The sequence below is a fragment of the Rhea americana genome, unplaced genomic scaffold (assembly GCF_003343005.1).
Source record: "Rhea americana isolate MKP2758 unplaced genomic scaffold, rheAme1 scaffold_284, whole genome shotgun sequence".
Taxonomy (NCBI): Eukaryota; Metazoa; Chordata; class Aves; order Rheiformes; family Rheidae; genus Rhea; species Rhea americana.
In genome coordinates this window covers 830,200-901,809 of record NW_028186406.1, presented here as the reverse complement: position 1 = coordinate 901,809, position 71,610 = coordinate 830,200, and the positions used below count along the sequence as shown (strand labels likewise).

General features: G+C 39.6%; 3 protein-coding genes across 4 annotated transcripts; 2 read left to right on the top strand and 1 right to left on the bottom strand.

The window, feature by feature from the left end:
* Positions 1-1,861: 1,861 nt before the first annotated feature.
* Positions 1,862-8,367, bottom strand: LOC146593696 (protein FAM47E-like). Its single transcript, XM_085308866.1, has 7 exons — positions 8,050-8,367; positions 7,120-7,268; positions 6,117-6,267; positions 5,276-5,482; positions 4,068-4,211; positions 2,601-2,678; positions 1,862-1,978 (listed from the first exon to the last, which is right to left on the bottom strand). The coding sequence occupies exons 1-7, from the start codon at positions 8,365-8,367 to the stop codon at positions 1,862-1,864; spliced, it is 1,164 nt and encodes a 387-aa protein (XP_085164992.1).
* A 19,382-nt stretch (positions 8,368-27,749) lies between these two features.
* Positions 27,750-47,753, top strand: SDAD1 (SDA1 domain containing 1). The gene is made up of 22 exons (XM_085308843.1): positions 27,750-27,952; positions 28,304-28,408; positions 29,106-29,204; positions 29,394-29,504; positions 30,895-30,966; positions 31,059-31,159; positions 32,730-32,787; positions 33,705-33,779; positions 34,634-34,735; positions 35,286-35,355; positions 36,174-36,277; positions 36,573-36,630; positions 37,316-37,374; positions 38,053-38,129; positions 39,614-39,711; positions 40,159-40,235; positions 40,627-40,759; positions 42,427-42,524; positions 42,977-43,167; positions 43,665-43,749; positions 44,145-44,306; positions 47,516-47,753. Exons 1-22 carry the CDS (start codon positions 27,863-27,865, stop codon positions 47,564-47,566), a joined length of 2,076 nt encoding a protein of 691 aa, XP_085164969.1. The 5' UTR covers positions 27,750-27,862; the 3' UTR covers positions 47,567-47,753.
* Positions 47,754-49,804: 2,051 nt separating this feature from the next.
* Positions 49,805-64,268, top strand: NAAA (N-acylethanolamine acid amidase). Of its 2 annotated transcripts, XM_085308844.1 has the most exons (11): positions 49,806-50,121; positions 50,833-50,997; positions 52,882-53,008; positions 53,749-53,839; positions 57,154-57,230; positions 58,269-58,441; positions 59,291-59,353; positions 59,955-60,021; positions 62,117-62,145; positions 63,069-63,150; positions 63,963-64,268. In XM_085308844.1, exons 1-10 carry the CDS (start codon positions 49,913-49,915, stop codon positions 63,142-63,144), a joined length of 1,077 nt encoding a protein of 358 aa, XP_085164970.1. In that variant the 5' UTR covers positions 49,806-49,912; the 3' UTR covers positions 63,145-63,150; positions 63,963-64,268. The 2 variants fall into 2 exon arrangements, with proteins under 2 accessions (XP_085164971.1, XP_085164970.1); XM_085308845.1 differs by lacking the exons at positions 62,117-62,145; positions 63,963-64,268 and having other exon boundaries at positions 49,805-50,121.
* The last annotated feature ends 7,342 nt before the right edge of the window (positions 64,269-71,610 follow it).

Here is a 71,610-nt window from a genome sequence, read left to right as displayed (position 1 = left end):
GTGCTTGCTTAGAGGATCTTGGGAAGAACAGGCAACAACCAGGAAATGGGGGCAGGAGAGGGAAGAGACAAACAAACCACTTTCAAAGTCCCTATATGAGCTGCCTGTTTTTTTTTTTTAGAAAAGCAGGATTCATTCCTCCATCTTTTCTGAGAGGGAAAACCCAAAATAGCTATCCCAATCCTGTAACTATGGATGGGCTGGGCTGCCAAGGTTTTAAGTGAAAACTCAAACTAAATGAAACATGTAAAAAAGACTCTTTTTATCTGAAAGATCAGGACTATAAAACAGGAGGAACAGATCTACTTGTCCCTAAGAGCACACATGGACAGGTCTAGGGCTTTCTAACCAAGGGAAGAGGTGCYGCTGGACAGGAGTAATGCCTCTTGTTGGGGACTGTATTCTTTGAGATGCCGATGAAAAGGTGCTTTGCCTTGAAAGACCTTCTTTCTGAGAGTGTGTGGTCAGACTACTTGAAGATGGTATTGCTTGTTAGTCCTGATGCTGGGCTAAGAGCCTCCCTTTAAAGAGAACAGCTCCATCTTGCGCTTCAGGTGACTGCAGGGGGCAGCACTTTCTACTGTATGCAATACCTTTCTACCAACCCAGTTCACTCCGTCCCTTTCTTTCCAACTCAGATGAGCTTTTCAGCTCTATTCAATATTTTTTGAATATTTTGCCTCAACCTTTAAGCTAAATTGATTTTTTGTATAGGACTCTGTAGAAACACATTTCTATTGCATCTGCTTACAGACTGGTTCTGCACTCACCTCCTCCCAAACCTGTTCTTGTCAATCTTCTGGCAATTTTGCATGCAAGARGGATTTCTTGCTTTTTTAAGGTCCTTCTGAAGGCATAGAAATTTATTCTTATAATCCTGTTTCCAGCCTAGGGAAAAAGTTCAGGAAACTGCAAAAACTGAAGTGCAYAAAGTTGAGCAAAAATAGTCTTTGAACATATTGTTTTACAGTAGAGAATTCAGCATAYAAGCAACTCCTTATCAAAAGTAACTGCTGGCCAGCAGGCCAAACTGCAGTTGAACTCAGATAGGCCAAGGACTCTAGGACAGCCCAGTTCCTAGAGTGTACCTGAAGTGTACAGGTTTCAGATCTGAGAGACTCTGCTCTGAGAAAATCCATTTCTGCAGTTAGACTGTTTCTAAGAAAATTGTTCCTTCTATCATTATCCTGTTTCTGCTTTTCTGATATACTGGTGAAGCAAAAGTATTGGAGGCCATCTGGAATCCCAGCTACAATGAAAGTCTTGCAGCAAACCAGTGCTTTATCTCCTACATGTAGTAGTATAGGGCTATGCATGATTGCATTTGAGTTATCTTTTAGATTTTTTGGTATATTAATAGATAATAATCTATGATTTTGATGGCATCTATATTACAAAAGGCTGCTTATGTCAGTTTTAGCTGTGGGCATGTTGGGATCATCCTGCAGTGTATAAAGCAGTATAGTTCTCTCAGATGGAAGGTTTCCATTTTTCTCTAGATATATAAACTGCAATCAGCTAGTTCCTACAGAAATCATATATAAGGACTTATTCTATAAAGCAGCAAACCCATTCTGGATACTTTCAAAGTAGTAAGTTAATTGTGGACAAGGCTCTTTGATTAGAACAGTGTATTACAGTGCAGCTGAAGTCTTAGTGTCTTCAAGCCAGACTGAAGCACTACTAAGCTGTGTAAGTGTTCGGTGTCTAGAATTTCTTAGTCCATGTCTGACCTCCAAACTTGATCTGGCCACTTCTGCAAGCTATCTTCAAGTTCACTCCAATGTGAGATTATTCTCCTACAAGCAGCTCAGCTACCACCTCCTATTCATTTTAAGAAAACATTTTTTTTATTCAACAACTATGAAATAATCTTCTCCARTTTTGTCATGCCTCTTTGGGCAATGTTACTTGCAAGCTTTGGATGTTTCTCATAAGCTCCACCGTCATCTCCCCCAGCCAGCATTTTCAGAAGGAACTAAAACAAAAGATTCAAAATGTAAACATGATACTTATTACTGAACAAGTGAAGAAAGTCGCTTAGATATGAARAGGAGTCAAAATCCCGTACACACACTGCTCACATTGCAGATTGTTCTTATAKGATACAAGCCCCCAAACCCAGCCAGACTCCTTCCTGAGCCTTCAAAGAGCAAGATCCATTTTATGCCCAGTTATCCACAGCTAAGGTAGTGCTGGCTTCTACACACCTTTCAAAGGGTCTCAGCCTCTCAGCCACATTAGCTGCAGAGCCATGCTACTTAAGTGTACGTCAAAATAGCTGTTCACTTAAGGACAACATTAAAATATGGCACTGTATCCTGTGTTGCTCCTTCAGGCTAAGCCTAAGCAAGGGGATCCAGTACTGCTTTCAAGCTCCCCTGCTGAATGAGCCCCTTGTTGCAGTTGGACACCCTGACTGGGAGAAACTCATCCCTCCCCTGCTCTCAACACAAGCTCTAACACTCAGAGGAGCAGGGAGCCAGAAGTCCCTAATCCAGCTAATTGCATGGCCAGGACCCTGGAACAACACCATAAAAGCCACAGGCTCACTGAATTGGAGGCACAGACAATACCTTTGACAGGTTCTCCCAACTCACCTGAGGCTTTCGGTAGCCCTTTCTTTCCAGGAACTCCTTAAAGGCAAGTGTACTGTGCAACTGTGGAATTTCCATCTCCTAAATTAATTTCAAAAATAGATAAATCACACAAATTTATAGACAGCTTCATCAGGCCAAACAAAACCAGAAAACATCTGTCTGGCTCTCAAAACTAATCACTAAACTTTAACTGGTAACAATAAGTTGATGTTTGATTTGCTCTTTTGAAAAACATGAATTTGCTTCATGGACTTGATCTTTTTTCTAGTCAGTTTTAACTTGACTCTATAATTCAATGTTCTGTGCAATATGAAATAATTGTCCTCCCCCCCCTCAAGCTCCTCTCATTCTCAGCATCTTTGGGAGGGGAGGTTTATTTTCTATGCAAGTAAAACACTACCACCTTCAATCTGTGGTATATTCCCAGGATGAGTTGGGAGTGGCAGAAAGCTTTGCCTWTGTTCTTAGGCAGTAGTCACAAAACAATGATCTTTGCCTTTGTGTTCTTCTGAGCTTAGCTGCTCCCAGGCATCTTTTTTCCAAGATTCTCTTTTGACAGATGCAATTAAGCTATCCTGTATTCTGGCTTCAGAACCAACCCCATACTGCTTGTCAAATACTAGCATGTATCACTATATCCCCTGGTTTGGAATCTGGCTCTATTCCAGCTTTTAATAAGAAAACAGCAGTGGCGCTCATCTAGCATACCGACCTTCACACATGGACAACTGGTTTAGTAATGTACAACTCCTTGGTTTTACCTTTGGAAGGATTTCCCTCTAGACCATGAAGAAAATCTTCTGCTTCCCTTATGTTCATGTAGCAAGCATGGAGTACATCCCCCTCCCTTTTTTTTTTTTTTTTTTAAGGAATTAAACCCACATCCAGATAAAACCAGCAATTGAAAAAATAATAATAATAATAAAAAAAATCTGCTGGCTCTTCAAGCACCTTTTAATAACCTGAAAAGGCCAAAGTACAGTGCTAGCAGCCTTTATTTCTCATCATTCCTTGGGATATTTTGGGCAGGCATCTGCTTGTACCACAGTTAACCAACTCGTTTGTAAAGTCAGATGTAATAATAAAACAAAATCAAGTGAAAAACACCTTACAGTAGTCTGAAAAGTCACGTGCTGGCTTTTAGCAAAGGAATACATTTTGGCCACATTTAATACCAAGAGCATTAAAGGAATTCCATTTAAAACAGTTCAACTAAGTCTGGATTTGCGCTTAGTTGCCTCCTCAAGCCATCATCCACATGTAGGTGCTGTAAAACCCCAGTCTAATTGAGTGAACTGGCCTCTTCTAACAGCAGTTGTCTCGGCTTAGATAACACTGGTTGTTCTACATTTGTCTGTAGTTGTTGGGCATATTACAGCACCCAGAAGTGTTCCCATAATAACATAAGCTCTCCCATTTCTATGTCACATAAAAACAATGTTGCAGATTGCCTTACACTCATGGTACCTTTTCAAACTGACGCTTTCCATTCCCAAGGCTATTGCCCGCTGCTTCCAGAGCTTTTAAGGGTTCATTCCTTTTCTGTTTTCTCCRTGTTTTGGGGTCAAGGTACCATGATCCATATCTGATCTCTTTTGGCGGTGAAAATTCCTGTGAAAAACACCATTACAATGTTCTCATCATGTTGGCATTTGTCCTTCGTGCCATATGGGTCTACAGACTGGTAGTATCACAGAAAACTAATACCGTCTATAGAGGGTCTAGCAGCAATGATCTTTTATCCCAAAGTTACATAGCAAGTCTGATGGTTGGTGCAAGTCTATGACTGTTAGAAGCTGCTTCTGTAAACCTCTAGCCTCAAGCACTTTAACCACCGTTTGGCTAACTGTCTCATTTTGCAAAGACTCTGTGAAGGAGGTCTGAGAGATTTATACTTTGGGAGTTAAGGGCTGAATAAATGCTTCATTTCAGAATATCTGAGCATTAAAACAAACCTAGCTAGAGGGCTAGGGAAAAAAAGCAGTGCCAAAACTAGACCAGCTCAGGCATCTTCTATAAAATTTTCCCACAGAGGTTTTCCTAAAAATCTTCCTCCAACTACAACCTCAGTGTATTACCTTTTATCTACCTATTCAATGATTTAAGAGAGTAAATGCAGCAAGAAAAGCAGATAACAGTAGAGACTGGAAATCAAATGTTCTGTTTCAGCTTCTTCTGGTTACTTATGCCACCACCATTCCCTCTGCTTTCACATGCCAGGGGCACAGATCTACTCAGGACTGAGGTGTTTCAGAAGCACCAACTACAATATCTAACAAACCACCCTTTGAAATGAATCAGAGACCACATCCTTCACATGATCCAAAGCTCACACAATATTCCAAAGTGCTTTCCCAATCGGTCAATTGCCATTGAGTGCAAAGCTGCTGAGAATCCTCTGCAGTTTGACCAGCAAAAAATGCTGTATCATTAAAGCTTAAGTAATACTCTCAGGTCTCATTCTTTGTTTTACTGCTCTGCCACATTTTAAAATAGTAACTGTTCTTCAATAGTTCCTTGTACTACTACACTGAATTCTTAAAACGCATCTGCAGACAAAAATAACAAGTGCTTCTGGGAAACCAGGTCCCTTCCTTGTTTCCAGTGGACATCCTTCCCCAGAAACACATCCAAAATATATAGGCTTTTGAAAATGTCAACATGGGCTTATATACCTTAACATGGCAGGGCCGATACTTTGTGTGATGAGAACTCCTGCCAGCAGCCCCGGGAGCTGAAACCTCCTGGCCCTTTGGCTGCTCTGCTTGGATATTGCCAAGTTGTACAATATGAAAAGGTGTGGGGAGGAGGGCCTTGCTTTCACAGTTGGCACTGAACAGGTTCATGAGGGTATGTTCATCAATGTTGCAGTTCCCTCCTCCCTGGAATAAAAGCATCAAGGCAATCTCAGAATGGACAAAGACAGTTTCTCCCTACAACCTTTTTCATGCATGTATTTGCTTTGCTTTTACACACTCCCTCTTCCCAATCCTCCAAAAGTATATCTATAGTAACAGTAAGCCCAAGGTCACAGTTTGAGCTGATCTACAAGTATGTTTGTACTGGCATCATTGCAGTGAGCAGAAGGTATGCCCAAAGTCAGTTTGGGACTAAAATATGAATTGGTGTATTAATGTCAGGTGAACAGGGAATGCTCCAAGGTAGGGAGTTAAAGTGACTCATACACTGATGGCTCCTCCTGGGAATCCCTCATTAAGCAAACTTACCTGGCAGTGTTTCTGCTTATCCTTGCTTTACATTTCAACAGACTGAATCCTGTTTGCCACAACATGACAGAGCTGAGAGTCAGAAGCAAGGTTTTCTTTGGCTCTTGGATTAACACAACCAGAATCTTTTTTTTTTTTTTTTTTAATATACACACACTACCTAAATCTAAAGACATTTGACCTAAGTGAAGTCATTGGTTTCTAGAAGAAAAATAGCAGATGGTGGCAGGTTTTGGGGCAGAGAAGTCCTCCCTCCCTGCCCCCCTCACCTCTGTCTCTTGCAACTTACCAAAGTAGTAACCCAGCAACAAAAATGCTTGGTAACTCGCTTTATATTTTCATCAAGAAGAGCAAAGTCATTCAGTTTGGTCGCCTTTTCTCTTGCTGCTACCTTCTTGGAAAACCACAGATACATGTTTTTGCCTTGAGACTCCTTGCTGCTGAAGAGATTAATACAACAAGTTTGAAACACCTCTTGATCAGTTGCAGCTATAGTTGTCAGTTCTAGCAGACAACCTAAAGCTGGATCCTGTGTTTGCACCTCTGCACCACAGTTCGCATATTTTGCCACCAGACACAGCAGCATTTTTTGCATGGAGTAGCATAAGCAATTTGAACCAGTTCTAAATATCCACCTCATAAAAGGCAAGGCTCCACCTGCCACCTAGCAAGAAAGTGCCAAAATTTAGATGCAAGACTTCAGATTTCAGAAATAACCTACAATTTTCAAAATAGAAAACAAAAAAGCTTGCAGTCATGTACAACCATTACTATTCCTCTCATTATTAAAAAGCACCTAGAGAAAAACAAAATACTGCTTACATTCTGCCTCAGCTGATTCAGGCTGTAAAAAAAGTTTTTTTTTTTTTTTTTTTTTTTTTTTTTTTTTTTTTGCATCACTCAACACTAATCTTGACTAGACTCTGGACAAGTTGAAAGATATAAAATGGCTTATCAGTGGTATCATTTGAGGAAGGTAGAGAAATTCATCCTCTACTGGCAGTTGCTCCTTTGACAGATTTTTCGTGAAAGGGCTAGCTGAAGAAGTTTTTATAAAATGCTTACAGGAACACTAAGTCTCAGAAGGATAGACAACACTGAAGTAAATTAAATGTTAAGCTGATCAGCACTAGCTGAGAGGTTTCCCTGTAGTAGGTTTGGTTTTGTCTGGTTCTGACTGGGAATGTGCCTGCCTGCATGAACCTGAATTTCCTCTTTCCACACATCTCGTCTTAGAGCAAGGAGGATTCAGAAAGCCCTTAACATTGCTCTCCATTTCATCCTGTACTCACAGTGGCAGTGTCTGGGGTCCTGTTGATTTGGTTTGCTTGTCCTCCTGCATCTCCTCAGGAGGCTGGTTCTTCTGTTTATAATCATTGTATCCAACCTTGCTGCTCAAACACATTTCAGGATACAGGACACCAATGACTTCTTGAAAGAGCTGCAAGCCCATCAAAAAGAGAACATATGTTCAAAAATACTTTGTGGATGAAATCCTCTCGGGGGCTATGTGAAAAACTGCCCAACATGGAGGCCTCATCAGCTCTGTTAGTAGAGCATTCCATAAGCCAGAAGATTCACGTTATATATTTTTCTTAAAACTGCTATTGCATTAGTTGCAATTCAGGCTGCTTACCAGCTCTCCAGATCCTACTAAGTTGCTGCTCTCTGCCATCTTCCATGTCAATCCACTATTCTGCATGTGAGATTTTCCTTCCAGTCTTTTGAAGTTTTCTTTCCAGTACAACCCCTTGTTACATGACCTCATTGCCCTGACATTAGTAGTCTGGGGTGGAGAGCGCTCCACTGCTGCCTGGTCTTACAGAAGATGTCAGGGACTCAGCTACCTTCTCTGAATCCAGAGGTTTCGCCCAATACAAATTGGTATTCTTTTAACAGGTAAAGCATTTTCTGTAATCAGTTGACCATCATTATCAGGCACTAGATTTCCGAATTGCCCATTGGTAATACTGTTCATAAGTTATTTGCTGACAACTCAGACCTGATGTCTAAAACTCTGGTTAAATTAAGTATCGTTTACCCTGCTTAAAAATAAAGTTGTGTTTAAGTGACAAGAGAATTCATATGCTAAGTTAGTTTCCTGGTYTAGCTCTCTGAAGAATCCTTGTTTAACTGGAATTACAAAGTCATTACCTTTAGAAACATACTTTCTTACAAATGTAGGTAGACCACTAAAGAATGGTGACTCAGGAAATACTTACCTGTGCAACATAATCCCTCCTGGCTTGCTGCTGCAGGCTAAGCTTGGAAAGACAGACCTGTATTTTGCACCTCTTCCTTTCCTTCCATTTAGCCGTGCAGGGAGATTTAAGTGTATTGGTTTTAAGGATAATCGGGACAGCTCGTTTTGTACCATACACAATCATGTTATCGGATGAAGGAGGAAAGCCATCTCTGAAGTCATCTAAGCCTTTTTTCAGGAATATCCAGCGCTGGCCATTAAGGGACTCTGATAACATCARTTTGCTTTCTCGAAAGTAGTTAGGCATTTTCTTAGAACATCTGAAAACAAATTGCATTTTTTAGAACTTAAAGGCTGGATTCTCATGAAAAGCATTAGAATATGTCCTGAACATCAAGCATACARATGGATATTCAACTCCAAGTACGTTAGTCTACATTGGCTAGCAATTTCATTGCTCTGCTTTAGTTAAAAAGCTTATAAACACCAACTTCTGTATCAAAGACAACTGTCAAAAATTAGAATTCCTATCTCATAGAAATCCCTGACACTTCAAAATTGGTTTTCAAATAGAATTCTTAGGAACACTACAGAACATGTGTCTCAAAGTATATATTACATATACATGTATATTACTTGAACTACATAACATTTTAAAGCTTAGTTTTAGCCATTCCCATCATTAAAATGCAATATATCTATTTACAATAAATGCTGAGATGCTGCTATACAGCCTTGCATACATCTGTGCTGCTCTCTAGCAAGAAGAAAGCCAGACTGAGATTTGCAGCTACATAGTAGAGGTGAGTAGTTCTTCATAGATGCTTTAGGGCCAAGTGTTAAGCAAAGCAGTCAAATTCTGGGAGAAAAATGACATCATAGCCCCCATGCAGCACAGCTCCTGCCTCCACAGGAGCAGTAAAGGCATAGGAAGGACAGTGCACTCCCGCTCCACACTCACTGTCCCTCTCCACAGCTCTCAGTCAAGGCAGTGATTGGGCAGAGAAGGGACTCAAGGTTCTTTATCTTTTTTTGTCAGGATTTATGCACAAACAGCACTGCCTCAAACACTGCATATAGGTATCTGGTCAAGGCCTATGTGTAACCATCCTAACCTGGAGTTTGCACTCATCCTCAGTCCAAATGACCCCTACACTCTCGACACTACCTTGTAGTCCTCACTGTCTCCAGAGGCGCAAAGGTCCTGCACATTTATCAGGTTCTTAGGACCCTAGGTAAACTCTGTGGCTTCTTGTCTGCAGAATTCCATTAAATCCCCTCTYCTCACCCCTTGCGCAGTTTCACAGCCACAAATACCTTTTACTTACCAGACTTCCAGATACCTCCTCCAGAACCTGGAGTAGCTGCCTGACTTGAAGTTGGAGCCAAACTGGAACCAAAAACACAAATGAAACAGACTTGCTTCAATCCAGCCTGCCCAGCTTCAATTTGCTGTTACTCACTCTTTACTTGCTTTCAGGCTCACCTAATTCACCTTCTTTAACCTATGTTTCACTGTTCAAAGCTGCACAAGGGGCTACCATACCAGGCCACTTACCATCCATGTACAGTTTTAGACATTTGTTTACCTGTACCAGCATACTCAAGCAACTGATTAGAAATGGACATGCATTTTCAACTGCTACTTTCAGTGCCTTCATAATAGTCCTCATTTGCTAAAGTATAACAAAATTGAATACATACAAGATTTACATTAGAGAATGTGTTTTTCATTTGCAGTAGCAGATGCCACTGGATTATGCTATGTCTCATCACCATTTAGTACTAAATCAGTATTAAGAAACTTAAATAGAACAAGAACTGCAAACAGAATATTACATACCTGATATTTTACAGCTCTGACTSAAGATTTCATAGGTAAAACTAGCATTTTTATTCCATGATGATTGATATATAGAAATGTAATTCAAAGTGCAAGCAAATCTGAAGTTAACATTTTTCCAGTTTTGCTTCAGGCAAAGGCAGCTCTAGTTTTAAGTCCCAGCTGATAAAATACACAGGTCATGTTTGGATTTGGTTGTTGTGGAAACCAGACCTATTCATTATCTGCCTGCAAAGGCTCTCAGTCATACACATCCTGACACAAAAATACAGAGAATTCCCAAGAGCTATAGAGAACAACTTGGGAATTAAGTYGAGTTTCATTTCTTTAACACATATTTGCTTATGTTTAATATCAGTGTTTTGTTCATGACTCAAACCAGGTCCTTTCTGCTGATGAAAAACAATGCAATGCTTTGTGCAACATGCCTTTACTAACAGTTATTTAACACTGATCTCCACAGAATATATGAAAAATACGTATGTGGGTCAGGTCCGATCTTGTAAGTTAAAAGACCAAACTTAGCATGGTTTGAGTAAAGACAGATGCATGAAATCCAAAGCAATTACTTGTGAGAATTAGAATATACCTGTGTAGCTCTCTCCACCAGGTTGTGAAATACATTCCACTAATTCCTGATCCAATTCAAGGCAGCATTTTTGATTTACAGAGAGCTTGATCTATAGCTCCAACTACAGAACTGAACTGCTAGTACAATAGAATACACAGTAGGCTGGAACATTTCATTAGTCTCCAGCAGGAAGGCAGGCAGCAGTTTCCTGGGGCTATAACCCAGCAAAGGCAAAGCCTTCCTGTGCAACAGAAACTCCTTCTCCCCAGAATTGCCTATGAGGAGGAAACAGAACTCAAGTCTGAAAATCCCATCCTTGAGAAAGGTAGCATATTTGTTTGTGGCTTCTTTGTTTATGTAACAGAATGATCAGTCACCTCATTGGGGCAAAAGATAAAAAGACTGAAAAGATGAAAGGCTAAAAGATGAACTAGACAAAAAGATGAAAGACACATTTTTATAATATCTGTCAAACAAATTAGTAAGAAGACTGTACTAGAATAAACCACCAAGACATAACATCGAAAAGTATACATTTATTCACATTGTGCTTTCTCCCTGCAAGAAAAACAGGCATTTTCCCTTTTTGCCATTTCTCTGCCCAACTTCAGAAATTCTTCATGCTTCAGTGTTAAATGCAACAAAATGCCTTGAAAGCTCTGTTCTACCTTAAAGAAAAAGACTGGTGCAATTGCCTGAAAGAACACACCACATCTGGTGTGCAGGGTGGCAATAGCACTACAGATTCGCCCCAGAGTCACCTTTGGATGGACTTAATTCAAGGATGGACTGTAACTATACCATCACAACCACTACAACCACTGAAAAGCTTTTGCTTCCAATTGAGAGGTTCTCCACTTCTAATGCAGCTAGGTACTGGACACCAGAGGTCAGGCCAAGCCTGCCTGTCCAAAGCAGGTAGGTTACAATGTATGTGCTCTCAGGACTGATTATTCAAAATATGTTTCAGAGGAACTACAGAAATATCTGAATATTCAAGATATGTTCTTTTGGATTACTGGAGTGATATAAACTACAATACTTCATTCTGCTGCTGTGCCACAGCTCGCTCACATTCAGTTTTCACTGAATGTATTATCTCACTTTGGAGGCACAGTTCCCCTTAAGCCTCAAATTCCTTTCCTTTGGTTATACTATGTGCTAATAAACCTCTTTTTACCCTATAACAGAAGTCTATCACACTAAAGGACTAACACTAAATTGAATATGTGTTCCAATGTGACTGAGTTCCGTTAATGAGAGTATCAGGTACATTTTGCCTGTGATGTGTGATTTGTCTGGCATATATCTCCCTTTTAGGAATATAAATAAAGATTTTGCTATTAAACAGTAGGCAGGACCACTGCCCGTCCTACCACACCCTTCTTAGCTGAAAACTAACTCTAGCAGTGAGAGAGGCCGTGGGAATAGTAAAACAAAGAAAGATAAAATGGGACAGGAAACAAGGACAAGTATACAAGACCAGAATGTGAAGACAAGACAGGAAATTCAAAGTGAATAAGAAGAAATCATAACTCACAGTATGCAAACAGTAGCCCTTTTAGCAGAGGCCAGGAAAACCAAGTTTTTTTTTTTTTTTTTTTTTTTTTTTTTTTTTTTTTTTTTTTTTTTTTTTTTTTTTCCCCAAGGTTTTCCATCTCAGTGACTGAACCCCAGGCACTTACAGGGACCCTCTTCCCCATTTTGCAGTACAGTGCAGAGCCTTACACTTAGAGGAAAATACAGTTTTCCCAGGATAAAGATGAGAACCGTGTCTACTCTGRGCTGTCTATATAGAACATTACACTTTCCCTTCCAGTGCCAATCTCCCCTTCTTTGAGAAGGCAAACAAGCCACAAAGGTGTTAGTTCTGTGGTTAGCCCAAGTCACTGTGGTTAACTCAGTGCTGATTAAAGAGTCTCAGTCAGGAGAAAAGAGGAAACAAAATTCCTTTTTCTTTAGCAGCATGAAACACACCTACAATAACCGAGGGCATGGCATGAGTCAGCTGATATTCAACTATAGGATAAAATCATATTTTAAAATCACTGGTGAGGGACAAAGTCTGTATCTGAAAGTGATAAAGTTGAAGGAAACATATGCCTTGGATGGCGGATTTCCCTGTCTGACTGCCAATAAGAGGTAGTCAGTGGAGTTGCATATAGCCTATATACCAGCATGGACTAGTCTTTCCACCCACATTTATTCATCCTTTACCTGGTAGGCAGCAGAGAAGCACACTCAGAAGGCAAAGCCATGGTGAATATGAAGCTCCTGACATTTCTGTCATTCCTCCTCTTGACTATGGCTGCAGTGCAAGGTGCAGAGCTATTTCCCCTTGCAGTCAATAGTCTTYGTCATCTTCCATCCTTCCTTGCTCCTACAGTAACTTATTTTAAACCAGCAGCTTCTCCACCCTGTAAGGGAAGAACCATGTCATTTTTTGCTCTGAAAACACTGGAGTAGAAATAAAGCTTTCTTGTCCTGCAGAATCAAAAACTTTAGCAAATATATTTAACAAGTAGCTTTACTTTATCAGGTATTAGAAGAGAGTTCAGCAGCCAGTCATCAGCAGAGATCTGAACTCAGTTACATCCTTCACTTCTGCCTGAGATTCAGCACATAAATGAAAGGAGCATTGGAATTGTTTGGTCATCAGTGCACTGTACTTGTAACAACTGTCATTGCAGGAATAATGGTATCCTTTGCCAAGGGACACTATCCTCGCAAAGGACCTGGCCTGTCAGGTGTCAATCCCAAACATACCAGAAAACTTGAAATATACAGACCAGGAATCAATTGTGATCACACTGACACAATGCAAGTAAATAGTCAAAGTGTGCAGAGCACACTGCACAACCACAGGTAATATTATGCTCCAGCAGCGCTGAGATGCTTGTTGACTTTTCCTTCTGACAGTGCAACACTGAAAAACTCTGGAAAGAAAAGATGCCTGAGCAACAAATCTAAAAAAGGTTGATTATTATAGAGGTAGGTTACAAGAATTATTTTTATGCTTTTACAGCTCGAAATTGTTAGGAAAGGCAAATGTGTAGTACAACTTCAAAGGAATGTAAACTCTAGATCAAAGAGTATTTTTGTTCCTCAGCTCCTCTAGGTCCTGGTAATTGATAAAACATCTCTTCGAGCTATCAAACTGTCTTGTCACACTCCATACGCTGAGACTGACAGCTGAAATCTAGAAATGGTTAGAAAATTMTTTGTAAGAGTTCATTTTAATTAAATGCATAGAGCACCTGAATACACCAGATCAGATTCTTTTAACTGCTAAATCTCAAACCCATCTGAACCTGCAAACCAAGTCTAMTGGGTAATGAGCAGATTTCTTATCCTGAAGCTTCACTTTGGCATATGCTGTCACTTCCCCTCATTCTAAGAAGTCACGTTAACTCAGATAGATTGTGTTTCTGTGTTCAATATAATTTGGAATCAGGTTCTTCACTTACTGAAGAATTATCACTGTTATCAGTAGCAGTCAGACCAGAAGGTAAATTTGTCATCAGCTCTATGGATTTGATAAATGAGGACTATAATCCAACAAGATACACAAAGTGGTTTTCATTAAGCATAAGACACCGGAGGTTTCTCCTATACATGAAGCTAACAGTAATACTTAGCAATAATACACACTGCTGGTCACCATTAGCTTCTCCTCCCCCACCCCTTTTTAAATAGGAAAAAAAGATTAAATCACAACTATCTCTCATYTGAGTGCCCATTTGCCACTCAGTTCGGCATCTGTGCCTTTTACCATAAACTTTGCTTCTCTCTGCAGAAAGATTGGAAAGGGGGCAGTTCTAGGATATCCGTTGGCAAGGACGAGGTAGGGTCATTTCCTGTGGCCCCTCTGTACTCTCAYTAGCACTTCTAATGCTTTAGATGAGCTGCATTTTTAATATTTTCAACACAGCAAGTTCATATTCAATGGACTCAGAGGAGGCTGTTAGTGAGCCTGTGTAAAAGGTCTCTTAGAAGGGAAAAAAATCCAGCCCATTATATCTAATTACTAGAAAATGATTAATTTGGACACACACACTAAGTTCTAAAACAAGAGGATTAACTTATTGATGTAAAAGGCTAAGCCTTGTCATTACATATTACAGGAAAAAGGCAGAGGCCTTCAGCTCCTCTTGAAGCTATTCTTCTCAAACCCCATTAAGTTGATTCTTCCATAGTACTATGAAAAACCAGCCACACTAATYCATCAGTCTCTTACCTCAAAGACCTTCAACATATGCACAAAAATCTACARGCAGACCCTGCAGTACCTTCACTAAAGAACTACCAAAGCTAATAGAAACAATTCCCAAAACCTTGGTTGTTTGAAAGCCTGTTTATCCTCCAAATGCACTATACTTTATCCACAGTTTCCACCTCACCAACCTCACCATTTTCCCTGCACCCCATCAAAACTGTCAACTCGTACTGCTGGTTCTCCACAGCATCAGAGCATGCTTTGAGTGCCTGCAGTAATACTACAATTGCCCAAACATCATACTCCAGTTCACCTAGTCCAGTTTCACTCACGAGCATCTTCATTTTCAGCACCTGACATTTCCATATCATGCACAAGCCTCCTTAAGGAGGAAACTGTAGTCAACTGCAGTACAAAATCCTTACAAGAAATTAACCTAAAATTTAGAAATCACTAAACATGCAAGCCACTAAGTGGTATGTTCCAGGCCAATCTGTCTTAACCAGAAGGGATATGGGTCAGATATAGGTTGACCTGAATTAGTGTCAGCTGTTTGAGGTACACCTATTTTGTACTCAGGAATTGTATAATAAGGTAAAAAAACAAGCCCACAGAATCAATAAGCAGAAACTAAGGCAAACTTTCCAGGATATGCTCACCTAYTTGAGTACCTCATTTTCTGGGTTTTCCGTTTGACATACTTAAATATCCTGTTGTAAAGAAATGATAGAAGAACTACACCTGGCTGTGAGTCCTAGAGGCTGAGAGCTGCACACAACCCATTCTCTTCCCAGGCCCAGTAAGCCTGAAATCATACAAGACCCAATACTTAAACCCAGCAATAAGCATTCACCACCAGGTAAGATCTGGACTAAATCAGTGCTCTTATGTGAAGATAAAGTGTGCTGCAATTGGATTCCATGTTCTACTCAGTTTGTAGCAGAGGTAGGCCTTTGGAGTTATTTTATAGGAAAAAAAATATTTAGTACGTGTAAAGATTACTGCAAAGCTACACAAAGAATCTTCATCTTATTGTTGTTTTGTCATATGACATCCTTTTATTTAAGGGAAATTCTATAAACTTAAGAGAATACCTCTGCTGGCTTTAGGCACAYGATTCACATCCAAACTCTATATTCACTCTTTCTGTTGTTAATAGCTTTAAGGTCAAAGACCAGTGCATCTCTCTTCTCTAGTCATGCAGACTTCTCAAGTGGTTCAGCCCATGCTTTTTATCTTTAAAAGGACAAACTGCATCTACTATTTCATATTTGAAGTACATAGCACAACATACAGATACTACCTAAAGTAGTCAATCCATTGAATGCTGAGAGAAAGATATCTAATCATCCATCTGGACAACATGAAACAATAATATTCATTTCTAGAACAAAGTAGTGTTTCAGACATCTAACTACAAGAATGATCCATTTAGGAAAACATTGTGCTTTGAACCCAAGTCTTCAAAAGTCAGTGGAACTATTTTTGACCTGGACATCCTAAATCTCTTGATGTGCAGCTATAGAAGCCACATTTTATTACCTCGATCATGCATTAAAAGGAAATACGCAGTCAGCAAGTCTGTGTGCTATTTACCTCCATCAGAGGTTATAGACAAACATGACAGAAAAAGCAAGCAGGGAGAGCATTTCTTGTACAGTACAGAGCAGGCTGATGTTTAGCCATATTTTGTTACTATTTCAAATCCATAATGTGCTTCTGAGCACAGGTTTGGTGCACCATTACCGTCTGTACCCTAGCATGTGCAGCAAAAATATGGTCTACAATTACCTCTTCAAGTGTGCCAACCAAGCTGTGAGCAAATTCATGCATACTAAGAGGCATTATTCTTACCACAGAAAGTAGCTCCTGCAGGAAAGTCCAAGCCTTAAAAGAATCCCAAGAAAACACAAACAGTCCTCAAATTCCTGTCTAGCAGGAAGATGAGTACAGCAGGGACTTACCCAGACTGGCTAGGGGCTCTTCCAATACCTTATACTGTCCACAAGATCAAGTTTCTTTGCATTTGTCATGGCTTCCTCTTCCATATAGCCCTTGTTACAAACCATATCCCTGCACTCCTYCCCTCTGTAGAAGGCAGCCTTAGATTGTCTTATATCAAGTCTAGTACAGAGCAACCTTTCTTTGATTTTTGGGTTTGATGTTTCCACTTAGGTGGAAACTGTATTGCAAGCCTGTTTCAATACTTTTTTTTTTTTTATCACAGTAACTCATTAAGTAATTGATGCATAGATACGCCAGTTTCTTCACTTGTTGCTTGGCTTGTGAGCATCTACTCTGAATTCTTACCCATCATGGCCATATAGATCACAGCAGGAAATTCTTTTCAGATGCAGCAATACATTTGCAGGGAGAAGTACCCATTGCCTAGCCTTCAAACCTTTTGTTCAACTATCTGACTGAATAACTAACAAGTTTCTGCTCCCTGTGTCAACTGCAATTTTAACAGTCTCCTTGAGAAGCAGAAGAAATCAGTTCTTAAGTTCTCTATAGTGAGGTATGGTTTCTGCATTATTTMCAGTCTTTTCCCTATAAAGCATACCTCTGAGACCTTGCTCCCAGCCTTCTTTCTTAATTCTGAACCATCCTCCTCTGTTTATACATTCAAAGACTACATTAGCTCTCTAACTTAAAAGATTATCTGAACTTGATTAGTGAATAATCACTAAAATAGTCACCACTTCCCAGAACAGAATCCCAAGTATTTTGTTTGTTGGACCATACGTTATTTGCCACTTTTTATCAGCTTCTTATTTCTAAACAACTAGGCAAAGCTCACTTTCAGCAAGACCCACCCTCTATTACAAACTGCTTCTCCAATACATTTGTCATTTGACAGAAATGGAACCAAAAGCCATAAATATTTGACACCTTTGTTCAGGCCCCCAACTGAAAAGTTAAATACTTAGTTTCCAGAGAGACATAGATGAAATCAAAAATGGCATTAAAATGCCATGTGAAAATATGGCTTCTATGCCCAAAGCAAAGCAAGTAGATAACTGCAGTAGTAACAGCAGTATTTTCCATGTAAACTTAATTATCCTAACAACCTGAAACTGATCCAGACCTTCATATCAAGGATTTTACAGAGACAGTAACTCAAGCSTGAAATATGCATCTGTTTCATCATCTTATTATCCATTTGGACCAAAGATGTTTGTGGCAGTGGAAGGATGCTCTGCCTCCCTTCTCTTACTGTAGATGCATTTCAAGTTCACTGTATTCCATCAAGCAGTAAGATCCTATGGAAACAAAAACACTTCCTTAAGTTTAACTAAAAAGCAGTTTACTGTGTCTAACCACTGCAAGTTTCTTGCATCTTGCAATAGAACACACTTAAGCAGTCAGTGCCATYAAGTATATTTTTTAACTTTGAAGTATTGTGGAAGCAAACAAGCTATAAATATGGCTTCCAAAAGTAATACATATAACCCAGATCTATGGGCCAGCCAGGTCAGAATTATCTGGGACAGCAGGAGTAAAGAAAGCACAGAACAGTCCACTCTTCACACCTCAAGGTTTGTGCCAGTAAAAGGAAGGTTGGCTTCATTTTGTATAGAATATACACAGTGACTACCACTTCTGACTAGTGCCATCAGGTACTATGCCAGAGTTCAGTTATTTTTACTGCTTTCCATGCATTCACTAATTACTTTTAGCAGACAAGTTCTAATTATACATATCCTAAACACAGATGCTACAGTAGAACAAGAACTCCAAAACTGACCCTTCTGCTATTAAAAGGCTGTTGACATCATACTTAGCTTACTCTATTTACCTCAAGAGCCTTGCTTTTCTCCTGTCCACCCATCAGCAAAAGCACATGCGAAGAGTGATCCTGTTGAAAAAGAATGATTTGTAACTCAGAGACAGGTGCCTTGGAAATTATGCTCTGACAGGCCACCCATTTCATGCCTGTGAACAGCAGTTAGCACAAACTTGTTTGTGATTGTTGTATTCAACTACAAAAAAAAAGAGGCAAGAATCAACAGTGGTAGGTCAGCTTCTCTGCAACAATTTGAGGGCCAGAAACATAAATGAGGTAAGACCAAGTGTACTGTATGAGTTAACTGAGACCCCAGACACAGTCCAAAAACACTGAACTCTACAGCCAGATTTGAAGGAGCAGCCAGGACTGTCTTCCTCCCATCTGCTCTTCCCCCCATCTGCTCTTCCCAGAAAGTCACCACTGAAGCCAGAGGTAGGGGCTGACCAAGGGTGGCTCCAGACACCTGTGGCACACTGATAGTAACACTCAATATGGCCCAGCCCCCTCTGTGCCACCCCTTGCCCTAGGACCCTTATTGCAGGAAGGCTCTAAAGGAGCCTGACTGCAGCAAGAGGAGGAGCTGTATTGTTCTGCCCTTGCAGTGATGGTGGTCCAGTGCAGAAGTGCCTTGCCCAAAGTTTCTGAAGGCTGGCAGACTGTGCTGCATGCAAGAGCAACTGTGCAGCTTAAAAGCTTGCTTAGTGCAACAAACTAAACCAACAGRGCATTTCATGGATATCCATTGACCACATAATGTGATAATACAGAATTAGATATAGGTCCACACAGAACAAAAGAAGCAGTATCTGCCAGCCTTCAGATCCCACACCTCTTACAGGAAGCTTTACACTCATCCAGGTATACTATCACTGGAAACACTACTTAACTAATTAAATAAAGTAGTAATAGCTAGTCTGCAAAGGGATATCCTGGTAGTAACTTATAGATTTCTTTTTYTCTCTTCTTAATTGCTCACTGAATTTGAGCTACTGATTTAGTATTAGAGTACTAAATACCATTTCATTTGCAGTGATATTCTTCTATTTATCTGCTATATAGAAGAGTAAAAATTATTTAAACAAACTAACATGAGGAATTTTTACAATATAGCCTTAAAATATTTTAAATTCTTTCCAATTTGAAAGAAATTGGAAAAAGAAAAATCCAACTTTTAAGCAATAGCTTAAAAAAAATATATAGACCAAAAACATCAGATAAATATTTTTTCACTCCCCCCCAAACACACACATACTATACTTCATTTTGGGAAGTAAATGGCTATTAGAAGTCTCCATATATTTATCTACTAAACCAGCTCTTCTTACAACACGCATGTGGAAGACTTCCTAGCTTCTATCCAAACAAACAAAAAGCTGAAAATAAAACTTCCTTTCTCTATGAAAAGTAACACATTTCATTGAAAGAAAAAAAAAATACTAGGAACCTCCCACATGACTTAAATAATGCTCAATTTGATTAGCTCATGGAAATCAGACCAATCAGTGTGCAGGAGGGAAAGGACTCAGATTATAAATACTCACGTGGAGGGTCTTAGCTTTACAAGTATATTTGTGTYCTTTAAAATAGTTAAGAGGGCTGTAGATTCATTTTGTTAGTGGTGTGATCTTGGTCTCAGTATGAAATGCTTATTTGCTATTGTACTTTGTCTTATACTAGTGGCTGAAATTGAAAGTAAGTAGGTAGGACAAGCTTAATGTGTTTTTATGTGTGTAAAGCTAATGAATTAATGAAGCTCTACATAATTATATTCAGTATAGCTATTTCCTCTATTATGGATAAACAGGCTTAGTTTACATAATAGCTTATTTTTGAATAATTGATGTGATAAATGTGTGTGTATACATATACACATATATATACAAAAATCCATGAGGTAGTTAAATGTCAGTAGGAGAAATGAACTTAGTTATAATGGTAACTTTTCTAAGTAATTACTTTAGAGGTAGTTTAAGCTTGTCCATTTCTGTTCCTCTGTTGTCATTTTTTTCTAGTCTCTTTAGCCCCTTATAGAGGGTATTGTCTCTGCACAGAGAAAGGCTGTAACCTTGTCTTTACAAGAATTCTAGGAAACTTGAAGTGTTTCCCTAGAGCTGCTCTTATGAACATGTGAAGATTATGTGAGTAAAGACTTCATTTCTTTGCACAGCTTTCTTATAACAAGATTGCTTTTTCACAGTTCTTGAAAATACTAAGCTTGATTAAGTTAATGGMATGTTCTTGTCCTAGAAGAAATAAGCCTATTTAAGTCTTCATCTTTAACTATTAATTCAAAGAATAAGCATGTTATTTTGATTTTTGGAAGAGCAGACCTCTGAACAGATACAGCTTAAGAGTGCAGAAATGAGTGTTTATTGGAGAAAGAGCAGGACTGAGTTGTTTAGGTCTGCTGTTCATTTTAGTGCTATGTTGTAGCTTTCAAARGACCAAAGATGCCTGAAGCTAAGCATGTCAAGATGATGTGAAGTGCTTAACAAAGAAACAGTAAGAACAATACATAGAAGTCCTCTTTGGATACTAAAGAGCTYCTTTTGTCTTAATGGTTAACGGCAGCCCATAGTAGGGCTCTATTTTATCTCAGCATTCATTGCAGATATGCAAACTGAGGCTAAGCCTTATTTCTTTGTATCTGCATAAGCATGTAAGGAGTGACAAATTGTTTGTGCAGAAGTCAGTATAATCAGGGATACAGGACAGCCTGCTGCCCTGGTTTATGCTATCCCTTGTGAAATGAATCTTCTTAAAGCTGTGAATAAAGGAGTTTGTGAGAGGAAAGGTATGACTTTTCCTGTTTGTTCTAGCTCTGCACTCAACCCTCTGGCTGCTTCCAGTCTGGGACCTCTGTGTGAAGCAGCAGTAGGCAGTCATGAGAAGGGAATACCCTTGTGAAGGGCTTGCTGCTGATAGTTCAGCTCTTGCTGTTACCAGTAGTAGCATCTAGCTTAATCTACAATGGGAGGAAATGCTATAGCAGGTGCCTGTACTCATTGTGAAGAAGGCAGACTTGTAAATTGTCCTATGAATCCAGATTGGAGGGGGAAAAAAATCCTGTTAAGATTATCTTGCTAGACTTGCAAGAAAACCTCATGTGTGAGTGACTAGCAGAGACCTGTTCTGAGTGATGTTAAGCAGCTACAGAGCCTCTAAGCATGTCCTTCCCCCAGAGGCTCTGTACAGCTCTCTGAAGACAAGCTGCAGCTGAGGGTTTTCCATATCCAGTTCTGAGACTCAAGCACCTGTGGCATCACTGGTGATTAACACCTGGAGCAGCAGTGTCTCAGCAGGCACTGTACATGCATGTGCTTCCCACTCAGAAGCCAACTGTTATGATGGTTATAGTACCCTTGGGGTGTCCAATAGCTTCAGGCTGCAGCATCTCTTGTTTCTCTGTTACCAAGTACTTGCTTGAGCAGCTGAAGTGACTGTTTTAATCAATTACAGTAGTAAAAGTGAGCCTCCTACTGAGGTCTTGTCTTAGCTTTTACAAGGAAGAATCCAAATTATTTTGGACTCCCTAACAGTGTAATGTTTAATTCCCTAAATGCATATTTTGTTACTTCCCATGTGATCTTATATAAGACTAATTACTACATACAAATCTCTTAATCTTTGTAGGTAAAATTTAACAGTATTAAGTAACAATGTTACTTAATACTGTTACAATGTAAATGTTAACTCTAAAGTGTAAATATCTGTAGATATTTAAGTATAAATACCTACAGAAATAAACTTCCTATTACCTTCTTGTAAAGATAAACAAAGACACTGAACAAGGATTATTTCTCTTATCTCATCTGAGACTTGACAATTCACTGGCAATTTCTGTAAACTGGTCACTTGTGAGATATAGTGTAGAACATATCTGCTTGAAGCAGCAGGGAGGAAGGCAGTATATCTAAGGTACTTTGGACATCTCCACAGAAGCAGTCCTCCTGCACTACTTAACTTGGAACTTGTCCTGCCTTACCTACTAACACAATGGCCTGAGGAAAAATAAAAACCTTGCAGCTGAGCCAGAAGATTAATGGTTGTTGCACAGGAGGAAAGGTGCAAATGTGAGCTGGTAGGACAGTAGTACTAACTGATTTCTGCTCTATAATGCTTTACCTCTTTCTAGAACAAATATTTTGGTGCAAGTCTCCCTGCGTAGGTCAGGCAGACCAAGAGGAAAGAGCAAGGTCTGCTGGGGACAAGCAAGACTTTATGACAAATACAWAGCTTTAGCTCCCTCTTCTATTTCTTATGCTTTGACCAGTAAATGATCAGTTTGTTGTTCTGAGTTATTAATATCTTTAATAGACTGAGCATTATTAATACAATAGAAATCATGCTGGTTGCTTTGAAATTGGGACTGAAATTATCCTAAACCAGTCTGTTGGGGCTGGCTCTACTCTTTCTAAACTGAATTCTGTTATCTTTCTCTAGAGGGTGGAAGCAGACTGCATATAAGTATTATGGTTTCCTGCTTGTCTCTGCCAAAGCTTTCCCATGTAACAAGAAATCTCTGCCATCAGCTCCCACTGTGTGTATCCAGTCCTAGGACTGGGAGAGCAGTGATAGTCAACCTTCAAGAATGTATTAAACATATTTCACCCTCTACTGTTTAGGCCTTCTGCAGAGCCAGGTTCAAGATATTACCTTGATGTCTTGCTGCATCAGGTGAATAAGGTCTAACCCCCTTCTGCTAGAAGGGAAGACCAGCACGCAAACTTCTGTGCATCTTTCTGAAACAAAACCTACATCCTTTGTGTGCTGTGGAGGCTCTGCAACACTGATCCATTAGCAGCCTCTGTCYGCAATTTCCCAGCAAGGTGGTTTGCATAAAAGTAGAGATCCCTGCTTTTGTTCCTATAATGGCATAAGCACTGCTCACTGTTTGCCCCACTGCAGAGACATACTCAGTGCAACTGTTGGTTGACTTTAAGTCAGGTGTGTACTTAAGGCTACTGGATCAGAGCTTTATGCAAATTATTTTTCAATAACATTATTTCCACCAAGTGTGACTAAGTGCTACCAGGACAAAAAAGCCTTCCTACAATTTTCTTGTCACTGTTCATGAGTGGGAATAGTAATACTATTGTCAGGCATCATTTATTCATACTCCTGCATGCTCAAAGACATTCCCATTTTTTTTTAAACCTAGTGTCAGCAAATTGCAGTAAGCATATCCTTAGAGACTTTAAAATTTGCCTTTTTAACTGAGCTAGCAACAGCTTCTGCTTTCTTAGCAACCCCATGCCRGTTTAGCTAGATGTGCTGTCACCTGTTCCTCTAGAGGAGAGGTAGTAGCCCTCTTCCCAATTGCTGGGTGAGTCTCTTACCCAGCACTTCACTGCCCAAGGGAATAGGCTGCCTTGACCATACATATTGTGCAGCAAAGCACAAAGGATTTACTGGTCCTAAGGATGAGTGAGACTGTCCGGGGGTATAAACAAGTAAATCGTTAATAGCAAGCCTAGACTGTGGGTGGCTTAGTTACTACCTAAAACTCCTGTACATAGTCCTTAGTATATTTCAATGTCTCATGAAAGCAAGTGCTCACATCTATGGGAGAAGATCTGACTTCTTGTTTCTTCTTGCCCCTCTTTGGTAGGGATTACTTGGGAATTTGAATATTCTTTTAGATTATTTTCTTCCTTGAAAGATTTTCTTACCTCTGCACAGTGCTGCTCATTGCCTGTGTGTGCAATGTAAAATGGCCACTTCCTAAGTGGTGTGGAAAGTGAAACTTCAGCCTGTTTTCTTATGGGGAGAYGAGCAGTTTCACTGAAAAGGAAAAGAGCATCCATGAGGTCAGGTGTCTACTAGGATTTCCCCTTAGACTGAAAAGTCCCTGCTCTGTTTTGCCGATAGGACTCCAGACCAATAAGTATGAAGCAAGGAAAAAGCCTAGAGTATAAATATATGCTTCAAAACATCTCCATAGGTTTTTCCTGTCTCTGGAAAGCATTCAAAAATACTACAGAAAAACTTTCATTCTGACCATCATGAATAAAACATTTGTTCTTGTTCTTTGCTTCACGTTTGTGATTTTTTCACTGCAATTCAAGGTAAGAGAATAGAATTTAATATATTTGTGGCATTGATAAAACCTGAGCTGTACTTAATTGTGAAGATCTGAAGAACTGTAACATGTGGAATTCCTATTTGGTTGCAGAAAGAGGCATAAATGCAGAATTAACGTTTTGCTAATGGGTTTTAAAGTTGTGCTTCCATATAGTGATTGCTAGAGTAAGAAATCAGGTTAATGAGGTCCTTGACAATCCCTCCACACCTGCCTTTATTGGTTGCTCTTTGTTTCCTCACCCCACCCCATCCCTTATTATCCAATATCAAACTCATTTATTTGACTAATCTGTGCAAATAAGGTGCACTGTATCTGTTTCTTTTGGAAAGAAACACAAATAAATGGCTGAGGGCAGGACAGAGTGAGTTCTCTTAAATGAGTTTGCTAAAGTAGCTATATTACCAAAGTGCTATTCATGGCAAAAATATTGCATTTATCATAGTGCTGCCTGAATGCAACTAGATAGCGAGTGGGAAGGCAGGGCTTTGGTTCAATAGTCCTGAAAACCATGGAAGTCCATGGAGGAGAGTGGCGGTTCTAACTTTGTCCATCCAAAGTTCTAAAAAAAAAAAAAAAAAAAAAAAAAAAAAAAAAAATTACTCCCTAGTAGCACTGTCTGTGTGTTCACAGTGCTCTTAGGAAGTAATTCAAATTTTTTTAAATTATAAAATTATAAATAAATTTTTACTGAGATTATGTGAGTACAGACTCTGCCTTCTAACAACATAAACTGCATAAGATGTGCTGAACATGGCATTGGTTTAGAAAAACATTGAGTTTTAGGTGTGTTAGAACAGGTAAAACATTAACAGGACTTCATGTTTTGTCATTCAATAATTATTCCTTAGGACACTTGAGATATGGTGTTCAGCTTGGGATGTAGTCAGAGCCCTGAGAATCTCACTAATGACTGAYACGTTGAATACGACCAGCAAATGACTAGGATGGGACATTCTCTTCAAACTGGTCATTTCAGTGCTACAGTGAAGTGAATGGTAAAGAAAAGATGCCTGCACCCTGATTCTAAACAGGTGAAATCCCTAATGAAGACTTTCTTCATAGACAAGTAAGACTCTTTTTTTTTATTTTTAAGTTCTGTCTTTGCTAGTCTTGAGGAGCAAAGAGCTCACTTGGTCTTCATGTCCCTAAGATCTACTGGGGGCTGCAATAGCACCTCTGTGTGGATCCCTCCTGAACTGAGTCTCAGCTGGAGATCACAGAATCAGCATAAACCTACTCAGGCCTCAGATATGCCCCTTCCCCTGGACACAGCCCTGGCTGCAGTGCATAGACTTCATGGTCCTCATGCCTGCTCCTCACAGTGACATGGGCTGAAACCCTGTATTGCTCTAAAGCACTGGAGTGAGGAAATAGTGCTGATAGCCTTCCAACCTTTACATGCTTCAGTCTCAGCAGATAGGTGACAGCTTGTGATGTGTTGTTACCAGTAACATCAAGAGCTACATAATTGCAAAGGGCCATATCCAATCCCTCAGCAGCATTGGCTTCTGTATACTGTGATGCTTGCAACACCTAGTTTTTCAAAACTACCCTTTTCCTACAAAAGGAAGTGAGATTCAGTCAGTGAGTCCAGAGTCACTRGGCTAGAGTGACATGATGTTAAGTGAGGGAGGAGTCATTCAGGAAAGTGGAGAAGAAGTTATATTTGTGATACTTGATTCTACTTCTGTTTTTGACAGGGTTGCCCAAAGCCTTTCTTAGTAAGGAGGAGGACACCAGCAGGAACTTGCTTTTCTGGTATTTTAGATCTCTGGATACTTCCCTCSTAGCAGCAGTAAAAAAGCAGATGCTTATTTCTCACAGGCCTGGCACAAATGTAGATGCTAAGACAGCCACTGAGTCATCTCAGCAGAGCCTCCTGTGACAAACTGTCATTGCAGGGTAATGTGCTATCTCTGTGGTGACAAAGCATRAAACATCATGTTTGCTAGGCATCATGAGCTTTTGCTTATGGCCTTTCTGTCCAAAGGCTATAATGAAGCCTGAACTAATCTGGAGTCTGCTTGTAGTGTCTAGTTGCACTTGCTTCACTGTTTTGCATGATCAATCAAAGCTGGATGGTACTGGAGAATTACACAAAGATAAAGATATGTTGTCTCAGTAATCAAGTCATACATTATCTATACTGGCCACGCATTCTGAAAGCTTTCTTTCTCCTTAGCAGATGCTATATGAGAATTACTTCTRTATGTTCTCCTTGTTTCATTTTATTCTACCATCTGAGTTGCATGTGGCAGTAATTCTTCAATAAAAGGAAGCTATTGTCTAAAAAGCCTGTAAGAGATTTTTTAAGAAATAAAAGCCTCTATAAGATGCACAAGTGACTTTTTTTTTTTTTAAAGTTCAGATGTTGCTACTTTGTTTCACTGTGCTAAAAATGTATGTAGTGGGGCTTTATGCAGCATAACTATTTTAGCAGAGAAGAGTGAATACAGTAGATAGTAAATTCTTTAAATGCTTTGATTGGTTGAGCTTACTAAACACCTAGGAACTGCCTTGGAGTAATATGCTAATACTATAGTAATAAAAAAATGGTAATAAATAGCAAGAATGTTTTGGCCTTATGGATTGTTCAATAGCCTAGAGTATCCCCTGTACTAGTTTCCAAAGCCCTTGGACCTGATTCTGTTGGGGTGGGGTGAGAAAAGAGAATCTTTTCAGCTGCACGTGGCCTGGTGCTACCAGTAGCTGAGAATGGGGTGGAAGGRAGGAGGCCTTCAGAACAGTTCTCACATGTAGTGCAGGGCTTTTCAGGCCCAATCTCTTGTGTTTCTTTACAGGCCATGATGGCCCTGTCTCTTGGGAGAAGCCAGTTGTGTCACAGCTTAATTCAAAGGACAACATAGATTATAGTTGGCATTGCTGGAAGACAAAAGGAAGGGCAAAGGTGGTAGACTTCCCTTGCAGAGAGTGGTTCTGTATGGTTGTGCAGGAGCTGAAAAGGGACGACTGCTATGAAGYCGTTGTCCGAGCAGCCATCCTTTTTTGGCCTGCAGCAGCCGTTTCAATGATGTAATTCTCTGACTAATATTAGCTAATGTGCATATTGTCAGCCCCSTCCGCTGTGCCTGCACGCAGCAGCTGCCAAACACTGCGCGACAGGCGCCGCGGCGGCGAACCCGCTGCTCGAAGAAGTTTGTCCCTCCGCGGCGCTTGTCAGGGGGCGGGGCCGACATGGCGGCGCCCAGCTGATAGCTCACGTGGCTGCGGCGGCGGCTCGCCGAGAGGTGCGGAGAGGGGCGGCGCGGCAGCGGCAGCAGCAGCAGCAGCAGCAGCAGCAGCAGCAGCAGCAGCAGCAGCAGCAGCATGTCGGGCCGCCAGGGGAACAAGCTGCCCAGCAACCTGCCCCAGCTGCAAAACCTCATCAAGCGCGACCCGACCTCTTACACGGAGGAGGTGAGAGAGCGGGGGGCGCCCCAGTAACGGCACCTTYCGCGGGGGTGGTGGGGGCGCGGCCGAGGCGCCCCGGAGTGTGGGGGTGCTGGGGCCCGGTCTAATCAGGAAGCTGCGGGGGGCTTTGGGCGCTTCTCTGCTTTAAGGAAAGGAAGAAGACGATTAAAGAAAAAGAGAGAGAGAGAGAGATGGGCTCTTTGGGATCCCAAGCACTGGGCTGTTTGCTGGTGCGTGCTGGTGGAGTGGGATAGGGCCTTGTATCTCTGCTCGAAAGGGTAGGAAGTTAATTCTGCTGTAAAGGCTGCTTTGAAGGAAACACTGTGTGTGTGTGTGTGTGTGTGTGTGTGTGTTTAGTTTCTCCAGCAGTATCACCACTACCAGTCCCATGTGGAGATTTTCACATTCCAACCGGATAAGCCCAGTAAGGAGCTGGCGGAACTGGTGATGTTTCTGGCACAGGTAAGCTACTGTCCTTCTGAAGGAAAACTTTTGAGCTAGCCCGAGCCATTCACCAGGCACGAAGTCTTCAGCTTGAATACGATTATGAAAGAATACGTTTCACACAGTTTTGCTGTGATGGCCCTGAAGGCATTGGCATTGTTGTAAAGCTGCCAAGATTTCTGTAGCAGTATTGTCTGTTTCCAGGAAAGCAAGATTTGCCTTTTTTTTGGGGGGGGGGGGGGGGGAAAGATTTTATAATTGCACAGTGCGTTTTAAATATGGACAGCTGACAGTAATTTGTTTGTAGTTGAGTATAGTTGGACAAACTCTTTTCAGTGGTCCCGTGTGACAGGACAAGAGGCAATGGGTAGAAACTGAACCCCAGGAAGTTCCGCCTGAACATGAGGGGGAATTTCTTCCCAGGGAGAGTGACAGAGCACTGGCACAGGTTGCCCAGAGAGGATGTGGAGTCTCCTTCTCTGGAGATCTTCAAGGCCCGCCTGGATGCAACCCTGTCTAACATGCTGTAGGTGACYCTGCTGAGCAGGGAGGTTGGACTAGATGATCTCCAGAGGTCCCTTCCAGCCTTACTGATTCTATGATTCTGTGGAAGAAGAGCTTTCTAGGTCATCTATCATAACTCTCACTTTCTTAGAGTTATTGTGTAGGTGAAGTTTTTCTATTAGAGAACTCAGTTAAGACTGTCTTTACCCAGGTGGCCCACTGCTACCCAGAACACATGGCTAACTTTCCACAGCAACTGAAAGAACTGCTTTCTTATCACCATACAGTCTTGGATACAGATCTTCGAATGGTAAGGCTGACACTGAATGGTCTCGTGCTTGTTAATAACAAGTTTTAGGCAGATTGCATCCTGCAGTTAAAGAACACCTGTATGAGATTAGAGCCTACAACTTCCTTTTGATTTTTTTAATAACTATTGAAACTGTGGAGTGTTACCGAAGTGTGAGTTTTGGTTCTGATCCCTGCTTCTTTATTACAGACGTTCTGTAAGGCTTTGATCTTGTTAAGAAACAAGAATCTAATAAATCCAACAAGTTTGCTGGAACTCTTCTTTCAACTGTTGCGGTGTCATGATAAACTTCTACGAAAAGTAAGCTATACTTACAATACTGTTCTTGATTTCTACTGGGTTTTGACCACCTTAAAAGAAGTAATGCAGCACTGGCAGGCAGCTGGTTTGCTTTTCTTRGTAGCAAAATAGGTAAGCTTAAAATAGCTCTTTTCTTCAGCCACTGTGTATGCCAAAGACAAGATTTGATCTATATGTGTGATTAGCAATGACGCATGCTGCTGTAAACTACTTGACGTAGTATTGCTGTTTTTAGACCTGTTCTGCGTTTGAAGTTGAGCAGCTCAGAAGTATCTGTAGCTGAAAACTGTAAGCACATTGTTGTCAAAATAGTGATCATTGAAATCTTGTGAAGATTTCTAAGTAAAGATGCTCGTGGTAGCCATATGGGCCCTTGTAGCCAAGAAGGCCAATGGTATCCTGGGGTGCATTAGGAAGCAAGTCGTCAGCAGGTYGAGGGTGGTGATCTTCCCCCTCTACTCAGCTCTGTTGAGGCCTCATCTCGAGTACTGTGTCCAGTTCTGGGCTCCCCAGTACAAGAGAGACATGGAGCTACTGGAGAGAGCCCAGCGTAGGGCTACATAGATGATTAGAGGCCTGCAGCATGTCCCTGATGAGGRARRRCTGTGAGAGCTGGGCCTTTTAGCCTGGAGAAGAGAAGACTGAGAGGGGATCTGATCAATGTCTACAAATACCTTAAGGGAGAGTGTCAAAGGCCAGACTTTTCAGTGGAGCCTAGTGACAGGACAAGAGGCARTGGGCACAAACTGAACCACAGGAAGTTCCGCCGAATATGAGGAGGAATTTCTTTACTGTGAGAGTGACAGAGCACTGGAACAGGTTGCCCAGAGAAGTTGTGGAGTCTCCTTCTCTGGAGATAGTCAAGGCCTGCCTGGACACAGCCCTGTCTAACATGCTCTAGGTGGCCCTGCTTGAGCAGGGAGGTTGGACTAGGGGATCTCCACAGGTCCCTTCCAACCTCAACCATTCTATGATTCTGTGATATTTAATTTCTTTTTGACATAAAAATAGTCACTTCCTACACCAAAATTACTTAACTAGCCATTAGAACATTCCTGAACTTGAAAAAAATGAATCAAGAAGGTGCTTTTTGATTTTGCTTTTTTGTAAAAGCTATGCTTTATGCTATTCATTTTTCTGCCTCACTGTTTGTACTGTAAATTAAGCAGACTGTTCAGATACATTAAATTGGGCATATCTGAAGCTTTATGGGATAGCTTGTTGTTTTTCCAATTTTGCCTTCCAAAAGGCAAAATAATATTTAACACAGTGGTTATCAGTTCTCTCTCTCTCATTAGTGTACTCACACACTTTGGGGAGATTGTAGTACATCTGTGGTGCTTCCTGCATGGCTTCTGTAGGTAATTCCCTCTTATCTCTTCATTTACAGACTTTGTATACGCACATTGTGTCAGACATCAAGAACATAAATGCTAAACATAAGAACAATAAAATGAACACAGTAAGTATTTTAGCATTCAGATTTATGTCAGTTTACCTCTTCATATTGTGAAAAAATTCTAATAATAGACTTTCTCTTAACTTTTTTCTTAGACACTGCAGAATTTCATGTACACTATGTTGAGAGACAGCAATCCCACTGCTGCCAAGATATCTCTGGATGTCATGATTGAACTTTACAGAAGGAATATATGGTAGGATGGCAATCCCAAACTGATTCCCCGCTTACCATGAGACAGTCCTCTTAACATCACTCTTGGAATTTAGTGCAAAACCTAACATGGAGGGGCTGTGGCTTGACATATTTATCCTGTTTGTGAACTAGATTGAATCTTAGACATTTTATTTTACAAATAATATAGAAATTGCTTGTAGTATAGTTGAGTAAGTGCTGTGCATGACCTGTTTTTTTGAGCTTTTTCACATAAATGCTAATACAATGGAGAGATAGGAAATTTGCTTTTTGTTTTTCTTTATAGTTTGCAAGATCATTCTAGATGACTGATCTAATAGATTTTTTTTTTCCCCTGAGGCTATAAGATAGCTCCTATTTTTAGTAAATAGTGTCCTGAATAATTGCAGCCTGCAGCTTAGAAAAAATGCTGGAAGGGGTAACAGCACACTGAATACTGTCAGTTGTTCTTTCATGCCTCAGATGTTGTGAAGTCATTCTTTATTGTTTTTAAAAAAATGCCCAAGCAGATGTTACCTAGTGGGAAATTGTATGAGAAGATGGCATTTGTTTACTCTCACCTGCTTCTCGATTGCAAAAGCACATTATAATTTTTAAGCTGCCCAGTTTCTACCTCCCTTATTCTTCCTGGTTCTTGAACAGAAAGAATGCTTCCTAATGCTTCTTCTGTATGAAGAAGCCATATGAATTTGGCTAGTGATACTGCTAGTGTGCAGTGTATCTGCTGCTACAGAGGCAGAACATTAGTGGTGCGGTTCCTGCGTTCTTACCTGGGGAGAATTCCCACTGGCTTTTGCATGAGTTGTGCTAGGATGTGAATGTCACTACTGCTCTTTTTATGCATTACAGGGAGGCAACGGCTGATGGAAGGCATACTGTACCAGCATGTAGTTGAGCTTAAGGAGTTCTGATGTATAGTATTCCAGAAAATACCATCTATTCTGTGGCACAAACAAAAATGTCATGGTGGCTATGTTAAGATTTCTGGTGTAGCAGTGAGATGAGAACTGTTACAATGGAGAGAAAACAGGGACAGCTTAAAATATACGAATGTTGTTCAAAGGAAAGGGTTCTGCAGTTTTAATAAATAGTTTTGTAAGCACATGAGATTTAGCTAAGTTCAAATTTTTATATTTCTTGTAAACCCTTATTTTTAGGAGATAAATTATAAACTATCTCAAAACTTTTCAGCAGCTTTCTAGCATAAATCAGAATTCTGCATTGATTTTATCAGGCAGTGTTTTTATTTTTATCAGTGGAAAAAATGTAACAACTGTCTTCCATTATTCTACTGTAGATTCATTTTCATTTTCACAGTCCAGCTGCCCCCTTTTTTCCACAGTATGAAAAACATAAATGTGTCTGTTCATCTAGATGAAGCCACTGTTATGTTAGAAAAATAGAAGAAAATGACATTCAGAAACATAACTGTGAGCCTATGTGAATATTGAGGGATTTGATTCTAATGCGCCTTCATGCTTATTAGGAGTCCTATTTTACACCCCTACRTTTTCTAAGAATGTTGAAATGGCCCAACTTGAAGTAAAAGACGATGTCTTGTTTTATTCCAGGAATGATACCAAAACAGTAAATGTTATCACGACTGCTTGCTTTTCCAAAGTGACGAAGGTGAGAACAAAAATGATTTGGTGTAACAGTGGATTTTACCAAAGCTGTTACCTCCCTGTGGATGAACCTCTATTTCTGTACCCTAACTGCCGATGAATTTCATCGATTATTTGTCTTGTTTCATTTTCAAAGTATCACTGATACTGTGGGAGGAGGAGGCATTTAGTTCTTACCTGCAAAGCAGCAGAATTGGCAGCTTGTCTTCTAACAAGTGCAGGTTGGCATAGAGGGCAGGATACTTTCCAGTTAGTCGGAAGTAATTGTCAGAGTGTCACTGCCTTATAACTGGTACTGTAAGGCTTTCATTTATGAGATGTGAAGACAGTTGCTATCCTGCTTGTGGTTTGAATGGATATGAGGCTTGCTGCCATCTGATTAGGTTCTACAGTGCTGGACATTCTAAGAAAGCATATTATGGTTTGAGAAAAGTTCTTCCATGATAAAGATTCAAAAGCTGTTCTATATAATACTAACAACAACAAAAAAAAAAAGTTGGGGGGAGAGGAAGGAAGACCTGACCATCCCATATAAACTAATTAAAGCTTGGAGTTCTGAACATCGTGGCTCAGGTATTGGCTATGCAGGAGTTCTTGATAATTGTGGCATGGAGCAATTAGATTGATACTTCTGTGAAGAACCATAGTAAGAGAATTTGCATGTTAAAATTTGCTAGCAGCATTGTGGAAGCCCAGCTGCTTGCTGACTCTTCATATGCTTCTGGTTTGCTGTTGAGAATTGGCAGCAAAGGCCAGCCGTGTTTGTGCATAATGCGTGTGCTTTTCAGTCTTTGATCTGATTTGTTTTCTGTTCATACAAATGATTGGAGTGGCTTGGTGTGACTTAAGATAGGGATGTTTGGCTGTTGTAACTCGCCTGTCTCTTTATCCAGTCCTACCTAAACTTACTTTGTTTTTCAGGTATTAGTTGCTGCTTTGAAGTTCTTCCTTGGGAGAGATGAAGATGAGAATCAAGACAGCGACTCAGAATCTGAGGTGGGTATTGCAGTTAAATCTTCTGCTCATGATTCTTCAAATGCTAATAGAGCTATCATCCTGCTAAACCTGCGTACACTAGTCTGTCTGTTTCTGTATTACTGTGTTTTCCTTGTTTCCTCAGCTTGTTTGTCCACCTGACAAAAGCCTTTAATGTTTTCGAAAAGCTTCTAATGATTTTGACAGCTGGCTACTATTGATAGCAGGATGCCTTTGCCATCTCTCTCCAGATTGATACTAAGAGTTCCTCCCTTCTCTTGCTGCCATTGTGCAGGAATCAATTTATTGTAACAGCTAACCAGGCACTGGTTCATCTGGTTTGTTCAGCTAATGAATTGCTAGAAGTGTAATGCCCTTTTGTGGGGAAAGGCTTTCACCTGGTAATTAGGAAGGAGAGTTAACTTTTTTTGGCTCTACTTTGGATTTCTCTTAGTCTTTAGTTCTACCTCCTGGGCTCTGTTTCTCATTTATGTACAAGTGAACATAATTCAGTGAAATACGTTATCCTGAGAATGCTGATAATGTGATTTCAGTCTTGAACCTCAACATACAAGGATATTGTTTATTTGGGTGCCACTGAATAATACTCTGTGATTACCTAGCTATAAGAACTACTGTGTTGCTTACTGTTACCTCTTTTTAATCTGTTTTGTATGTAGATATATGGCTAGTTTTTTAGAATCAAGATTTTAAGTGCTAATGTTTATGTATGATCAAATTTAGGATGGAAGAGAGAGAGGGAAGTTTTCAAATACAGTACGTRATCCTGAAAAATATTGATATTTTTTGTTTCTCTGCTTCCCATTGAAGCCTGATTGCACCTGAGTCTTATTTTCCTCATGTTCTTTCTGAAGGATGATGGCCCCACAGCCAGAGATCTGATGGTGCGGTATGCAACTAATAAAAAAACCACCAAGCGCAAGAAGAAACTGGAGAAGGCTATGAAGGTCCTCAAGGTGAGGAAATTAGCATCTGACTTGTTAGCATTTTTGTGTAACCTTTCAAGTGCAAGAATTCTGTTGTTTTTAGCTAGCTTTTGTCCTCTCTTCTAGATAAAGCTCCTCAAGTGTTCTAGCATCCATTGGCTGGGTGTATGCCATGTTTGCCTGGGAGAGAGGTCTTTTAAAACAGATTTGTCTAGTATAAGCTGTGGACTAATTTTAGTCTAGGGTACCTCTCATGTGGTCCCCTACTTGAGTACATTGTGTCCCGAAGTAATTACTATCTGCTGTCTAAATGGCAATTTGCTAAACAGAAACGGCTATCTCGGAACAAGTATCTGTACTTACTGGGTAACATTTATGCAGCTCCTGTTGCCTCTGAGGTCCAGTGGCTGAAAAACATATGCAATTGAAAGAATGTCTTTCTTAAAATCAAAGCACATTTCTTTGAAGGGAATAATGGGGAATAGCAGCTTTCAACAGCAACCTGAAACTGAGGCATCTACAGCTTTAGGGGAAAGAAAAAATGTCTCATTTATTTATTTTTTTTTTTTTTGCCATACAGAAACAGAAGAAGAAGAGCAAGCCAGAGGTGTTCAACTTTTCTGCTATTCACTTGATTCATGATCCCCAAGGTAAGTAGGGATCCTGTTCTGTGTTCTTTTTCGATTGTYCTGCAAATGCTAATATTAGAGTGTTAACAATTGTGCAACCAGAATAAAAATGGCAAGTAGTTACATATGCAACAACATGATGCTTGTAGCATGCTTTCCCAATGTCTCATAGTACTTCAGAAAAGTAATTTAAAACTTATTGTGCTTGTCCAAGTTAATGTTACACTTCTGTATCTTCAGACAAGGAAGGAGCAATGTCACATTCATCCACTTCAGCTTGCTACACACCTGCCTCTTCCTTGTATGTGTCAGGGCCATAACTTATGTAAATGGGGAATACTTTTATCTCTTGATAACTTTGTTTTTTAGGTTTTCTCTTTAGTTTTGATATGAGTAAATTGTTTTGGTGGTTAAAGATGGGCTACCACCATTTAGAAATTAATTTGTTACTAGTCTGACATTTGTCTAATATTGTTTGACTTTATTTCAGTCTGATATATTGCACCTGTGGGGATTTTGTTTTTCAGGTAGATCYAAAATGTATTTAAAAACCCCTAGCTTTAAATGCTAATCCTGTATTTTTGATGTTGTGGAGCTTCAGTTTTCCTTTATCTTGCACCTGTGCACAGATTTAGACTTTTGATGCACATGACAGGAGAAAGAGCTGCTCAGAAGCAGTGTTCTTGGGCACCTTCAGTTTCTTCTAGCAAGGACACTGAAGCTTGAAAAAGCCTGACTGCCTTTTTAAACTGAGTTTGGACTGAATTCTACGTTGTGCTCTATAATCTGCCTTGCACCTGTTTCTTTCTCTTTTTTTTTTTTTCTTTTTTTTTCCCTAGACTTTGCAGAGAAACTGCTGAAGCAGCTGGAGAACTGTAAAGAACGATTTGAAGTGAAGATGATGTTCATGGACCTCATTTCTAGGCTGGTTGGAATACATGAGGTACCTACTAAGTTAATGTTAGTGGGTTATTGACTTAATGTGAGAAGCTTGCTTGCAGCTTTGTAAGCACTGCCCTGCTTCAAATATGGTACATGTTAAGAAGAACCATTTTCTGGATTTCACAGAGATAGAGATTGAGATTGAGCCTTGTATTTCCTTTGAACAAGTGACTTTCCTAACTCCCCTTATTTTCCCYTTAAGCTCAAATAGGAGAATGTCTTGTCGTGGCCTAAGAAGGCGATCTCAGTTAAAGGGGAAGAAGCTAATCTGCCACAATTTTTTTCTTTCTCCACAGCTTTTCCTTTTTAACTTCTATCCCTTTGTTCAGAGATTCCTACAGCCCCATCAGAGAGGTAAGCAGCTACTGGTAGATAATAATGCTGGTCCATTATGTCACATATACAGTCAGTTAGTAGAAGTGTTACTGTAAATGAGTAAGCAACAGTAGCTTAGTAGGGAGTAATAAGTTGGAATAGTCCAAAAAGGTTGGATGAAGGAAGGTCAAGAACACAGGTGATTTTCCTTTCCCCTCTCCTTGCCTCCCCCAGTTCTCCTACTGGGCAAAAAGCCCCAGTTGCCAGAAATGCAGGGCCCTTCAGACTAAGGGGGCTATGTGTCACAACTAGTGGTGTTAGCAGTTGAGAAAATCCAGAAGTGGAATAGAAATGAACCTGCTGAGTTCCTAGTTCCTTGGAGATTCTGACAAGCTTAGCAAAGCTATGACTGCTTTKTGCTGCTTTGTTTGACCGGTGTTTCAGTCTAGAACTGGAGCATTTAAGTGTTGCTGGCAGTCTAAGGGCACGCGCTACCATTGGGTGGATAGCAGATGAGCTCCTRATGTTTGAAGGCAGAGGGTGATACAGAAGAAATTGTTGTACAAGATGGTCCAAATAAATGCCAACTGAAATGTCTTTGAGACTAAGAGACTGGGTGCCTTGTTGATTTACTGTATTTGTGGAGGTGTTTATCAGCTCAGTTTATCAGAGTAGGCCACAGCAATTTACTTTGACATCTTTTTCCCATTTTTTGTTTTTCCAGAAGTGACAAAGATTCTTCTGTTTGCTGCACAAGCTTCACATCAGCTAGTACCACCAGAGGTCAGGACTCCATCAAGTTTCAGTGACGTTAAAAATAGGCAGCAGGCCAGCATGGAAATATAATTGCTTGAGTGCATTGATTGAGTGTGAGGAAACAGGGAATCTGGTCAGACCCCTTGTATTGAATACCAAAGCAATCCCAAAATGATTAAAACTCACTGGCAGAATATTTCTTTAGTAAGATTTGTTGGGAGATTTATGTAATGCAAAAATTCCTTTTTGGAGATCTACACTAGTGCCTGGGCATTTTAGTTACTGACTCCATGTCTCCATTTTGTCCTATGAGCTTTATAAGCCCAGAAAGAAAAACAAAAATCATCAAAAAACCCAATTTCTCTGTAGTGCCTGCTATTTTTCTACAGGATAGCTCTTTTCTTGATATTTTGGATGGTTTGAAAGGCATATGTGAGTTTTTGTTCCTGTTAGCTGCTTTTTTAAGTTCTGAGGGGTTGTTTTGTATAAAGAGAAATAACCTTCACCCCGAATATCTGCATTTCTGCAGGAGAATCTATATGTTGAAAATATCTGCAGGTTACAGTGACAAGACCTGGGCTCTACCTTTCTGTGAAAAGGGGCTCTGTTGCCTGCTATATGCTGTTACTTAACAAAATGTAAACATTTTGACAATTTTTTAAATACACATACTGCATTTTGAATACTTCTTTTTTTTCTTTTCAGATTATCCAGTCAGTGTTAATGACTATAGCAAACAACTTTGTCACCGACAAGAATTCTGGAGAAGTTATGACTGTGGGGTCAGTACAAAATCTCATGCAAACCATAAGACTGTCTTGGAATGTGGAAAATGTATTTATTTTTAAACCACCTGCAACTGATTCTTATCATTCATGCTATGCTTTCAAGAACCTGCTGGAATAAAAAAAAAAAATAGGGCAATTGAGGTGGGGAGGGGTTGGGGGGAGAAGAGGCAGTGTTTTAAGTTGTTAAATAACTTCTGAATGCTTCAAAAAAGTGGGTTCTCTAGTATAGTCAGTGCTATGACCAATGGGCACAAACTGAACCACAGGAAGTTCCGCCTGAAGGTGAGTGGGAATTTCTTCCCTGTGAGAGTGACAGAGCACTGGCACAGGTTGCCCAGAGAGGTTGTGGAGTCTCCTTCTCTGGAGATCTTCAAGGCCCGCCTGGATGCAACCCTGTCTAACATGCTGTAGGTGACCCTGCTGAGCAGGGAGGTTGGACTAGATGATCTCCAGAGGTCCCTTCCAGCCTTACTGATTCTATGATTCTATGCTCCATTCTTGTTACTTCCTCATTTGGCCTTGTGCTTTTATTGTCCATGATACTATGTTATTTCTCTTTTGAGGGTATAAAAACTGTAGTCTGTGAATTAAAATAGCCTGTATTTGTGTAAACTCAGTGACTGGACAGCATTGTAATTCAGGACTTGGAGTTTACATGTTTAGTGGAAGAAATTTCGTTACTGGTACCAAATTTAAATATTGCTGTTAGTGAAATATAGCATTCTTGCTTTGACCTCTTGAGAGAGGTATACTTTCATAAAACCTCTTGTATAAACAGTGTGGAGTATGATTAGGAAATGGAGGAGAGAATTGTGCTGTCCTGAAAAATAAAGGAAGAGTTGGCAGGGGAACACAACTATTTGGAACTATGTTTTGATTTTTGAGCAGATTTTTTGTTTTTTGGGGGGTGGGGTRGAGGTTGCTGGTTTTTTGGTGTGGTTTCAGTGCAAAAGTGAAGCTTAGTATAAAGCATATGCATGAAGATAGTTTAAAAGACAATTTATGTGAGTGCACAGACCTCTGATATTCTGTTCTTGGCCTGTTTATGGTTGACTGAAGAACTGCTGCTTGATTTTGCTTGGCTTAGCCATGATGATTATTTGCCTACCTTTTGCTTCTCTTTTTGGACCTAGACTTCAGTCGCCATTAGGCCTATTCTCATTATTCTCATTAGGCCATGAGAATAATGGCACTGTCAACAACTTAATGCATTACATTTCAAGCAGTCAGGCACTGGCAGTCTGCACAACTGGAGATCCAACAAAATAGCAGCTGGAGGGTACAGAATATGAGCCAAAGAATGAGGATTTTGGAGAACTGTGGCAGAGACTGCATCTTCTGATGTTCTTGTCTTTTATACCTAGTTTTGTAGAAATGTCCTGTAAGATTCTTTGATTCAGTCTATTGCTGGGTCAGTCTCAATTGGGAGTCTCTCCCAATTGTGTTACTGAAAAAATATTTCATTTTCAATTTTCTAGAATCAATGCGATAAAAGAAATCACTGCAAGATGTCCTTTAGCCATGACTGAAGATCTGCTCCAAGACCTTGCTCAATACAAGACTCATAAAAATAAAAGTAAGTCTATTGCATGGATATGATTTTTAGATTTTCTTTTTTCTCTTTCTTGTATCATCTTGTCTTCCATTGCATTGTTTACAGCCTTCAGAAATGTAATGTGGTGTTAATTCTTTTTACTGTGAGATTGAGTGATGTAACTTCTAATGGTAGTCTRTCAAATTTCTCTACTTATTTTGAATGTATGTAGGTAGATGACTAAAGCAGTCAAAGGTAGTTGTGGCAGGGGAAATAGCAAAACTGAAGAAAACAACTGTTTGCTGAGGAAGATTTGACCCTAAATAACAGTTGGATCTTGGAGAAATGAGTGGGAGCTTTGATTTCAGAAAAGTCTATGAGTGGGCTGTAAATGCTTATTTTTTGAGCGGGCTTTTCTTTTGCTCGAGATTCTAGTTTTTCTCCCCTGTACTTAATCCCGATTTTATTTATCTTTTATTTTGACGATAGATGTGATGATGTCTGCAAGAACTCTAATACACCTCTTCCGTTCACTGAATCCAGAGATGTTGCAGAAGAAATTCAGGGTAAGTGTTTGTGCACTGCATTCATYATAGAAACAAGCTTACATGCTGAAAAGTGATGCTGATGCAACTAATCTCCTTATGCCCTGGGGAATGCAATGAAATCACGCATGCATTTTAGGAAAGCATGTGTTGTCCCCATGCCTGCTTACTTGCTGCATTTTGTTTGGCATGGCTATGTTTTGTTTCAAGGCTTCTTCACTTTGAATTTATCAAACTCATTGATAGAAAAATTGTGCTACAGAAAGTTGACTATCTTCATAGAATTTGTTCAGCCTTTTTTAATAATTCAAGATCACTTATTTCATCAGAGAAAAGTCATCTTAAAAAATGAAACAGAATTTGTGAGATTGAAAACAGCAATCTGCTTAACRTGTATTTTACTTACTTACAGGGTAAGCCTACTGAGGCCTCGTTGGAAGCCAAGATTCATGAATATGGAGAGCTAGATGCAAAAGATTATATTCCAGGAGCAGAAGTACTGGACGTTGATAGTCAAGAGGAAAAGAGAGGAAAACAAGAGGAAGGTTGGCCTTGTCTCTTTATTATTTCTGTTTTATGTATTGTTGTTACTAAGACTGTTGTTGCACATAAAATGTGATGTTTGTCTGTTTAGTTTGCTGCTGTAACACTCTGCGTGCCCTGGGCATGTCTGCATTTGTCCATTAAGAAGCACTGATTCTATCCTGGAGTGAGTGTGATTCATCCAGTGAAGTCTGATACTTGCTATATGATAGACACRCTTGTTAGAGCTAGAAAAGAAAGGGTCATGTTGTCTATGCAATTTATATGGGTGGGAATATTGTACAGCTTTGAAACTGCATGTSTTTGTCCCTTTCCAAAAGGAAAGCTTTTGTTGCTTATTAGAAAACATGAAATTGAAAAAAAAGTATTTCAATTAGTAGTTAGTTACTTAATTTGTTTCTGGTGTAAAAGCTCCACACAACCTGCAACACCTGCCTGAATTGGAAAAAAGGTGGGGAAGGACTTGAAACTTAAGTCACAAGAGTTTTGCAAATCAAGGCTGAGGTGCCATGGAGATGTATTAGAGGAATATATGTGCCCTGACATGCCCTTTTTCTTATTCATTTGAATGCAGAGATTAGAAAACAAGAACTTTCTCTGCCTTCAGTTTTTGAGTTGATTCTTAACTATTCAAAGTGATGAAGTTTTACAAGAAGCAATGTGTGTACTGTAGAAAACAACTGTCAAACTTACCTACAAATTGCATTGCTTTCRTCTTTGGTTACATGATGGGGGATATCATGGAATATTGCTGAACACTGTAATGAGGATTAGTATCTGTGAACTACTGCATTTCAGATACTCTTCCAAGTACACTTTAGTCATCTTGAGGATCTTGAACGTGCGTTCTGAGTTATGCTTTGCAAAACATAGGATTATTGTACAGTCTGCCTCTGTCATCTGTTAAGCAGCTGAGATGCCGACTTTTTGCAAGCTGCTTTGGCTTTTTTTATGGCTGGCTCTGTTTTGAGTGATGATGCGTACATAAATGCATTTCCTGTAAAGGCTCTGACGGCTGTTGTTCCAGTGTTGTTATGAGCTTGTAATAAAGAAGTATATTAAGGAGACTGCAGTTGACAGTAATGACAAGATRCACTAGGTGTTTTAAGCAGTCTGTTTCAGGTGTGCGTGTTCTCAGATATCGTGCTGACCTATGCTGCTTTCACTATAAAAATGAGTGCTTGTAGCTGAATATGGTTGAGGCAGGYGATGTGGATGCACCACGAAATGAATGCTGAGATTTTTTTTTTYCTTTTTGGTACGATGGCTACCAGGGTTAGGTGCTGTGACACTCAGGACATTGCAAGCTGGACAGAAACTGGTAAACTGGTAGCACAAGTGGGGTTTGGAGCTGAACTTGCCAGTGGGAAAGCCTGGGAGCTACTAGCCTTTTCATTGTGGATGTCTTTAGGAATATACCATTCAGAAAGAGCAATCAAATATACTTGAAGTATCAAGTGGCTTTTTAATGTCCCTGTGATTCTGAGGCTTGGGATGCTGAGATCTACAGGTGATCTGTTTGATAACTGCATTTATGCCCAGGAACATGTTTATCAGGTAGATAGTGAAAGGCAATGAGAGCCTGGGAYCTAATTTTTAAATTACTTGCAACTCAGGAAGTTGAAATGAAGCTGTACTAAAGGCTCTGTGTGCTTGTTCCCTCAAAAAGATGGATGGGAAAGTGCTAGTCTAAGTGAAGAGGAAGAGGATGAAGATGGGGAATGGATTGATGTGCACCACTCTTCAGATGAGGAGCAGCAAAAAGTAGTGAGTTTTAACTTTCTTTTACCCCACGTATCAATGTGATTTGCTATTAGTAGACYTGATTCTCTTGCTCTGTACCTTCACATGGTTGCTTACAACTGTGCAGAGCTGCACAGTGATTTTACCAGAATCAGTGAGGTGAAGCATGTGTCTGCACATGTACTGAAGGATGTACGCTGAGGGGGAATTCTGTCCCAGTGCTAAATTCCTTCAAAGCTGTAATATTTACATACCGAGTGCTTTCTTTCACTCTGAATTATTATGAGCTGATGTATTCCTTTCCTTTAATACTACATGTTGGATATAAGAATATTGAGAATGCTAACAACTGATCATAGCTTTTTCCAGCATTATTGCCCTTTTATAGGTATGTGGGAAGCAARGGTTGTGGATCATAGCGTAGAAATTGTTTTGCAAAGCTCTGGATGATTCTTCTTTTGTACTTTTTACAAAAGGCAGAGAAAATAAAAAGCATGCCCTTAGAGGAACGAAAAGCCAAAGCAGCAGYGGTCAGCACAAGTAGGCTGCTAACTCAAGAAGACTTCCACAAAATACGCCTTGCCCAGCTCTCCAAAGAGCTCAATTCTGCACCAGGAAAAGCTGCAAAGAGGAAAAACATTGAAATAGATGATGAAGAGGAGAGCAGGTAGAATATGAAATACTGATCACTACTTTTTCTCTACAGTCTGATGATTTTTAATTGCAGCAGTGTACAGAACTCTACTGTTGCATCAGGATACTCTGGTGGCATGTGGCAAACAGTAATAGGGCCTACCATGGACCCGCGCCCCAGGGATTTGTTTATACTTGAGAGGCGAGAAAAGAGGAAGAGGCAAGATGGACTGATGAAAACCATGAGACTGTTTAGCTTGTTCGGACTGACAGGAATGGTTTTTTTTTTCAGTAATAGTTGCATGCTTGTATCTCCAAAGTTTGTTAGATTATGTGATTAAAGGACTTGAAAAACAGTAATGAGAATTTGTGAGAGCTGTCCCAAGCACAAGGATTAGCCTGAGAGAGAACAAAAACTACTTCTGTGTGACTGTTTATAGAAAGACAATGGGTCAGGAGGGCATTCTGTTTTTCTTGCCAGATGGTGCTTTGTGTGTGATGACCTTTTGTTGGATTTTTGTTTGTGTGTAGGGGAGAGTTGCTTTCACTCAGAGATATTGAACATCTGCATAAGAAGCCTAAATCAGACAAGGAGACCAGATTGGCAACTGCAATGGTGAGGAACTTTGCTATTTCATATCCCCTATCTTTTTGGAGTTCTGAAGGGGTTGTATTTTCCTCTGCAAAATGAGGAGGTGGAATTGACTGTGTAAGACAGAAACCTAGCTACCATTTATGCTTTGAGATATCTTTTCTATACTATTTTTGCTGTTGYATTTTGGCCGAACCAGTTAAATGTTCACAAGTTATGATGGGAATATGAATACACAGACACCTGTTTTTTTCCCTTGCTTAATAAATACAGCCAGTAGGGAGGAATGTGTATAATATTGAGAGTCATATTGAATCTGGAATTGTAGTTTCTGGCATAAAACTTGTCATCTTAAGTCAATGTTAATTGTGGGGAAAGGAGAATGACCCCATGTTATTAAAATATGTTTTCTATTCTAGGCTGGAAAAACAGACAGAAAAGAATTTGTGAAAAAGAAAACTAAAATGAACCCATTTGCTAGCTCTACCAACAAAGAAAAGAAAAAGCAGAAGAACTTCATGATGATGAGATATAGCCATAATGTCCGGACAAAAAATAAGCGTTCTTTCAGGGAAAAACAGGTAACATTCAATATTGAGGACAGATTGGGCAGTCTGAGTGATAAACTTATAGTTCGGGTGAGGTAATATCCATCCTGTGCCTTAAGCCTTTGGTATGTAATTGGATGGCTGAGTTGCTGGAAAGCACTGTGGGCTAGGCTGCCTCTCTTGAATCCTGCCCAGGTGGAGTGTATCAGAGATTGTGGGGATTGAGAAGAAGGCTTTTGTCTGTATCTTTATAGTATGAGTTACTCTTTAACATGCATCAAGGACCAAGCCCTGGTGCAAAATCATGCCTAGGCTACGAAGGCAATGATAATGCGGTATGATTTCCTCTGTATAAGTAAGAGAAGATCATAGAAGAACCTTGATGATGATTTCATGATGAAAGAAATGTTTCCTTGACGTATTAGAGTTGTCTTTCAGAAACGGTTGTTAAATTACGTGTGTGTTTCTTGAACTCTGTATTCTTTCTCTGCCCTTTCTCATGTTACAGTCATATGGGCTCATTCGTCCTGGCCTAAGGTCATTCAACAGCTTGTCAGAAATAGACKTAGGGCACAGATCTCAGTACCTTTTTTTTAAGACTTACTTGGAACTGTTTAGAAAATCACTTCTTCAGCTTAGCATACCAACATTCTTTTACAATATGCTAATCTCAGTAGTGGAATTGCCAACTGATGCAGGTTTCAAAACAGCCCTGGCAAAACAATATACAGGTTAAACATGTCTGTTCTGTAGTCTAGTTGTTGCATGGTCCCACAGGCAGCTGTAGCAGCATAGCTGAAGAGATACCTAAGAAGGTAAAGCAAAAACCTTGGCATCTCTTTGCTTGTGAAGGCTTTGGACTGGGGACCCACACAATGCCCTCAGGGGCCTGCAGCTGAAGCTGGTAAGCACAAGGTGTTAGACAGCCCCACTCACACCCTTAGCTCAGCTGGGGATAATGCCTAAATTGAAGCARCTGTTGCTAGAGCAAAAGCCTAGGCATATCCTCTTGCCCTGCTGCATTTCACCTTGTCAGGATATATCTGTGTTAACAACAAAAGTCTGCCTTAAAATCCTTTTATCTAACCTGGCAGATGGCCGATGTAGWGTGTTACGGGGCATTATAAAATTGAATGCTCTTGAACATGTTCCAGGAAAAACTTGTTGACTAATCCACTTATGCAGGCTTCTTGGTTTTGTGCAAGTTTTTAATTTTTGTGTTTTCTTGCCAGATTCTGTCTTCTACTAGAGCATATTTAGTTTCTTCTTTTACAAAGCCTCCTTTGTAAGTTGTTTGCAGGATCCTATCAATAGGATAATGTATATTTGTTTGCCATTTGTTGCCCTAAAGGCAGCTAGACTGGAAAAAAATCTGTATAGAACTCAAGAGACAGCATGTCTGAGGTGTTTCTTGTTGCATAGGAAGATTTGGCCTAGTATCTTGAGCAGTCTTTTGTTTGCTGCCTTTTGTTCTCCCTCTCCCCAAGTAACACTGATAGCATTAACCCAGGTCTCAAACAAAACACCAGCAAAATGTAGCAAACAAACTGTTCAGCTACTCTTAGGAAACTGCTTCAAATGTTCATTCTTTTATTGAGATTTTGAGTGAATTTTGAGCCAGAGAAGTTTGGAGTAGTCAGCCAGTAGCTGCTGGAATTCAATGCAATTTATTTTGATATGACAGATAAATAATCTTAAAAAAACTAACCTCTGTTGTGGTGTCATTAATCACTCTTTCACAGATTTTAGATAAAAATTCTTTAAACTAGGCTCAGTTTTACTAAAAAGTCAYCTTGAATTGTTTCAGTCTTTATTTTTGATTAATGTTTTGAGTTTAAGCATGATAGATAAATGTCCAAAGAAGAATTTTTTGATACTCCCTCTTTTTAATTAAAAAGTTAAAATAGCTTAGGCTGCCTTTCACCTAGGCCACAGCATCAATCATGATGATGTTGACCATGATTTGGGAGTGCTTCTTAATAGTGAATTTGGAATACTGTAGTTGTCTGATACTGTATTGTTACCTGTTTTGGTGGTAGCATAAAATGGATAGTCCAGAGATACATCCCCCTACCAGTTTGCCTGAACTACACAGTAAAGTCTCTCTGAAGTGGTACAGCGCATGTAAAAGCTGTAACATCCCTTCCTTTCTCAGTTTGAAAGAAGCTCTRTAATACTCTTTCAAAATCTGCCTCTTAATCCTACTTAGCTCTCTCAAATGAATGGATGTGTTCAGGGTTTTTTTCTGATCCTTTCTAATAGAATAAAATGAGTCAGTAGAAGAGCAGTTTGTTACTTTGTTCTTTTTAATTATAGGCTCTACTAAGTGCCATACTGATACATATTGACCTTTTTTTTGTGATTCAACTTTAATTGTACTACCAAGTTCAGCTAAGCAACCACACCATTTTTGCCACTGTAGTCTTCAGCATTTCCTATTTACTACTCCCAATTTTACCTGAGTAGTTATTACTGCCTGTCTCTGAGCTGAACAAAATATTTCAGGAATTTTGCATCATTATGCATTTACTCATTAAAAATTGTGTAATTAAATTTTAGTAAAGTAAACCATTCTGAATAAATTTTACCCCAAGTTCTTAATTTTACAGATAGAAATGTTACTGTTAGTATGCTTTCTGTAGAAATTTGTGGAAATGAGATCGCAGTTGCATCCCGGTATTTGACTACTTTTCAGCTTCTTACACCACACTTAGTTGTCTACAGTTCATTCATGGTGTTGTTTGAGGTTGTCTTTTTTCTTCTTTTTATTTTATTTTTTTAATAAATAATCTGCAGCCTACCCTGTGCTCAGGGGTGTTACAGGTACACTGTTACTGGTGCCTGAATCAGCTGGTTTTAAAAGCTAGCACATGCGCATTTTTTAATCTTGGAGTCCTCCCTCCCCCCTTACCTGCAGTATACAAATGCCTTGGTAGATATGTCAGTATCTCTGCATGTGTGATGTAAGCTGTTAACCCAAACAGGAATTTTCTCTTAGGATGTTGGTCTGCTTAATGAATATTTTATGCACAGTTTTAATTGATGTGTAAATTTGAATTCTAGTGTGGTGATTTTGCCTACAGACATATCTGCTGACAGAAATAACAGTGGGAGGCATGGATGTGATTGGCATATTGAAGAGAATTGTCAGTTTGATAGTGTTACAGTCTCCTCGTCTATTTTGATACTTAAAACTAAGAGTTTGAAATACCTGAATATTCCACTGTTGTTTCATATTCCAGCTGGCTCTTCGAGATGCACTTCTGAAAAAGAGAAAACGGCTACTGAAATAACGAACTGTGAAGGAGAGAAATATTGCGTATACAGAACAGACTGATGAGGCCTTAATCCTTACAAGATTTTGATTCTGAAAGCTTTCTAGGAATCAAGGCAGTTATCTTTTATTGAATTTAAATTATTTCCAGCTAACTGTTTTTGTATGTGTAAGTATTAATTAAAATATACATTATTGTAAAAATTTTTTACTTGAAGCAGTTGATGGTAACTGGAAGGAAATCTAATCTTCTGGATCAGTCCAGAAAAAGTAAGAGTGTGTGTGTGTGTGTGTGTGTGTGTATTTATAATGTGTATGCACATCTTATGGCTGTGATTTCCCAGACTTAAAAAAATAAGCCATTTTCTGAGTAATCATTTTTACCCATTGAATAATAATAAAAAAAGAATTATTGTAGCACAGGTAAATTCAAACAGTTGATGGGAAGAACCATTTTACTACAATGTATGAGGAAACAAGAATAAAATTAGTATATGGTTTCACATTTCCATTTAAATAGAAAGGCAGAAAACTAAAGAATCTTTGTGCATCTTGTGATGTGACTTGATGGTGGGTTTTTTGTTTTAGCATGCTTGAGAATAACATGGATTTGTAATGTGGATTCTCCACCTTATACCAAGGGTTGAATTCTTGCTTCAGCCTTTACCTTAGCTGGGACCATGCATAGGTTCTCTTTCTCTTACTAGCCACCTGCTTTCACGCAACTTTTGGGAATGATGCATACTATCCTTTGTCAAATTTTGTTAGAAACTGATTTCCTTGTAGGGAAGAAATGGATCTTATTTCACAGTATAATGAGAAAGCATTTGTTTTTTCTTTAGGATGCTGGGTTAATATTTATATCCTACACCAGAATTCGCTTAATGTAGATATCTGCTTCTTGTGTTGAATACCAAATGAGACAAGAATTGCTTTTATATTGGAATATCCTTTTTTCTTCTAGGACCTGAACAGGGCCTGCTTGGTCAATTTTGATATGAGGATATTTATATTTAGAAAAAAGTCATTTTCATTCTTGCTGTTTTATCTTCTCTTGTTATGTTTGTTTTCATAACTTGCTTCCTAAAGCAAAAAGCTTGTTAAGGCTTCGAAGAAAACAGCAGAGTGTAAATCAACTGYGTTCTTCAAGCCAGTGGCTGCAACTGAAAATTAATATTCCTGCTGAGGCAAAGGCAGAGATGGTTGGATGGTGGCAGTAGCCTGACAGCACCTTGGAGGGTAGGTAGCTGTGAAGGCAYGCAGAGAAGTGGGAGCTATTGGGGCACAGTGAAAGAGTGGTARGCAGGTTGTTGAAGAGACCACAAGTACAGGGAGCAGTTTGGGAATACAAGACACATTTGTAGGAAATGCAGTTCCATTGTTTTCTCTGTTCCCTGACTATTGTCATATTTTCTGTGGGTGTGCTGAAAATGAAATACTTCTGAATTTAAAGGGAGGAGGCCTTCACTCCCCCCACCCAGTTGAGTTTAGARGCAACTGTCCTGCTGTTCTTCCTCCTTGCTATAGTTTAGAGTGCTGCTGTGGGGCAGGCATACAGAAAGAGGCACCTTTCCTCAGGTTTGTGGCCATTTCTTCTCCCCTGGTTTTTAGAGTGACAGACAGATTTTTCTAAGGCATGTGTGAGAGAGAAGCACAGGCTTGGGGAAAATCAAATAGAGTCTAAATACACCCTTTTGGGTATGTTTTTCTTTTCTTTTTTTTTTTTTTTTTTTTTTTTCCCTCCGTTACCTTCTGTGATTTCCTACCTCCAGACATGCCTCGACAGCCACGCACTGGCAGGAAGACGGTATCTGGGGGGAGGAGGGAGGGGAGGAAGAACAGAGAGGTGGCAGAGCCCAGCGGTGCCCTGGCTGTGAAAAGGGCGGCTAATGAGAAAGGGGCAGTTGATGCCGGGGCGGGTGTGTGTGTGTGTGTGTGTGTGGTGTGAGGGGGGGGAGATGTCGGCTGTCCGGGAGGAGGGGCTGAACCGTACGCGCGGCGGGAGGAGCAAAGCGTGGGGAGCGAAGTACCGTTTTCCCTGTGGAGAAGCGCGAGGGCGGCCGTTACAGCCCGCGTGCGCCTGAGGGCGGCCGTTAAAGCGCGAGGGCGGTCGTTATAGCCCGCGTGCGTCTGAGGGCGGCCGTTACGGCGGGTGGGCGCGCGCGCCGTTACAGCGCGAGGGCKGCCGTTGCAGCACCCGCCCCCCACCCGCCGCGGCGCCCGGGGCCGCCGCCGCCATGTCCTGGCCCTGCCCCCTGAGCCGCCCCTCCGGGACAGGGGGCGGGGGTGGCCCGTGTCACTACGAGCCGCCCCGCTCCGAGGAAGGCTGGGGCCGCTGTCCCAGCCGGCGGCAGTGTCGGGCGTCATGGGGCAGAGAGCGGCGTGGGGGTCTCCGCTGTGGGGGCTGCTGCTGGCGGTTTGCGGAGCGGCAGCGGCGGCGGGCACCGCGGCGCCRCCGCCGCCGCCGCTGCAGTGCAACGTGAGCCTGGACAGCCCAGCCGAGGAGCGGTGGCTGCCAATACTGCGGCACTTCGAGCCCGCTTTCCTGCGCGCCGCGGTCGCCCGGATCATCGAGTGAGTGTAGGGCCCAGCAGTCTTGTCTTCGGGGCTGGGGCAGGCCGGAGGTGTGCGCGAAAGGGTCGCTGCTGGGGCGAAGTGGCTGCGTGACCCTCCGTGGGGAGCAGCAAAGTGTCTGTCAGCCGGTCCTTTGCCCTCTAGGACGAGAGAATGGGCTGCGCCGGGTCCCTGCCACCCTCCCAGCAGCTAATGCCAGGAGCGGGACTRGGTCGGGGCCCCTTTCTTCTTCCTCTCCTCCCCCTCAGCCCTAGTAGTGGGGCTGGAATGAAGAAGGGGAGGTGATGCCACACAGGTTCTGTATTTCTCTTTATTCTTCATAAATTCTGTTTTTATGAGTATTAACCTGGGTAAAGCCTAGTGCTACTGCATTATGTATATGCTTAGGAATCCATCAAAGGACGGACTGAAGAGATTTATAAGAGTCTGAAAGTTTGTGACTTGATCCTGCAGGCAGGAAACCTGTGCTTAGTGTTAGTTTCAGAGGTTGTGTGGACTTCTCTGGGGATGTGTAGAAGTCAGCGGGATTTGGTAAGGGATGGGGTGCAGGAGTTCAGAGTGGGAGAGGGTTCTAATAACTGATCAGTGCCAAATGGTGTAGGCTGATCTGAGTAGTAGTAGATTTAATGAGTGCCTAATTTCTGAGCATAAGTTGCAAACCTTTCTGTCTCATTCTCGGGTAATGACTAATTCCTTGAATGTGTTTTGCAGTGAAACTGTACCAAAATGGGTCCATGAAGTTATTCGGCCGATAGCAGCAGAACTGGAGTTCTTTATGCCCCAGCCCTTTGCAGGGGAAATTCTGGGACTGTGCAAAGCACTGGGAGTAAGTCTGGGAGATGGAGTTTTGCTTAATTTTGCCTATGAGTCCACAGCGTAAGTATCTGATACTGATAGAATCTGTTAAAAGTGGATGTAGAGATTCCTTTTAGTTCATTGAAGGCATGTATTTGAAGACACACGGTAGATTAGTTACATAGTTTGTTCTGTTGGGTTTTATATATTTAGCTGGAAAGTTTTATTCTCTCTTTAGGCAGTTTGTGTGCTGAATTGAAGAAAGCACGTTGTAGAGCAGTGTTATTATATACTAATAATGGTAACATACAGCTATTTTGTTTGTGTACATCTACATTAATATAAGCATAAAAGTGTGAAAACCATTTTTGCTGGTAAGGAAGGACCATCTGTTCAAACTTTTTTAGTTTATTACTCTTTTAAGATAAATCTAATGCATTCCTTTAAGTTGTTGGATTTCAGTAAAAAGAAAACAGGAAAAATTAGTTGTGCCTTAAAAAAATAGAATATGTTAATTTATTCAGCTTGTTAATTACATTTAAACCCTTTAGCTGGGATAAACAAAGTTGCTTCCAAACCATTGTCTGGATGGACCATCACAATGGTTTTATAATTTTTATTTTTTTATTTTTCACAATGCAAAATGGAGACAGTTACCTTATTGATCGCAAACAAAACCTCAGTGAAAAAAATACTAAGTTTCATTTCCTTCTTTTGCACTAGAAGTATGTAAGGGAGGCCAATAAAAACACTCTGTGTTGTCTCTGAGGATCATGAACAGTATTTCTCTGTCTTTGTTTTAATAAAAAATAGTTGCGTAGAAACAATTCTTYGCATTTTTGTTGCTACTTTTCCTGATCTCTGATACTCAGTTAAGAGTAATACTGTTTCTTTACGAGGATTAATACCTGATAAGATACAAATTTAAATGCTAGCACTTTCAGTTTTTCAGGAAGGATGTTCACCATTCTGAATCACAGTAAAGCCTATGCAAGTCTAAGATTTTCAATGCTCACAAAGCTGAAGGAAAACCAGCAACCAGGAAAGAAGTACTTGTCTGCATTTAGAGCTCTGAAAGGCAATGTTTTATGTCACTGGATTGACAAATTTAGCATTCCAGAGAATAAAAGTTTTGAATGCCACAYTCATTAAATATATTTAATAATAATAAAAAAAATATTTCAAGAAAACTGAAACTCTTAATATTCAAAAAGTAATTACAGCACATTTCCTTTTCTGGAGGTAAGGTCTAGCTATTGTAGAAAAGGCAAACTTGAAGAACAGCTGATGTGCTCAATTTAAGAGGACTCTATTTAAACTTTTAATCTAATTGTATTTAAAAATATAACAGGATCCAAATTAAAATAAAATTTAAAAAGTTTCAGCCTGATACATTGTGAATATTTTTAGATGTCACTTTTCATCTTGATTTTGAAAAGGTAGGTTTTGAAATTGTGGATTTTTTTTTTTAAGTGGAAATGGTGCTACCTACCTAGTCTGTAATGTCTGACATGATGAAAACACAGTAGGCATTTTGACTTTCTGAGCCAGGTGGGACCTGATAAGGTAAATGTTGTACAGTTCTGGATGTTAGAACTCTCTAGGAAAGAGCTCTTGTGGATATCATGCATGAGTTACATACCTACATACATAGGACGTTGTAGTGCTACCTAGTTATGTAGAGCTTTAGTCAGACTTGTCTGTGCCCCCCTTTTTTTTAATTAGCAGTGAAAGCTCTTAAGAAATTCCATCAAAAAGTACAGGAGGAGAGTATTTTCTCAAGTCAGAAAGTGTTAGTGTTGTAGTGTGAACTTCTATTTGTATGCTTATATTAGTAAAATATTTTCCAAAAACAGATACTCAGTTACTGCTCCTGAAATGTTAAGCTAGTTTGACTAGCTTGTAATACTGAAAAGATTCAACTTTGTTTTTCTTAAATCATTTTTTCTGCTTTTTGTTTTGAAGGTTTTGTACCAGTATTGTTGCTCAGGATGATAAAGGAAATATTTACCATGGTCGGAACCTGGATTATGATTTTGTAGATATACTAAGCAAGATTACAATTGATGTGCAATTTATAAAAAGTGGGCAGGTATGATCTGTGATTGACATGACTGGGTGGTATTCTCTGGAAGAGTGGTTTGCAGTTGTACCACTGTATAGGCAACAAAATTTAGTGTAAAAATACCAATCTACTGAATTATCAGAATACTCTAGTTCCTTTTTCTCTAGGTGCATAAGATGAATGTCGGGTTGTTCTGCTTTCTGAGCATCCAGTTAGTGGGTAGATAGAACAGATAGAACAGCAAACATGATCTAGCTTCTCAAGATCATTATTTAGAAGGAAACATCGGAAGAAAATATCAAGACATTTAAAAACAAGAAGAAATGCTAGAGAATATTGAAAAGAGATCAGTTTTGGCAGAGAGAGAGATTCCAACGTCCTTTTCAAGGGTTAATTTTCACAGCCAGTGTGTATGGTTTAGATGCTGAAAATCACCAAAAATGAAATGGTTGTTAACGCAGTCCTCTTTAACGTAGTTTTTCTTAATATTCATTAGTTGTTTCTGTAATGCAGAATTCTTTCTTTTTGTAAAATTTTGGTAGCAATTTGTTATCATTAAAAAATTAAATAGGTAAATTTTGGTCTGTAGGGTGTTTTTATAATTTACTTTGCAAGGTTTTCTCTATCTGAAGGCAAAGTATTCATGGTGACTTGTAAAATGATGTATGAAATTCACAGAAAAAATACAGGATGTTGTTTCAGAGTGTTATTTGTATTAAAGTGCTCTGTTCCAGAACGCTAAAATATTGTATGTTTTCTGATTTCAGATAGTATATCAAGGCACTACGTTTCTTGGTTATGTAGGCTTATGGACCGGACAAAGCCCACATAAGTTCACAATCTCTGGTGATGAACGAGGTAAAATCCATTTTCTGTGCTTGACATCATGTTCACTATTTCAGCTGATTGTTGCCTCTTCCAGTGCTGTTGCCTCATCCTCCTAGAGAGAAAATGCTGYAAGGATACCAGAAAAGAGCTGAAATTGAGACAGCTTCTCTGGCCCTCAGGGAATAAAGGCACATGTAGTGCTGCTTTTGGGCTGCTATGTAGAAGAGAGGTGTTTGTCAGTGCAGTGTTGTTTGAGCTTGAAAAGTGTCAAAGGAGACACAGAACTGTAGGGAAATCAGGAAGAAACAAATACATGTGATCTTTTCMAGAGACATAATCAGAGAAGGCAGAGTAGGGATGGAGAGAAAAAAGACGTCCTGTCTTGTATAGCAAATAGACTGCTGCTTCCTGAGACATTCTGTTCCTTTCTCTATATTCTGTTTTTATCTGTTCCCATAAAGACAATTTGAATCTTTTAATAAGCCCTTATACCAACATAAAACATTAATTTGTGTGTAATAAGTGACACCTCTCATCTTTCCTCTGCTCACTAATCTTTCCTCAGTTGCCTTTCCAGTATCTCCAGGCATTCTTTCAAGCCCCACTATCTTTCCCCTAGATCTCTCAGTCTTCTGTTTGCTTCTCGTCCTATCTTCTCTGTTTTATGTTGGTATAAGGGCTTATTAAAAGAAAGACAGAGGAAGGATCACTGCTATGTCCTTCAGCACTTGAATTTCATAAGCATTGATAGACCTGTCCAAATGAGAGCTYGGTTTGTCATCCCCCAACCCCCCTTTCTCTTTTTTTAAGAACCAGTCATTTTATGTTGTTCTTTGGCTGTTTGTATGAACCAGCAACAATCTAGTCTGAGCTAGAAGCTAAATCTAAAATAAATGCTTACTTTTGACTAGTGGTAAGTAAATTTCCCTTTTTAATTTAGACAAATCTTTTTTTCAAAATTTTTTAGATGTTTTGTGGTTAGTATTCAATATATACATTATACACACATTCATTATCCCTTGGAGTAGGGATTCTAGTATGGAGCACATGTACCTTTTGATTCTTGTTTTCTTTGTTAATATTGCCTTAGTTCATTTCCTAGATTTTTATCGCAGATTATACACTTTTTTCTTTTTTTTCTTTTTTTTTTTTTTTGTTTTTGATGCTAGTGTGGTTATTTATTCCAAAGCTGGACAATTATGAGCTAATATTGAGTGATACTAACTGCCTTGAATTTGTACTCAAAAGGAAATCAGGTCTTAAGTATTCTGAGTTTTTGTAAAAGATTTGATTTAGAAAATCTTGCAGGCAGATCCTCTGTCTGTGAATGGATATAAGCAGGGGACAAAAGCGGTGCTGTCCTGTTCTTCCTACCGTTGCTCAGTAGTGTGCTTCAAACCTAAGTATAAGRTCATGTAAGGCAGCAGTGAGATGGTATAGTCCATGCACAGACCCATTCTGTGTACCTTACCCTGAAACAGGAATGAAGGACTGCAAAGTTGTGTGTGAAATGGGCTCCTCTTGTCCATCACAAACTGATATGCTGTCTGTCATCCACCTATATGCCTTGAACTTTGTTACTTTTTAATTATATGTAATAGTAATTCAKTCAGCTTACGCAGCACTTTATAAATGAATTGAGGCCAACTGCTTGCTTTTCTTTTATGCATCACTGTACAACAGAGATAAAATTGAGGGAAGTGAAAGTATGCTTTATTGTTGGAGAGAAGGATGTCTCCAAATTAGGATGAAGGTCTTTCATGTGACAGAACATATTTTTTCTGCAGTCTTTTTCTAGTTTCTTTGGTATTTGAATAATTATAAACTTGACCTTTATATTTCCCATTTTCTTAGTTCTAATTTTCTCCGATAACACTCATTTGCTATCACTACCTTTTTYGTGGCTATTTTAAGATTTCTGCACAATTGTTGTTGTAAAATTTCAGTAAGATAAATCATGAGGTAATTTATGCTAATTGAGCTGACAGCTGTTGATTGTTATATAAATAGAGCTGCAGTCGTTTTGGTAGAATGCTAAAGCATTGTTATTGTATGTAAAGCATTGAAATTATTGTTTCAGACTAGYTGAGTTTGTTGCTCTAGCTCTCAGTGTATACAAATTGTTCTGTCATCTTTATTTTCTATTTTATCATCTCCTTATTATCTTACTGTACCGTCTTATGTCATAGTCACAAAAGTGTTGTAACTTCCAGAACAGACTGAAAAGCTAAAATCCCGATCTCTTATGTCGTTACATATCCTGAGATAGGTTCTAAAAAACAGGGRTGTTAATCCAGCTGCCCCTGACTGAACTTCGATTGGGATTATGTAGTCTATTTATATTTCACCTATAGTTTCAGGTAGATGTTGTGCTCATCAGCTCCTTTACTGAAATGCTGTCATTTCACATTGATATGCAACTGCCCTGTTTCACTGAGGATTTAGCTTTCTGTGGTAATTCAATCACATATCCTTCCTAATGATTTATAAAACTGCAAAATTTTATGGCTGAGCATACGAGGATGATCAGAGGGCTGGAGCACCTGCCCTATGAGGAATGGCTGCGAGAGCTGGGCCTCTTCAGCCTGGGGAAGAGAAGACTGAGGGGGGATCTTATCAATATGTATAAGTATCTGAAGGGAGGGTGTCAAGGGGACGGGGCCAAACTCTCTTCACTTGTCCCATGTGTCAGGACAAGAGGCAATGGGCAGAAACTGAACTACAAGAAGTTCTGCCTGAACGTGAGGGGGAATTTCTTCCCTGTGAGAGTGACAGAGCTCTGGACCAGGTTGCCCAGAGAGGTTGTGGAGTCTCCTTCTCTGGAGATCTTCAAGGCCCGCCTGGATGCAACCCTGTCTAACATGCTGTAGGTGACCCTGCTGAGCAGGGAGGTTGGACTAGATGATCTCCAGAGGTCCCTTCCAGCCTTACTGATTCTATGATTCTATGATTTGAAACATGAMTTTTGTAAAGTGAAGGCTTTGAGGTATGTTAGCCTGATTTTGCAGAACATGCTGCAGGTTTTATATATAGCTATCAGTGAAATAATATAACAATGGAAAAGGAGCATATCAGCATTCAGTGTTCTGAACAGTGTTGATAAACCCAAGGTAGCACAAGAGGCACCTGTTACTTTGAAGTGGCATATGCTTTGCCAGTCTGGTATAAGCTGCATAACTTTACTGATATGATGATAATGGCACAGTGAAAGAGTTTATTGCACTGCTCTTTTGTAATGCAGTGGAGGGAAAGAATGCAGAGCTAGGCCTGCAAAAGAAATGAAGACAGAAAGATATATTTCACAGAATGTAAGTAACATGCATTTCTATTTTTTTTCCCCCCAGAGGGTGGTAAATGGTGGGAAAATGCAATAGCTGCTTTCCTGAATCGAAATTACCCAGTCAGCTGGCTTGTCCGAGACGTAAGTTCACAGTATTCTCAGGTTTCACAGTCATGTTATTTGAACTTAAAATCTCTAACAAATTTGATGTTGTAACTGATACTTCCACAGAAAATTTAGTAGTTAAAAAAAAAAAAGTGTGTTTTATAAGGGGGTTAAATCTTGTTCCTAAGTTGTCAGTGATATGTATGATAGAGGAAATTCTTGTCCTTTGGGGGGCTAATTCTTCTAACATTGACAACCGTGCCAAGACATCTTTGAGAGCTGTGCAAAAACTTCCATCCCAGGTTGTATTTCAGTTAACCGGGGGCGATACAATAATAGGGGAGGTTGGGCAGTTGTTCTCTTAGATGATGATCCAGTAGTTATTTTAACTACGTTTGATATGTTATCAGTGAACTCTGTATTTTCAATATGTTGAGCGGCGCTACTTAAACTGGTGTTTTGTATGACACATTTTATGAACAGTGGGTTCAGATATTGCTAAGATAAAACAGGTCTGCTGCTTCTCAGATTCATCAGTTGAAATAAACATGAATGATTTGATTTGTAGGTAATAGAGACTCCCTGCAGAACTGGAATGTCTCCTGGAGACCTAATTGTTCATATTTTTGGAGTTTGAGGTGTGACTTAAGGCTGTGACTCAAAACTACTAGCAGCAGTGCTGCTATCAGAGATAATTAATTGTTCTCTAGGGCTTTCCTTGTCCGTCTTTTTCAAAATTTTGTTGGCCTGATCACCCAACAACTTTGTTGGCCCAAATAGAACTGTTCATATATATGTGTGTGTGTGTGTRTTTTTTTTGTTTTGCTTTCTTTGAATATTTGCTAAGCTGGGATTATTGAGTTCAGTTGCTAGCCATACCCATTTCATGGTCATAGGTTACAGCTGTGTTGGAAAGTTATTTTCAGAAAAATATTTTCAAATAACACTTGGTAGTCAATTATAATTTACAGAAAATCTGGGACTGTTGGTCTGTTTAAGATGTCTCTGTACTTGCTTTTGCACTTGAGTGTGCTGTGTGATTTTAGTTTCATTCTGGCCTTCTTTTTGCACTAGACCCTGAGCAGAGCAGAGGACTTCCAGTCTGCTGTTCTCAGACTAGCCAGCGTTCCCATCATTGCTGAAGTATACTATATTGTAGGAGGTGTGTCACCTAAAGAAGGCATGGTCATAACGAGGAATAGAAGAGGGCCAGCAGACCTCTGGCCTCTTGATCCTTTAAGTGGAGCGTAAGTAACAAAAAAAAGGTGTTGTTTTTGTCTGTCCTATCTCTTTCTGAGCGACAGGCAGGAATAATGGAAGTGCTTTCTTTAGCGGCGGAGGCTCATCTCTTACTACTGCTTACAAGACAAACTTTAGTGAGGCCCTCTGAAAGGAGCACTTGTCTTCCTAGAAAAAGAATGAAACCAACTTGTCAGGTTGGGGGCAGTCCAGAAGGACAAGAGTGGAAAAAATATGTATATTTGCTTTTTAGCCAAGTTACAAAAGAARTGAGACTTAAAGGCACCTCCTATTTGTCTGACAAGTATTGCATCAGTATTTCAATAATTGTATGTTAGTTTTGACCAAATGCAATAGGAGATTTGAAGTTTCAGAAATAATTATTCCTGTGAATCATTTGAAATCAGCAGCTTAATACATGAGGGAGACCCTAAATTATTGCCTTGCTGTGAGAACTGGTACTGCAGTCTACTGCTAAACATTTACTTGGCAACAGCCAGGCAGCCTACTGACTTTGCTTGCTTCAAACTGATGCTGCAGGCTGCATTGTATGCATACTGATGATGGTCGTCTCTTTAAAGGTCTGATTTTGCTTTTGTTGTAGTCAGTGGTAGTTTCATCACTGTCACCAGCAAGAGTTGAGAGGTCCCTCCTTTTTCATTTGTGTTCAGTAGTTTATAGAGGCTGCTATGTGTATCAACATGGGATCCATTTGACTTGCAAGAAATATAGGAAAGAGGCTTTTTAGGGAGCTTCCCCCCCCTCCCCCTTTGGCAATATGGAAATACTGATTTGTGGCCTTTATTAATTACCTGCTGACACATCTTTTGSTTCTGTATTTGTGTATTATGGTATAGGTGGTTTCGTGTGGAGACAAACTATGACCATTGGACCACCCCTCCACCTCTTGATGATCGAAGGTAAATCTAGTTTGGAGCTGTGCAGTGAGATACCGTTTTTGTTTTGAAAAAGTGCAAAGACTTGGATATATTCTTCTTTAACCAGATGTTAGCTTGGTGAGCAATCAGCTAGTTCAGTTTCTGTAATGCCTCTCAAATAGGAAYAGAGGAGCTAAGGGGTAATATTCATATGTGCCAGAGGAAAGTCTATGTGATATTGAAGGAGATGCAAGGTGAAAAATCACAAGCATATAGCTTGTACCAAAAATTTCCATTTAAAGCAGAATGCATTAAAAACCATGGGATTTGGACTTCACAGTGAAAAAGTATTTGACAGCATTATTAAGAAACTCATAGACATATACAATCGYTAGGCTGCATAGTCTGCAAGAAGTAGTTGGCAGTTTCCTGTCTGTTTTGTACTCATAGGGTAGTAATAGAGTAGCTTTGGCAAGAAGAGACTAGATGCAGTCGCACAGCATTGTTTATTTTGCTCTAAAATGATATATATAAAAAATATTCTAATGTAAGGGCATTTTGTGAGAGATTTTTCTCAGTTGTGCTTTGTAGCTTTTGAAAGAGTAAAGTGTGTTTAATGATACTGCATTTTTTTTTCCTGCAGAACTCCAGCCATCAAAGCTCTCAATGCCACGGGGCAGCAGAATATTAATTTTGATACACTCTTTCAGGTATTTCTTTTAAATTCTACGTAATGGCATGTTGGTTTTGACTTAAGAATTCTCTTTCAAAGCAGAAGTGCAGTTGCATTTTTGGCAGGGATTTAAAAACTGTACAAGTAAGGCATAATGAAAAGGGTGTAGTGTAGGAGCATCTTTGGAGAGCTTGTAAGCGAGCTTCATTTTGAAACGTTGTCTACTGATGGACACCCACAAGTCRGATTCTTTCAGTAATTCATTGTGTGAGTTGAGTCAAATCCAGATTTTCAGGGGCATTGTAGTTCTGGGTCTCTTTGTGTCTGGATGCCCAGATCGAGATATCTGGACACTGATTTTAAGCTCTTGTGAACTTCAATTAACAAACAGGTGCATGACTCTTCTGGACAGTGTTTTGATTTCCCACTGTGAATTCAGAAGGAGTAGACCTGAAGCAGTGCTTCTATTTTCTGGCAAATTAAACACAATTAGTAGGAAGACTTTGTTTCAAGAGAAGGCTTAGTTTAGACTGTTCATTGAATGCTTCAAGGCATTTTGGTAATATRTGTTGTGAAAGTATAAATTATTATTTTGTTGTAATGGGGGATTTGAAACATTGGTGCTMGGTTAGGGTCCTGATGTCAATACTCTCATTGAACTACAGATATTTCAGAGTTTTTTTWAAAAAATTGAGAATATAGTTAAATTATTTTGCATTTATCAAGAGTAATGTGTAAGTCTCTTCAAGAATCAAAAACTACCTGAGTCTTGATGGAGATTCTTAGTATTACTAATCTAGAAATAGTTTGTTATTTTCAAAAACACTTAAAGGCTTTTAGAAACACAGCTTAATTAATTTAATTTATCAATTGTGTGCTGCTTTAACAATTTCAAGTGAGGTTTGATTTTTACAGTGCTCTAAGAAGCAAAGGAATGCAGTATTTTTAGATTTTTAATCCTGTTGGATTTCAACAGTAATATCAAATTATAATTACCTCATTGGTGGAAAAATACAGTTTCTTTTAACTAAAATAACTTTAATGATGGAAGGAAAATTGCAATGCTCCAATAGTTGTACAGTGAGATGATTCTGAGTATGTATTAGTAAAAAGAAAAAAACTACATGACTTAGTTTGGCACTGATCAGAAGCAACTATGCTTCTCATACAGTATATTAGTTAGTGATGGGCTCAAATCCTGGGATTTAGATCAGGAATTAAAAATTTCAGCTCTGTTTTCATGAGGATTTACGTTTCGCTCACCTTGGTTATAAATAGCAGTGAGTATGTGTGATGATGTACATTCTTTACAAAACATTTCTGAACTTCCCACATAGTCACTTCATAACAGTCAACCAATCCAGGTTTTTTGATAGATGCATCAATGCTAAAAATCACTGGAATAACCCAAATTTCCATAGGTATGCATAGGAGAAAATAACATGACATCAGAATCAGGGGCATCTAGAACTAATTCTTATGCGTGATCCAAATTCTTCAGTTTTCTTTGTGTGGATTTCCTTATGTGCATTCAGACAGAAAGATTTTATTGAAGGAATTCCTATAACCTGATTATAACATTGTTATACTGGGGGTTGATACARAGCTTATGGAAATCAACCAAAAGAGCACTGATACTTAATGGAATTTTTATCAGGTATATTGCATGGCCTGCCTTTGCACGCAGTTAGGGGCATGGACTACCTGAACTTTGTGTAGAAGTCAGCTTTGTTCATTTCGGGGGGCTRTGAATGGCTGTCCTTAGCTAACAGCCTTTAGTAGCATGGCTATTCTGTGGCTGCTAAAAGGAGAACATGAAAGGGCAGGAGGTGAATCTAGGACCATCATTTTTGTGCAGTTCAAGCACAGCTACAAATGCTACAGCAGACAAAGAAAGTATTAGAGAAGAGTGGTACTTTCTAATTAGTTTTGAGAACTTAGGTCTTGTATATTTCAGAGTTTTTATTTAAAATATTTTTGTGATACAGTGTGATGTTAAAAAGAAAATGGCAAGACTAATCCTTGATTCTACATTATTCATTTTCATAACTTAATCATACTGCTGTTTCTAAACAGCCTTTTAACTCCCTTTTCATTTACCAAAATGACAACTCTTCAAACTTTCTGTACAGGTGTTGTCAGTGAAGCCGGTCTTAAACGAGTAAGTATTAGGTTCAGTGTTGATCAGTGCTTCCTGCCATGCCTCAGGCCACTTAAAATCCAAACACAAGCTTCCCCAAGATTTTTGTGTAYGTCTTTTTGAATATCTTGTGAGTTCCCAGCTTGGATTTCTGCTTGTGCACGTGGAACTGTGCCTTCACTTCCACAGAACTCTTCCTTCTTTTTTTGTCACTCACTTCCCAGCCATCAAACTGCACTTCCTTAGTTTGTCTGGTTACAGGAAGACTCTACCTTTTGTAGTACTGAAAAAAATGACTGCTCAAACCTGCAGCAGTACTTTCTGCTGAGTCATTTCTGCCTTTCAGTTCTGGAAATTTTGGATTTGTATTAACACTGAAAAATGGCTTTCCCTGAAGTTTCTGACATAGCTCTGCTTCATGTATGAAAAGGAAAAATAATACATGAGAACATGGTTTTTAGGTACAGGATTTCTAAAACAGAATCATTTCAGTATGCAATTACTGTTCTGCATTGTTACACAAATTGTGCCTCTGCAAGTTACCTTGTTTTGTTTTACTCTGGTTCATTCACATTCGAGCTTGGCAATGGTGTCTTCAAAGTCAGTGCCAGGACTTCATCTCTGTTGTCTTATAAAYGTGAGCAAATTTGGAATAGGAGAAAATTATACCCACGTGACTGCTAAGATCAACAATGCTAATTTAATGCACCGATTAAAACARATGTAGAAATATTTTCTTTGCTGTACTAAGTGGAAAACAAATCTGGTAAGAATTTGTGCCAAGAACCTTCGTTTTTGTCAGTGTCTTTCTAACACTACTGTATGTAAGCAGAACATCTGCTTCTGCTAAAATTAGTTCTGCTGCTTTGCTGGGTTTATAAATGAATCCTCTTGTCTTTGGAATGATTTTTCACTTGTTCACTGTTCTCTTCTTCCTCCACCAGTAACACAGTGTATACCACAGTAATGAGTGCTGCATTTCCAGATAAATACAGGACATGGATCAGAACTGTGAAGTGAAGAAGGGTAAGTAGCATGCTGGTACTCTAGCTACTTGTATTTAAATAAAAATTTCAAGTGAAAAGTCATTGAGGCATAAAGCACTGCAATGGCACTCAGGCAACCTAGTTTGAATTCCTGACTCTCCCTTGGTTTGCTTATTGACCCTGGGCAAATACCTTCCCTTGCTGTTTTAGAGAGAGAGTTAAGTATTGACTTCACAAACTCTTTATTACCTCAGGAAAAGTGCTTTATCAGAGAGAAGAGGATGTGTAGTGTTCTGACCAAAGGTAGCACTTTCCAGTGTAAAGGGTTTTAGCTATTATTTTTACAAATCTCACTAGTGTGAAACATATCAYGTGTCTACACGTTGTTGGCTATGGCAGGGAGTCATGCCCATAGTGAACTGAACCCCAGCAGGAGAGGGCTGTGCACTTGACACCAAGAAAGATAAAGCTTATTCTATGACAGCCCCTCACAGACAACTGACTGTTAGCATCCTCTGAGGGTTTTATCTTATAGACTTGCAGAAAAATCAAAGTGCTTGAACTCTGGAGATGCTCCGGATTGTAGCGTTGACGTGTTCAGAGGAATCTTCGAAGTTACATTTAGTTCTGGTCCAAGAGACTCTGGTTGCATGCGATTGACAGGAGCTTCATTCCAATGTGAATAGTTAATCTGTGAACTGTTGTTGTATCTTACTGGTAGCAGTGGTACTGGACGTCTTGATTATAGGTGTCTCCTTTGGAGATTCTAGAGAATTTGCTTTCTTTCTTGACAAACATATGCTCTCGTACAAACCTATGCTCTCTTATTTATCTATCTGTTTATTTCAACAGACAAAATGGGTGAAAAGCTGAAGGTTTGCAAGACCAGCACATGCTTTTAAAATTACTCTTAAAAGCACTACGGTTGTTTTGCATATTACTTACATGAACCATTCAGGTAATAACTTGGTAGTTCTTTGAAGTGTTACCAGATGATACTGTTAATGAACAGTAGTGGAAGTTTGATTTTATTTTATTTTATTGATGTTCTAGCAAATGTTTATGGCTAAAAGGTATTTTTACTGTTTCTGGAAATAGTTATTGTGCAGTTTGAATGTACTGATGTAATTACTAATAAATAAAAAGTTTATATCTTCACTTGTCTTGTAGGTCTGAATACAAATAAATAAAGATATGCAGCCGATTGTTTGATTTATGAAGACTTGTAATGTTACCATTTATGTCATAGTCCTTTTCTCTGTTATGTGATGGGCCTGTGATCCTTAGCCCAGCAGGGTCTGAGGCTATGCCCAGAGAGAACTGGCCCGAGTGCCAGGGMAGGCTAGGCGAGCTGGCAGACCAGACAAAACTCTCCTGAACCCTGCTACAATTACAGAATGGGATTGCTGCAGGTTCACAGACCTTTTAACCCTGTGTTGATCTGCATCAGTTTGGCCATCTTGTCCAGATGTGCTCTGTGGGACCTTTCTCAGCACAGAAATTGTTGCATGCTTGTGAAGGAATGTGGYTCTGAGCAGTGTGGATTCCACTGCAGGCAGTGTCTCTCCCCTTCAGTTGTGGTTCATCAGTGCATAGGCCCAAGCTATTTTCACTAGGGTTGTGAAAGGTGAGTGAGAAGCATGTAGTCTTAAGGAGGTCCCTAAATAGTGTTGAAAACACTTGTTTTAAGTAGTAGAGAGGGTGTTTAACCACAATAGAAGATTCTCAGTCAGTTTAAGGAGTGGTTATTTGGTGTAAGGGGAGGAAATGTAGCTAGAAGGTGTAGCACTCTATGTAACTATAGTTTATTGTGATTTTATTCATCAGAAATCTGGAGCTGTTTATGGAGATGAGATGATATAGCTTTTTTTTCCTCTAATAGGTGAAAGAAGCCTGTGGTCTGATAGCAGTGACATTAGAAAAGGGATGGGCTTCATGTATACATTTTAAAGTTGCCTTTGGTAGAAAGTTTACAACTAATTTCTCTAGGGCATAGGTTTTTTTGGTTGGCTGCTTATGTTGTGCCTGCATACTRTCAATTCAAGCACTTCTTAGAAGTACAGTAGAAATGCAAAAGTCAAGCAAGACCAGTAGATACCTTCACATAAAGCTTAAAGGTTTGATTCTTCATTGGACAAAATTCCCACTAATGTCAGTGAGAATTTTACCTGGGAGAGGATGATGCAATCAGATCTTCAAATGGRAAGTTTCTCCCATGACCTGGAGCACAGAGGTCCTTCGGTAATGTCTCACGTATCCAAAGTGGTGGATGTTTTACTCTGAGATAAGAACCCCTCTTCCTCCATAGTTCCTATGATGGATAAAACAAGCAGAAATATTCTGACAGCATTTTAGGTTGTAGGAAGAATACTCCCTTGTGAGCAAGGTGTAGGGTACAGGGGGCGTGTCCCTAGGGCTAGAGCACTGTTTACAGATATGTGCAGTGCTGTCTGCGGTATTTGTACATGAGTTACGCAAACTTCCTGAGAGCGCCTTACAGAGGTGAAGGCCCTTTATCGTCTTGCACTGAGTCTCGCTAAGTGTCATAACCTGCTTACCTGCATGCTYTACTTCTGCCTGGATAAATGCACTGCAAGCTTTGCCTTGACCCAGTTTGCACATTGATGTTCTGAGTAGTCCTATGTCAGAATTGATGCTGTTGAAAAACAGAAGTTTTCTGAAAGACAACACAAAGGAGATCACACTACCTTAGAGACTTCGTATTGATACTGCTTTAATTCGCAGAGCAGACATGGACTCCTGATCCCAGCAGGTTTCCTTTATGCAACAACCACCCAAAAGCAGAGACAAAAGGATCCTCACTTGTGCAATTCAACATAGTCGTCTTGCCCTCAGCGGTGTTAGGCTGATTAGCTTCTGGCAATGATGTGGCCAGATTCTCTGTGGTTTATAAACTGATCAGATATATTCATTTTCATATTGTTCATGAATAAAAAAATAGAAGCTCTGGTCCTGTTTGTCTTGAGGGCTATTCAGAAATGCTTAGGCCCAGCCATGAAGTAGAATATTTTAATAAGWTTTTTTTTTTGAATTTTAAACAAGAAAGAAAAGAAACTAGTTTTAAAGAAGTCAATTTTATTTTTGTTATTTTATTTATAAAAATCTTGCATTTTATCAGTTTGTAAACATTCAGTCATCTTGATTCCCAGCAGAGCAAAGCCTATATGATAACTTGAATACTTCTTTTTGCTAACCAGGAGGATATCGAACTTTCAGGTCATAGCAGTTTAATTACATGCTAAAAAAACATAAACACTAAGCAAGTGGTAGATGATGTATTTTATGAAATAGATTATTTAGCCTGTGAGATGAATATTGGGTTGCTTTTGTATAAGAATTGAAATTTGATAAAAACGAGTGTCAGCGTTTTTAACAGCTTAAAACCATTTTAGTAATGCTAGATAGGTAAGAAAGCGTAAGATATAATACTGATAYTTTTTAAAGGGTTTGGGGGTTTTGCAGGTTTTTGTTTTCTGCTCTTAAACAAAAGGAAGGATCATTTGTAGATAATCAAATAGCTTGCTGGTCATCCTTCTGCTTATGATTTCATCTGCTTTGTATGTCTATTTTGCTTCTCACGCTCTAAAAACTGGCATTTTGGCTTTTTCAAGCCCAGTCAGTTCCTTGACTTGGAATTAATAAGTAAATAAATAGAACTAAATTAAATAAGTTATCCTTGCATCCTCCTACCTCTTGCTTCTATATGACAGACTTCCTGTCTACAAAGCCTAAAAGATTTATTGCCCAAAATCAGGAATGAGTGGAAAACTTTAGTTCTTTTTCTTCCAGAAGTTTGTATTAACAAAAGGCAACTGGAAAGTGTGTAGGAGCTGATTCGTCTTTTAAGATGAGAGAAGCCAGCGTATTGCATTTCTCATTCATAATCCCCTTCGGTAATCCTAATCTATTTCAGATCTGTGGCCTTTCTTAAGCATCACATGGGAGGGTTCTTAAGGCTGCTCAAAACAACTGTGCAGTAAATAAATTGAAGGCTCTACACTTGTTGCAGAACACCACACACATCTTATACTGCAAGTGCTAAAAGAAATGGGAGTTTCCACTGCATGACCAAGAAAGCTGCTTACTTGATAACTTAGATATCTGAGAAGTTTCTGAATCAAACCAAGTATATTGCTTCAAAGATTATTGATTGTTTTGAGTATTGAATGCTGATTATATAGATTATATAAGCATACAAACAGAAAAAAAATAAAAACAAACAGTGGAGTGCTTCTACACTGTTTATCCTTAAATTAGAAATTGGTGGCAAGGTAAGTTGTATTTTTCATTTTGTTTTCTCTGTAACRATGTTTTATGTGCAGAAATAATTACTAAGCACTCATAGTTTGAGGTGGAATATCCTTTGTATGTCAGACTATGTAAATTTATTCGGATTTTTCTAACTGAAATTCTCTTTTTTGGCGTTGCAGTAACTGCTCAGGTGCAGAACAGTACAGCATGTATAAAACAAAACAGGTTTCACTTTCTGTTTCCAGCTAGGAGCAGCTCTGAGTGGGATGTACAAATGGGACATAAATGTTTACCTTAGGAAGTAAAGGCGGGATCATCACTTACCCTAGTGATAGCTAGCATCTTTATTCTTTTGAGACTTTATTGGATTTTTTTTTTTTAATTCATTAGTAGATTTTAAATGACCTGCTACCTTTTCTCTTTTAGCAGAACTTAAATTTATTTCCTTCTACCACCCATTTTTTTCACTGTTTTTTGCTAGTAAACTCTCGTTAAGTCTGTCTTGTCCTCTTATTGTCTTCCAGATTCATCTCTTTCTTCAGTTGTCCAAATGTCTGTAACATTGTCAAGACAGCGGGGATTCTGTTGTGTACATGAAGTGTGTCATCTTTCCTAGGAGCCCCCCCACCCCCTTTTTTTTTTCAGAGTTAGCTGTTTACCATGCCAGAGCAATCTGGTACTCCTTGCAAAGGCCTTTAGTTTATGTGAATGGAGCACCAAATTCTGTGCAAATCTTTACTCTGAGCAAGCTCAGTGATGCGATGGAATGTGTAGAGTTTAACTCAAAATGGTTTCACCTGTTTTTGTTTTGAAAGAGTTAAAAATAATTGATGTGGTAAGCCAGGAAGTTTCCCAAAGCTTTTTTTTTTTTTTTTTTTTTTTTTCCCTCCCCTGGTTTTGGAATGTTTTTTTTCCTAAGTTGACACAAATTGATTTATCCAAGTCTTCCCTTAATCAATTTTATATCTTTTTATGTCCTTTAATCAGTTTTATGCTTGTGTTATTGCAAAAGTGAATATCTCATCCCTTTGCCTTAGAAGTACTTATACAATAGAGACACTAGAAACTTCTGACTTTTGGGGATAACTGGTGAGCAATGAAAGCGCATCTTCTGTGTATGTGTGTGTGTGTGGTCTCCAATTGAAACATTAAACTTTGTTGTTTTGTTAGTTGTCTACATCTGTATGTCAYTCTGACTGCAGGCTTTTTGGTGACATTTAAGTCCTGGCCTGATATAAGCAGATATAGCAGGTTTTATCTCCTTGCTTTACTTACAATGCATTTGCTACGGGATGCTCCTTGCAGCTTTGTGTCCTGGGGGGAAGTCATGAGCTGATGCCGAGGTGCATATGCATGTGCTGCAACTTCTCAAAAGGTTTGGGGAAAGCCTGTCTCAGAGGACTTTTAACTGGACCAAAGAAAATGTAGACATGTCTGCAGCTAGGGAACAGTGGCCAAGAGGAAGATCAGAAAGGAGCAGGTAGCTGACTGCTTCGCAGATGCACTGTTTCATCTCAACTGTTGTTTAGTATAACTCATATTTGAGGTAATGCCACTGCTGAATTTTCTTAAGTCTTCCAGGTTGTATTTTTTGGGGGCCCTGTTACTTTTTCTTTTTCTTTTTTACAGGTTTTCTTGTTTACTGGTTTTAAGGTGCATTTCAGGAAAAGTGCATGAGGGTGGATGAGGAAAGGTCAGAGGTGCTGAGCAGTTGGGCTGGTTCTATTTCTTCCTCACTCTTCCCACTCTTGGAACAGATTTGATGTTATCGGAGTCTCTAGTTTATTACTGTGCACTGCTTTGGTCAGGCCTCTGTTTTCAGAAGCATCTGAGGGTTAGAAGGTGAAAAATTTTGTAGATTCAGGAATTGCTTGGGAGAGACCTGTAGACAGATCCTTGAGGACAAGAGAAATAGGTAGGTGATGTTGCCTGTGCTTGTTCTCTGCAGTTGCTCCTATGGCACATTAGTGCTGGACCATACCTATTTCTGGACAGCCACAATTTATGTTTAAAGTAGGGCTGTGAAAAATCAACAAACTTTTATTTACGTTTTGGGTGAAAGGGAAATGAGGCAAAGTTTTGTTCTGTGCCTCTAATGTTGATTTCAGAGAGATGTTGAAATTTCCATCTCAAAAAAAATCCCAAGATTGCATCTTATCAAAACAGGCCATACTCCTGAACACGTCGTAGGCAAGCCAAGTGCCTGGCTCTGTACTTGAGCACTTGCTTAAAATTTGTTCTCCATTCTTTAGGAGTGATCTGGCAGTATTGCAATTCCTGAAAAAAGTATTTTCTCATGATTATGGTTTTAAAGGTACGTTTAAAAGATGCTCTTCTCTTTTGAAAAGCTGAAGCATTTGGCTTTCATTGAAACCAGCAGCGCTGCTGAGGAACCTGATACTAAAGATACAGCTAGGCACACAGGCTGTATGTGCGCCTAGAATAAGTTGACCACAGTATCCACATTTCAGATTTTTTTTTCCCCCCTTGGGACTGTCTTGAGTTTTGTCCTGTGGACTGGTCTTCCATTAGTACTGGAGTACGTCTTTCATAAGTTTTTTCCTGAAATGGCATTTGCCTTGTACAGGAGGAAACAAACAAGAGCCTTGAATGCTAGGTATTGTGATTTTTGTGCGTGATTGTCCTTTCGGGTACTTACTAACCTGGAAAGTTGTCAGAGTGCCTTCGTTGTTAAGCATGAAGACCATAAACTAACAAATGTAGTAATTTGGACCTAATTCAGCAATGGTTTCAGGCTGTTTTTCGGCCTATGTGAAATGAAGTAACGGTGTTATAAATAAAACCTACGGTGACTGGTACTTTGTTGGGAGCATTGCTAAGTATCATGTTGCTTCATCTGGTTAATGTGAAGATCTTCTTGTACAATTCAGCTTTCTGGGCAAGGTAGAGAATTTCAGCATTTTGTTCTACTTAGAAACCTCCTGGGCTGAAGTGTTTGTTATTCAGCAGGGTCTGCATCTAACTGAACACTTTGGATAGCTACATCATTCTTGTATAAGGTGATCTGGGCAAGTCATTTTCTTCTGTAGCCTCTCAGTTTCTGCACCTGTGAAATACTACTCCAGTTCCCTTTGCAAAGTTTTTGAGAACCCCGGAGTTTGAAATGGTTTACCAGGATCAGGACACTGATGATCATTTTACCCTGTACTTCCTGCAATGAGCACAGAATTTCCAGGTGAATTGATCTTACGTGCTGACCTAGATGAACTGTGATTTTAGACTTTTTTCCTGTTCCAATCTGATGTTTGATGCTGGATTTTGTAGTCCCTATTTTTACAGTTCTTGTATTTTTCATGAGACCAAAATGGATCATCTTTCTGCACAAACAGTGTGTGGATGTACCTTATACAGCACTGGTCATATTCTTTCAGTTAGCATTTGTGTCAGAATAAGAATCCATAGTTACTGTGTGATACTGCCTGGGACTGCTCTGGCAGTAGCAAGTGGTGCTTTGTGTTCCCTCTTTTTTTTTTTTTTTTCCCAAAGGAAACATGTCTGAGAGTGAAAGAAGGAATGTTCTGGTTCATTTTTGGTTCTTCTCAAAGTAAGAGTTTTCAGAATCTGACCTATTCTTGAAACAAGATCTGTTCGCTCTGGGTAGGGCTGTCTTTGCCTCAGTGAGATTGAAAGAAATCTGACTGTCCTGTTCTTTTATGCTGGCAAGGGTCTGAGCAACTGACTGATGGTATAATACACCCCTATGTTCAAGCAGATCTATGAGGTGAAGAAAAGCAGTATTTATTTAACAAAGCTGATTATTTTCTTATGACAGCTAATTGTTATTTTAGACTTATCTCCACTCCAGCTGTGGAACTGCAAATAGATTTAAATACCATCTGTGTGTTCATCCCTCGTAATTAGAGTTATCCTTCATAGAGGGGTATATATTTGTCTGCAGATCTTGAAATGAGCGTTAGTGAAGCCACAATTACTTTTTTGCTTCCAGATTAGTATTGAAAAACTTGTGTTTTTTTTTTTCCTCTACAGTGTGTGAATGCCTCCAACATGCAGTTATGTGCACTAATTTAGCACCTTTTGCTTCATCCACTCCCTTCAATTGTGCATAAGGAAGGGGGGAGGCTGGGAGATTGGGAGATGTAGTCTGCTGAGAGCATGGCTAGCTTCTTCCACCCCCTCAGTGTGAAAATGTGCATATCCTTTATTTTTGGTCTGAATCAAGCTTATTTTAGTCTACCATTTGAAATGA